Source organism: Gadus morhua, unplaced genomic scaffold (assembly GCF_902167405.1).
Source record: "Gadus morhua unplaced genomic scaffold, gadMor3.0, whole genome shotgun sequence".
NCBI classification, from domain to species: Eukaryota; Metazoa; Chordata; class Actinopteri; order Gadiformes; family Gadidae; genus Gadus; species Gadus morhua.
The window spans coordinates 250001-310480 of record NW_021964151.1 but is presented as its reverse complement, the minus strand read 5'-3'; the positions used below and the strand labels follow the sequence as shown (position 1 = coordinate 310480).

Below are 60480 nucleotides of genomic sequence, written 5' to 3'. Positions count from 1 at the left end.
TGTGTCGGCAGCACCCATACTGCAGGTCTTCCCCGCACAGCCACAGGCGACCTCCGTCCTGTTTCGTGGGACATCCTGCAGCCAGAGCTTTGTCCCTCCTGCACCAACAGTGAAGGCATTCATGCCTAACAAGTCCTCAAGGCCATGTGGGGCTTGCCACATGCCAAACTGTGGTGGACAGTGGAAGAGGTACAACCCTTTCAAGGACAAAGTGGCTGGAAGCATTCAGAAAATGTTTTCCTACTGTCCATCCACTAGGAAGTCCACTACCCCTGGCTTCGACAATGTGGTGTATGACAACTTTGAACTCTTTAAGAGTGTCGTGGATGCAGAGTTGGAAAGGAGGACTGTGTGTGTGTGTGTGTGTGTGTGTGTGTGTGTGTGTGTGTGTGTTTGTGAATAACTTACCTCTGTGATGCCACTGTTCCTGTGCCATCTGTAAGAGAGAGAAAGAGGCTTGTTTGTGTGTGTTTGTCTCTGTCTTTGTGTGGGTTATTAAAGTGCTTCAGCAAGCACTATCTATTTATTTATATCGTTCAAAAAAATGCAAAAAAACTTATAAAAAACTTTGTAGTATCCATTCTGGTCTATTTTCAATATCAAGGCCAATCTTTTTAACCTTAATCAGTTCCAATCTAACACAATCAGTTTACATACCCTTTAGTGGTTGTTCATGTTCAGATAATCTGTGTTTTTGTCATGCATGTTGTTTGTCTTTGTCAGCTTCATGTGTTTGTGATGTTTGTATGTATTTGTCTGCTTCAGTTTTAACAAAAGTTTGCTAAAGAAAACACAAAAAAACACAAAAGGGAGGAACAGCTTGAGCCTTTATTTGTTGATTGGTCACCTGAGTCTTTGGATAATCATGTTCATTATTGCACTTTAGCCTGTACAAGCCAATTGTTGACTTGTATCTTAAAGGGGTAGTTCGGAATTTTGGACATAGGGCCTGATTCCGAAGTGAGCATTGGTATTCTATATCACTGGAGACAGTTTTCAACACATTTCATTCAGTCCTTCTAGTTGCAGAGTTCGCTCGTGCTAGGCTAGCGCAAGTCAACGGGCAATGCTAGCCTGCAATTAAAAACAGTCTTACCCACTCCACAGTACACCCGAGGTAAATCAATTATAACGACAGACTATACATCTAAATGTCTGTTTATAGAATAATGTTAGAAATAAAACCAACCTTGCATTGCATTGCATTTTGAGGGAATTGCGGGGTCTCAGCAGCAGTGTTTATATTCCTGTACGTAGGCTACGGCAGCGGCGGACTGATACCTAGGTTACCTGCCGCTGTCATTGCTACAAACGCAGAGTACAGTGAACGAAGGAATTCTACAAGCGTATTAAATTAACAAGATATGGCCACGTTTGGAGGAGTTAGCGATGCATCTGCTTTTGAAGACGATTATGAGGAATTTGTTGTATCCAACGAACCGTACATGTACGAGCCGGTGTTTTGATGTCAAAGCCAGCAGCAACAAGCCACAGTTGAGTCCTTTCTGGATCTCGCACTGGAAATTGGTGGAAACTTTGTGGTGCCCATCTGTACCGTTTATTTCTACAATTTCTAAAAGCACACTGAACCATCATGTTGCCTAGTCGTTCAATTGCGCTTCTGTCCCACGCTTCTCTGTTTACGTTCTTCTGTCGTGATTCGGTTACAAACCTAACCAGCGCATAGTAGAATTCCGCTTCTGCTGAGAAAGTAGTCCCTCGATGATTCATGCGATGCATGGTTAGTTTTATTTCTAACGTTATTCTATCAACACAGACATTTAGATGTATAGTCTGTCGTTATAATTGATTTACCTCGGGTGTACTGTGGAGTGGGTAAGACTGTTTTTAATAGCAGGCTAGCATTGCCCGTTGACTTGCGCTAGCCTAGCACGAGCGAACTCTGCAACTAGAAGGACTGAATGAAATGTGTTGAAAACTGTCTCCAGTGATATAGAATACCAATGCTCACTTCGGAATCAGGCCCTATGTCCAAAATTCCGAACTACCCCTTTAAGTGCAAGTGTGTGTTCTTCAATTGTTGAGATTTTTGCATTATTATTAATGTTATTTATATGTGCCTTTCCTTTTGATGTGTGCATGTCTGTCAGCTCCATGTTTAACTAAATGTTTGCAAATGGTAGTACATGTTTGTCTCTCGTCTCATGCTCTCGTGTTCTCGCCTGTAGATCTGTACCTTGTTGTGGTGGGCGAGCTTTTAATTAAACAGATCTTGTTTACTTGTGTTTTATATGCATTGCCTTTTCAATGAAACCCATTCTGGGTGAAAAATAAAAGTTGTAAAAGAATTTGAGTCTCTGTGTGCTTGGCTTTCACAAGGGGTGGGGTAGTGGAAAGAAAAAACACACCAAAGAAATTAGAAGTCCTTGTGTCTTCTCTCCCGCAACCAGAGGTGTGAATACACCCCCACTTTGCTGGCTGCACTCCCTGTGTGGTCAAAATAATGAGTTCTGTGAATGGCTCTGTCATCCAGACAAAGTGAGTGCACTGAATACATTCTTATTATTTTTCTTAATTCAGCCCAAAAATGTAACAATTAAACACTTTTCCACTTGATAATATGAATCTCATCAGCTACATCAACTCAAAGTATGAAAATAATAAACAAAACATTCAGCAGACTAGCGGATTTTGATAATCTAGGCCTTGCACATAATATTTCTGGAAATAAAACCTCCCACCGGTGGCCACCACATGGAGCCGTCCGTTTTGATTCTCGATCCTTTATGAGCGATCCCTGGGTTGAGGGATAGGGACTTTGGGGGGTCATCAGCCATTCCCAGGGGGTCACCCATCCAAGTACTAACCAGGCCGGACCCTGCTTAGCCTCCGAGATCAGACGAGATCGGGCGTGCTCAGGGTGGTATGGCCGTAACCAAGAATTGTCGGGACCATATTAGTATTTATACAAGAGGAGCACGTAAGGAGTGAGAGTTCTACCATGGCCAGAGACGGGACTTGTACAGAAACAATGATTGGATCCATAATGAATGAAAGAAATGAATGAATGAATGAATGAATGAATGAATGAATGAATGAATGAATGCGTTATTCCAGACTCAGAGTTCCATATTTGAACGCAATGCATTACACTGCTTGGGCGTCATCGTTTGCGTGATCTTTTGAAGAAACGTAGCGATGCAAAACATGGTATGGACTACAATATAGCACGATGAAGCCATTCATAGCTATTATTTCTTTAGAACAACATGATCAGGGGAGAGCGCGAACGCAGTCCCCCACTACCAGAAATTATGCAATCGAGATTCCCACATTTGGGGAATTCGCACGGGTCAGCAACAGCCTCAGTGCAATGGCTGAGCCTCGCTATGGGTGAACCACCTTCTTGATCATGGTATCTCCCTTGCCAGGTAAGTATGAGTTGAACACGTTCAGGTGGGCTGAACGATGCCCACGCGTGTTCCCGTGGAGAACGGTTGCAAAGCATTCGGAGATGTCTAGACTTTAATAAACACTGTAGACCACCGGTCACACGATGACAGGCGAATCTGAAATCAGCGAGATGGAAGCATAACGAAAGGAAACCTGGAGATCCGAGTTATCGACACGCCACAGAAAGAATCCTTTTTTCTTTCTTAAACAACAGAATATCGTTGGAATAATTGTAAACAGTGCGTTTATGAATTGTAAATGACACTTTATTGTCTACAGGCGGACGGGTGTACTCTCAGGAGGAGTTTAGTTTTGTTTTTCACAGTGAGAGAGGGGTGCACCGGTCCTGGAGGTACTGCAATACCAGGTCGATGCGTGGAGTGGACGGGGCAAGCCCCTTTTCCATCTCCCAGTTCCAAAAATCAATTTAATATATGGTCCCCGGGTAGGGGACGTATCAGATATTAAACTGATAAGAACAGATACTACACTTGATCTTAGCCAAAAGGCCGAGAAGCGATGGCCACACATGCTCAGACCAAGAGGCGAGGTTCCCAGACACGTCGCCCCACGTGGCGGTTTAACAGACAACGAAAAAACAAAACAAAAGAATGACCAAGCACCCTGTGTGCGTGTTTGTGTGTATGTGAAAGCTGAAGAAATAAACCGAGGTCGCTACATCTCTTTGCTGCTGCCTGCTGGCAGTGTCACTAGGCCGTCTGCATGTTTCACAAATAGAGTTTGGAGCAGTGGAGGCTTCTATAAGACTACAGGTGAAGCAGTGCTTCACCAAAAAAATGTTAAAAAATAAATAAACCAACAATACTATCGAATACTGCCAAAATGGTGGTGCCCACGATTTCCCCGCCCCAACAACGTCAACACCCGGAACTCTATTGCAACCAATGAGCTCGAGTTGAAAAAGAAAATAGCTTACAGCACGTGGTTTCACTCAGGTAAATTGTATCCCCTTCACCGTTTGCTAGTTAATAATTCGACCTTTTTTTAAGGTTTGTATTAAGCTGTTTCGATTTTGTAGAAAGAGAAAAGATTTCGACCTTGTCATAACACGGTCGTTGTGTATAAAGGGAAGACGTAGAGGGTGCGTTTTTAGCTGCAGGGTAGACTTCAGTCAACCTATCGCCGTTTTGTCTGCGAGCAACCATATTACTCGTGGGTGGTCTCCTTTTAATCGGGGTAATCTAAGCTTTCCAACGGTGTATGGCATGACTATATGTACCCAGGGGTCGTTGAAATAATAAGCTGATTAATGTGTGTTTTGTAACGATAGCTAGGCGCGGCTAACGACACTGTTTACAATGAGTAAGGGCATACGTCGCATACCTGCAAACGTTTTCTTGGACAATTTGATGTGGATATGTGTTGATTTGGGTAAATGTGACTGTTTAGACAACAGCTGATGCGAGAGTAAGTGTAACATAAAGCAATTTGGCGACCGTGTTAATCTCTTGTTGCATGGGATGCGCTGCATACCTGGTAAACAGTAGTGTTATTCCAGATCCATGCCATCGCCAGGGAGACCTTTACCTGTGATGTCTGCGGGAAGAGCTTGGCCACTAAACCATCGCTGGTCAGCCATCAACAGCTACACCAGTACCCCAACATCATTTTGTACCGGCAAGGAGAGGCCAGGCTGTACTGTACAGAGGCAGCAAGGTCTGTGGCAGAGGCCCGCAGCAGCACTGTTGTTGACCCTAAATGGCTGGATCTCAAGACAGCAGAGGCGGCTGCCAAGAGGTCGGGGGCTGAGCTGTGGAAAGGTCAGCTGGTCATCACGTTCGGGTAGTACGCCGGTCAGACCTTCAGGTGGCTTGTGGAGAATGATGTCGGCTGGCTGGTGTGGCTGCTGTTCCAGTACTGCCAGCAGGGAGAGCAGAAGGAGCTGCTGAAGTGGCAGAAGGAGCGACTGCTCCTTCGGCCACAAGGTGACTCCTCACCTGAAAGTGCTGTCGGACGCACCGTTCCCGGAGGCTCCTGCGCTGCCAACATCCCTCCCTCCGCCAGACCGGCCTCAGGTCCAGTACCGGCTCATCTATCACGAGGCTGGAAAGAGACGTGGTGAGAAGCGGAGGTAAGTTGTCATAAGCACTTTGTTTCACCTGTTGGCTGTGGAAAGCAAATAGCACGCACGTCATATCAATACTGATCACATGTGTATTTTATGTTTCCAGATTATTTGTTGATGAGCCACAGCCTGTGACTCCCGCGAACCGACCCGTTCAGCCCACTGGGTTGTCGTCCTCCACCCGGCCGAAGCCTGCTGCGCTCACCCCCATTCTGCCGAGGCCTTCTGCGCCTACCCACCTCCAGCCGAGGCCACCCGCTGCGTTGACCTACGGCCCACCCCCTGTGTCGGCAGCACCCATACTGCAGGTCTTCCCCGCACAGCCACAGGCGCCCTCCGTCCTGTTTCGTGGGACATCCTGCAGCCAGAGCTTTGTCCCTCCTGCACCAACAGTCAAGGCATTCATGCCTAACAAGTCCTCAAGGCCATGTGGGGCTTGCCACATGCCAAACTGTGGTGGACAGTGGAAGAGGTACAACCCTTTCAAGGACAAAGTGGCTGGAAGCATTCAGAAAATGTTTTCCTACTGTCCATCCACTAGGAAGTCCACTACCCCTGGCTTCGACAATGTGGTGTATGACAACTTTGAACTCTTTAAGAGTGTCGTGGATGCAGAGTTGGAAAGGAGGACTGTGTGTGTGTGTGTGTGTGTGTGTGTGTGTGTGTGTGTGTGTGTGTGTGTGTGTGTGTGTGTGTGTGTGTGTGTGTGTGTGTGTGTGTGTGTGTGTGTGTGTGTGTGTGTGTGTGTTTGTGAATAACTTACCTCTGTGATGCCACTGTAAGAGAGAGAAAGAGGCTTGTTTGTGTGTGTTTGTCTCTGTCTTTGTGTGGGTTATTAAAGTGCTTCAGCAAGCACTATCTATTTATTTATATCGTTCAAAAAAATGCAAAAAAACTTATAAAAAACTTTGTAGTATCCATTCTGGTCTATTTTCAATATCAAGGCCAATCTTTTTAACCTTAATCAGTTCCAATCTAACACAATCAGTTTACATACCCTTTAGTGGTTGTTCATGTTCAGATAATCTGTGTTTTTGTCATGCATGTTGTTTGTCTTTGTCAGCTTCATGTGTTTGTGATGTTTGTATGTATTTGTCTGCTTCAGTTTTAACAAAAGTTTGCTAAAGAAAACACAAAAAAACACAAAAGGGAGGAACAGCTTGAGCCTTTATTTGTTGATTGGTCACCTGAGTCTTTGGATAATCATGTTCATTATTGCACTTTAGCCTGTACAAGCCAATTGTTGACTTGTATCTTAAAGGGGTAGTTCGGAATTTTGGACATAGGGCCTGATTCCGAAGTGAGCATTGGTATTCTATATCACTGGAGACAGTTTTCAACACATTTCATTCAGTCCTTCTAGTTGCAGAGTTCGCTCGTGCTAGGCTAGCGCAAGTCAACGGGCAATGCTAGCCTGCAATTAAAAACAGTCTTACCCACTCCACAGTACACCCGAGGTAAATCAATTATAACGACAGACTATACATCTAAATGTCTGTTTATAGAATAATGTTAGAAATAAAACCAACCTTGCATTGCATTGCATTTTGAGGGAATTGCGGGGTCTCAGCAGCAGTGTTTATATTCCTGTACGTAGGCTACGGCAGCGGCGGACTGATACCTAGGTTACCTGCCGCTGTCATTGCTACAAACGCAGAGTACAGTGAACGAAGGAATTCTACAAGCGTATTCAATTAACAAGATATGGCCACGTTTGGAGGAGTTAGCGATGCATCTGCTTTTGAAGACGATTATGAGGAATTTGTTGTATCCAACGAACCGTACATGTACGAGCCGGTGTTTTGATGTCAAAGCCAGCAGCAACAAGCCACAGTTGAGTCCTTTCTGGATCTCGCACTGGAAATTGGTGGAAACTTTGTGGTGGCCATCTGTACCGTTTATTTCTACAATTTCTAAAAGCACACTGAACCATCATGTTGCCTAGTCGTTCAATTGCGCTTCTGTCCCACGCTTCTCTGTTTACGTTCTTCTGTCGTGATTCGGTTACAAACCTAACCAGCGCATAGTAGAATTCCGCTTCTGCTGTGAAAGTAGTCCCTCGATGATTCATGCGATGCATGGTTAGTTTTATTTCTAACGTTATTCTATCAACACAGACATTTAGATGTATAGTCTGTCGTTATAATTGATTTACCTCGGGTGTACTGTGGAGTGGGTAAGACTGCTTTTAATAGCAGGCTAGCATTGCCCGTTGACTTGCGCTAGCCTAGCACGAGCGAACTCTGCAACTAGAAGGACTGAATGAAATGTGTTGAAAACTGTCTCCAGTGATATAGAATACCAATGCTCACTTCGGAATCAGGCCCTATGTCCAAAATTCCGAACTACCCCTTTAAGTACAAGTGTGTGTTCTTCAATTGTTGAGATTTTTGCATTATTATTAATGTTATTTATATGTGCCTTTCCTTTTGATGTGTGCATGTCTGTCAGCTCCATGTTTAACTAAATGTTTGCAAATGGTAGTACATGTTTGTCTCTCGTCTCATGCTCTCGTGTTCTCGCCTGTAGATCTGTACCTTGTTGTGGTGGGCGAGCTTTTAATTAAACAGATCTTGTTTACTTGTGTTTTATATGCATTGCCTTTTCAATGAAACCCATTCTGGGTGAAAAATAAAAGTTGTAAAAGAATTTGAGTCTCTGTGTGCTTGGCTTTCACAAGGGGTGGGGTAGTGGAAAGAAAAAACACACCAAAGAAATTAGAAGTCCTTGTGTCTTCTCTCCCGCAACCAGAGGTGTGAATACACCCCCACTTTGCTGGCTGCACTCCCTGTGTGGTCAAAATAATGAGTTCTGTGAATGGCTCTGTCATCCAGACAAAGTGAGTGCACTGAATACATTCTTATTATTTTTCTTAATTCAGCCCAAAAATGTAACAATTAAACACTTTTCCACTTGATAATATGAATCTCATCAGCTACATCAACTCAAAGTATGAAAATAATAAACAAAACATTCAGCAGACTAGCGGATTTTGATAATCTAGGCCATGCACATAATATTTCTGGAAATAAAACCTCCCACCGGTGGCCACCACATGGAGCCGTCCGTTTTGATTCTCGATCCTTTATGAGCGATCCCTGGGTTGAGGGATAGGGACTTTGGGGGGTCATCAGCCATTCCCAGGGGGTCACCCATCCAAGTACTAACCAGGCCGGACCCTGCTTAGCCTCCGAGATCAGACGAGATCGGGCGTGCTTTTTTTTTTATCTTTTATTATAAAAATAAATCAGATTTTATATACAAGCGTAATCTACACAGAGGGGAAAAAACATATACTTGAATTCAAATGTAAAATCACAAAATGAATAAAATAAAAGTAAACAATAACATCAGCATTTTAACAAATAGGTCCTCCTGCCAAGCATTATTCAATCCTATACATCAGTTTTCCTTTGTCATTGACAGAAATGAAACTGCATCCCTTAACAAAATGTTGAAATTCTTCCTTTTCATATTTAAAAATCAAACTTATGTCCTTTTTCAACCCCGATACAAAGTAGGCCCAGACAGATATTATTTTTTGTTCAAAATGTGCTAGATTCCTTCTTAGCCATACAGCATATCTAGCATGACTTAGTACATAGTTTATCATATTTATGTTTACTTTCTCTTTCTTTTCCCATACTCCAAACAGAAATGTTTTTTTCCAGTCCTTTCCCTCAAAATACTGCTTCCCCCAGTTCTCCTGCAAAAATTCCTTTAATTTCATGAAAAAGATCTTCAGTTTGTCACACTCATAATACAAATGCATTAATGTCTCCGGATCAGTTTTGCATATATCGCACTCCCTTCTTACATCCTTATTTATTTGGTGTATCACCACATTTGTGTACAGTCTGTTGTGCCGTAATTTAAAATCATGATCCTGACATTCTATACTATTTTTGCTTACATTCCACTGCTTCCATATTTGATTTCCTTCCATGCCTGGGAACACCTTTTCCCAAACCTTTTCCGATGCAGGTTCCTTAAATTCCTTTTGGATCAGCGCTTTATAGTAGTCCTTTACCTTTGAATCCCTTAGTGGTCTTTTTTCCCCATTATTTTCTATATATAACTCGGGGAACGTTATTTTCCTTTCTATAACCACGTTATTTTCTATTTGCCTCACCCAATCTATTGGTATGCTTTCTTTTATTTTATCGTACATATTTACAGTAGTGGTTTCGTTCATTTCTTCATCATACTCCTTAACTGCGTCTATTATAGCCTGGTATCTTAGAAACCCAGGTATGAATTCATATAGGCAATCTTTTATTTGCGTTAGTCCGGAATAAAACATTTTTTTATCCCATAGCATGTTATTGTTCATTTTTATCAATGGGTTACACCATATTGGTTGATTTATTACCTGACTGTATTTTGTGCATTCATATTTAATGTTTATTCTGTATTTCCCCCATGCATCAAACACCTCTTTATAATATCTAGGCACTTTCTCATACATGGAGTTTTTCATTATCATTATTAGACCGTTTTCTTCACATCTTCCATTTTTATATAAATATTCCTTAAAAACATTTTTCCATCCATAATCAACCCTATCGTACAGATACTTTTTAACAGTTTTTATTCGTATTGCTTTTTTCTTTATATTCAAGTCCACCAATTTCAATCCTCCTTCTTCATATTTCCCTATCAGTGTCTTTTGTGCTATTCTTGCCAGTTTCCCATCCCAAATGTAATTTGTAATTGTGCTGTTTAGCTCTTTGTGCACCCACTCTGGCATGTCTATCACAGTCAAGGCATAGACAATCTGGGATAGTATTAATGCATTTACCACTAAAACCTTCCCCTTTAATTTTAATCTCCTCGGCTTCCACGCATTTAATGTGTTTTTCACTTTATTTATTACTCCATTCCATGTCTCATCTCTCGCCTCCTTTTCTTTCACTCCCATATTTATCCCCAATATTTTCATATAATCATTTGAAATTCTAAAAGGTATGTTACAATCCTTTTGGTTTATATTTCCGACGCACATTATTTCAGTTTTGTCTATATTTACTTTAGCCCCTGCTGCTCTCCCATATATTTCCATTTTTCCCATTATCCTTTTCACGCTATTCATATTTTTTACCATGCATGTGGTGTCATCAGCATATTGCTGTATTTTGCTTTCACCCCCATTTGGCAATTTTATCCCCTCTATTTCCTTATCCTTCTTTATCATTTCCGCGAGACTTTCTGCAGTTAAGCTGTAAAGTACTGCCGATAGCGGGCACCCTTGCCTCACAGATCTCTCCAATGGAAAAGGATCTGTTATAGCTCCATTTATTTTTATCCTACTCCTTGCATTTTTGTACAATAATTTAATCCAGTTGATTATTCTTTGCCCAAAACCAAATTTTTCTAATGTGCAAAATAAAAAACTATGCTCAACCCTATCGAAGGCTTTATTAAGGTCCATACTTAAAATAATTCCACCATCCTTCCCCATGCATTCGATTGTGTCCCTTATTGTGCAAATAATGTCCGATATGTCCCTCCCTGGTATCCCATACGCCTGTGTTGGTGCTACGATTGTTGGTGCTGCTGTTTTTATTCTGTTTGCTAATACCTTTGTTAAAATCTTGTAATCCGTGTTTAGTACAGTTAGCGGCCTATAGTTTTCCAGTTTTCTTTTGCTTCCTTTATTTTTATATATGATCGTTATTAGTCCTGTTGCCAGCGACTCTGGTATCTCCTGCTCCTTCTCCATCTCTGCATAAATTATGTTTAAAATTGGGAGCAGATTGTCGATAAATGTTTTATAAAATTCACCTGTAAGGCCATCTGTTCCCGTACTTTTATTGGTATTCAATGACATTATTGATTCTTTTATTTCTATGTCTTTGATGTTGTCATCACACATACTTTTCTCATCATTTGTTATTGTTTTAACAATATTACCTAATACTGTATTTATATCTTCCTTCTTTGCATTTCCTTTTTTGTATAGATTTTTATAAAATGTCCCAACATTTCCAATAATGTCTACAAAATCATTTATTATCTCTCCATTTTCATTTTCTAACTCTTCAATATATACCCTTTCCTGTTTCCTTTTTTCTAATCCCAAAAAATAGCCTGTGCATCTCTCCCCCTTCATCGCATATTTCTCCCTACTCCTTGTTATTGCCCCCATACATTTATTCTGTTCATAAACGTCCAGTTTGGATTTCACCTTTATGTATTTTTCTATGCTATGTTTTGGATCCTTATCAATTCTTTCTGCCTCTTCTGCCAGCTCATCCTTCAAACATTTTATTTTCTCTCTTTCTTTAAAAGCCCGGACCTTTGCATATCTAATACTTATTGTCCTTATCTTTTGCTTCAGTCTTTCCCACCATAATCCCTTGTTTCTACACATGTCCATGTTCTTTTTTCCATTCTCTATGCAGGCAACTATTTTATTTCTATATCCCTCTTCCTCTAGGAGAGTACTGTTTAGGCACCACACTCCTCCTCCCCTTCTCTCTATCCCAGTACCAACCTCTATTGACAGGATTGCATGGTCACTGAATGATGTGAATTTATACACCATATTCTTTATAAATTTAACCATTGTCTGATGTGCTATACACAAGTCTATTCGGCTTTGTTTTAATTCCCCCATTACCATTTGCCTTCTTGAGTATTCTCTCCTGTTTGGGTTTTCGTTTCTCCATACATCAATTAATTGTTTTTCCTGCATTGTTTTCAGAAAAACCTTTCTTGAAGCATCATTTTTAAATTCCTTCCCTCTTGCCATATCCAACCTTGTACTTTTTAAATTAAAATCTCCCACTATTATACAGTTTCCCACACACCATTTTCCTAAATCCAAAAAAAAAGCCTTCCTGTCTGCTTCTATATTTGGTGCATATATATTAATTATTCTGTACTCTATCTTTTTGTATTTAAATTCTATGATTATGACTCTTCCTTTTTTATCTTTGTAGATTTCTTTGAGGTTTTCTACAGTATTATTTTTTATCAGGATTGCTACCCCACATGATTTATCCGTACCATGGTTTGCATACATCATGTCTGTCCATTTCGTTTTTATATCTTTCATGATATGGTCTGTCCAGTTCGTTTCTTGCAGACATAACATGTCATTATTTTTACATTTAATTAATAGTTTTCCAAATTTGCTTTGATTTCTTAGCCCATTTGTGTTGAATGAAATCAAGCTTAACATTAAACATATAATTATGGTTTCATTTCCAACCTTCATTTTGTCCTTCTTTCCTCCCTCTTCCTCCTTTTCTCCTCAGCTTGGAGCGCAGCTTTTCTTTTCTTTGTGGTCTCCTCCGCCTTTCGTTCCTTCTGCGGTCTGCTTACACTCTCTGCCTCTGAAATATCCTCGATAATCATGAAGTCCATCGCAGTTTCCCTCTCGTCTCGGTTTCCATCTCCATGCTGCTTTACCCCACCGCTGCCGGTTCCGTCTGCTGGAGTCGTCTCGCGGGGAGCCTTCTCTCCACTCGATTCCTCTCCGGACCGGCTCTCCTCCTGCCACACAGCTCCCAACACGTCTCCTGCTGCGACGTCACTCAGGGGATGCCGTCTTTGGTTCTGCACCATGGTCTCCGCCCTGCTCTCTGGGACGCCCCCTGGGTCTCCCTCCGTCTGCATGTCGTCCTCGTCGCTGTCCTCCGGCTCCTCCTCCTCGCTGTCAGCGCTGTTGACCTCCTCCGCGACGTTGACCTCCTCCGCGACGCTGACATCCTCTCTCTCCGCTGCTTCTGGAACACACTCCCTTGCATAGTGTCCCTGTTTTTTACACCTGTGACATCTGAATTCTGGGCATTCTCTGAAGATGTGACCCGGTTTAATACATAATCTGCATACTTTCATCTGCCTGTCATGGATCACGCGGAAGTACTCTCCCCCCACAAGTGTTTCGAACTTCGTTGAGTACGGTAGCGATTTCACCGTTTCAGTGAACCGGACCTTCAAGAACCTGGTTCCATCGGCTATGTCCGTTCCTGGCCACATTCTTCTTTTAATTGGCGAGATTGCCTTAACTCCCCATTCTGCAAGTTTGGCAAGAATGACACCATCCACAATGTACGTCGGCAAGTTTAAAAAAGATACAACTAGTTCGTCATTTCTAATTTCTTTTGCCACTACCGTGCTCTTCTTTATTCTAATCCCATCTAACAGTTTATCCTTCCCTTCAACATTGTCCATTGTTATTTCGTATTTTTTGGGCATTTTAAAACGGCATCCATTCACCACCCCGCACGTTTTTTTAACCTCACTTAGAAGTTCCATCATAGTCACCATCTCATCTCCAACAATCTCTACCGCCAAGGTAAGCTCCTTCTCAAATTTCTTATCTGTGCTTTGAAGAAATTCCGAGGTACTTTTACTGTTGTCCGTGATCCTTCTCGTAGTCGTTTCCTTTCCAATGTCGGCGTTCTTTGTCGGTTGCTGCGTCTTGCCGTTGTCCATGATCCTGCTCGTGGTCGGGGTCTTTCCATGGTCGGTGTTCTTGGGCGATATCTGCTCCATGCCGTTGTCCATATTCTGTGTCGTTGTGCTTGCCGGTCCGCTGTCAGTTGCCATGAGATCCGTCCTGCTCCTCTCTACTCGCTCTCTCCTCTCCATCACGTCACTCATTCAAACACACACACAAACAAAAAAGACGTTCCCCCGAACAGCAAGCTGCTGGGGGAATAAAAACTAATACAAAAAGTAAAACACACTCACTCACTTTCAATCTAGCACAAACAAAAAAAGTCCACCTGCTCTCTCCACCTGCTCTCTCTGCTCATTCGCTTCCTGGTTGCACACCTGAACGAGATCAGACGAGATCGGGCGTGCTCAGGGTGGTATGGCCGTAACCAAGAATTGTCGGGACCATATTAGTATTTATACAAGAGGAGCACGTAAGGAGTGAGAGTTCTACCATGGCCAGAGACGGGACTTGTACAGAAACAATGATTGGATCCATAATGAATGAAAGAAATGAATGAATGAATGAATGAATGAATGAATGAATGAATGAATGAATGCGTTATTCCAGACTCAGAGTTCCATATTTGAACGCAATGCATTACACTGCTTGGGCGTCATCGTTTGCGTGATCTTTTGAAGAAACGTAGCGATGCAAAACATGGTATGGACTACAATATAGCACGATGAAGCCATTCATAGCTATTATTTCTTTAGAACAACATCACCAGGGGAGAGCGCGAACGCAGTCCCCCACTACCAGAAATTATGCAATCGAGATTCCCACATTTGGGGAATTCGCACGGGTCAGCAACAGCCTCAGTGCAATGGCTGAGCCTCGCTATGGGTGAACCACCTTCTTGATCATGGTATCTCCCTTGCCAGGTAAGTATGAGTTGAACACGTTCAGGTGGGCTGAACGATGCCCACGCGTGTCCCCGTGGAGAACGGTTGCAAAGCATTCGGAGATGTCTAGACTTTAATAAACACTGTAGACCACCGGTCACACGATGACAGGCGAATCTGAAATCAGCGAGATGGAAGCATAACGAAAGGAAACCTGGAGATCCGAGTTATCGACACGCCACAGAAAGAATCCTTTTTTCTTTCTTAAACAACAGAAAATCGTTGGAATAATTGTAAACAGTGCGTTTATGAATTGTAAATGACACTTTATTGTCTACAGGCGGACGGGTGTACTCTCAGGAGGAGTTTAGTTTTTTTTTCACAGTGAGAGAGGGGTGCACCGGTCCTGGAGGTACTGCAATACCAGGTCGATGCGTGGAGTGGACGGGGCAAGCCCCTTTTCCATCTCCCAGTTCCAAAAATCAATTTAATATATGGTCCCCGGGTAGGGGACGTATCAGATATTAAACTGATAAGAACAGATTTTTTTCGTTTGAAAATATTTATTGACACCAGTTCTTTCATTTAACTTTCATATCACAATTTACAGGTCAGTGTTTTAAAGGCATACACAATTTAAAATACATTTTAATTAAACAACAAGTTTAAACCGTCATCATTGTGAGTAAAAAAAAAGGTAAATAAATATAATTAAATACATGGATACATTGTTGTTTTATAAAATCATTGTGATGCTTAAAAAACATGATTAAAAACAGCTGTGCAGGGACGGGAGGAAGCCCAATCAAAAAGTAAAAAAAACCATCCTGCTCTCTCTTCAACAGCATTGGTCTCTCGGAACCTGTGGCTCAGAGGATCTCCTCCCCTCTCTGCTCCTTCCCACCTGCCTCTCCCGGAGAGCCAGGCCGCCGCTGCCTCGACCTTTCCGCGTGTGGCTCCGACTCCCTCGTCCGAATGGGCACAGAGGCGATTCTTCTTTGTGGCCGTGTCCTAGGCCTGCCGCCTGCAGCACCGGCCACTTGGACCGTTGCTGCGGCCATTCGGATCACAGCCACGGGGGGGATCTGCATGTGCTTTCTTACCAGCAGGTTTCTGGAGGCCCATATGGCGTCTTTTATGGCGGCTAGGGTGAGCCATTGCTTTGGAAAGTCTGGTGGTAGCTGACTCTTTTGGCTCACCCCATACAGCACCATTTGGGCTGTCAGGGCCTCCCCTGCTGGTAAGTACGGGAATTGCAGGGAGCCGGCCGTTGCCCACTGGTCTCCAGCAGCGCTGCACTCCCAGAACAGGTGCCTCACCGACTCAGGCGCGCCACAACCTGGCCGTGGGCAGGTTGGGGATGCAGCCATCCCCCGGGAGTGCATGACGGCTCTGACTGGGAGGATCTCGTGAGCTGCCATCCATGACAGGTCCCGGAGTCTGTTGGAGAGGGCAGGATGGTTCACATTGTGCCAGACTGTTGTGGCCTCGCCGTATGCTAGCCCGCGCACCGGACTCACTGGTTCCCGCTCCTGCACTTCCGTGATTATAAAACGATGGTTTGTTAAAACATTCAGTTCCTCGTTTTCAAGGTTAAATTTTTTTAAAAACTTCTTAATAAAAGCGTAAAATTGTGACAAGTTAAATGATACTGGTGTTCTAAGATCTGATATATAAAACGGGAATTTTTTCAGATAGGACCCCATCCAGAATCGTGCCATTGCTGTTGTTTTGTTTTCTCTGGATGGGACCATTGCAAGTTTAATGTGAAGAGCAGTATATCTGCTTCCTAAAAACAGGTGGAGGTCCGGGACTCCTTTACCCCCTTTTTCTTTTGTTTTCGTCATTTCTGTTCTCTTCAGTCTCTCCCACTTGGACCCCCACAGGAAATAAAAAACTGCTCGCTCCAGTTCTAAACGCACTCGGTGTGGTGGAATAAAAACAGAGCTTATCAATAAAAGCAAAGGTAAAATCACTGCTTTGATGATTAAAACCTTTCCTTCTATTGTCAGTCCTCTAAGTCCCCAGTATCCCAGTCTCTGCCTTACTTTCCCTATCACGTCCGGCCAATTTTCGGTCCCCTCCCCCTCCCTGTTGAATTTGACCCCGAGTATCTTTATGTCGGTCTGTTTCACAGTCAGGGGGAGTCCGGTCATCTCAGTCGCTGTCCATGGTCCATAAAAAAGGGCTTGGGTCTTCCCTCTGTTGAGTTTGGACCCAGAGGCCAGTCCGTAGCGGTCGGTCAAGTCCAGTGCTCTGTTTACTGATAAAAGGTCAGTGCATAAAATGTTAACATCGTCCATATATAAAACACATTTGCTAAAAAGTCCCCCACTGCCCGGTATGGCCACCCCTTTAATCCCTTGGTCCCTTCTCAAGACCTGGGCCAGTGGTTCTATGCATGCCACATAGAGGAGGGCAGATAACGGACAACCCTGACGGACCCCGCAGTGCAAATCTACTGCTTTTGTGAGTTGCCCGTTAACAAGAAATTTGCTGGTGATGTCCCTATACAGCAATCCCACCCACTCTATATACCTCTCTGGGAAACCCATTTTTTGCAGTACCTGGAATAGGTACTGGTGCGAGACCCGATCAAATGCTTTTTCAAAATCTAAATTTAGGACTACTAGTCTGATGTTTCTGTCTCTCGCATAACAGATGGTGTCTCTAATCAGTACGAGGCTGTCGGTGATCTTCCTCCCCGATATGCCACAGGTTTGATCCGGGTGGATTACCTCCCCTAAAACCACGGACATTCTGTTTGCTAAAAGTTTGCTAAAAAGTTTACAGTCAACGTTTAAAAGGGTTATTGGTCGCCAGTTCTTCAGGTCAGTCTTGTCCTCCTTTTTGTAAAGTAGTTTTACTATCCCTGATCTAAAACTGTCTGGTAGTCGGTCTAGTCTTTGGAAGTCGGTAAAAACCGTCAGTAGGTCAGGTGCTAAAATGTCCCAGAAGGTCAGATAAAATTCAAGTGGAAGCCCATCTTCCCCCGGCGACTTTCCCCCCCTAAAACTCGACAAACATTTGTGAAGTTCCAAAAGGTTAAAATCACGGGTTAAAAATGCACTTTCACCTATCTTTAAATCTATGTTGCTTATGATGTTGTTTTTTGCTTCATTTTCTGTTTGTTTTTCGCTGTACAGATCTCTATAAAAACCTTCTATTTCCTCCATTATTTCTTTGTCACTATTGGTTTGTTCCCCATTTGTTTTTTTGAGTTTAAAAATACCCTCCCCACTGTTAATGATTTTCTTAAAAAAGTATCTAGTGCATTTTTCTCCTTCTTCCATGTGTCGTTCTTTGCTTCTGACTATAATTCCTTTGCTTGTGATTTCCGATAAAATCAACATTTGGTTTTTAACTAATCTAATTTCTTGGTTAAAATCAAAACCTTGTTGTGTTAATTTAAAATACCGTTGTAGTCTTTTCTGCAGCCCCACCATGCATCTATTTTCCTTGTTTTTTTTGTTTTTCCCTGCCTTTTTAAAAAAAAGTCTGTGTCTTTCCCTTCACCATTTCCCACCAAAGTGCATGTGTTTCGTACAGGTCTTAGAGGGTCTGCCATTGACTGAATTGCTCCCTGTACTGGCTGGCTAAATCCTTATCTTCTAGCAGGGAGCAATTCAGTTTCCACAGACCACTACCTTTAGTCACACCTGAAGAGAGTGAAAGGGTGCAGGATAGCATAGCGTGATCTGAGAAGAAAACAGGGGTTAATCTAGCATCGGTTGGCGGGCAGTCTCTGGTAAAAATATAGTCAATGCGAGAGGCTCTGGAACCGTCACTACTGAACCAGGTGAAGCCCTCCTCTCTTGGATGCAAGGTTTTAAAACAGTCTTTTAGTTTAAAATCCCTGCATAATCCCTGCAATAAAACCGACGTCTTGTCCACTTTAAAATCATCCCCTGCCCCTCTCCTATCACTTCTATTTAAAATACAATTAAAATCTCCCCCTAAAACTAATGGCGTTCGGCCTAGCATGTGGGGCTGCAAGTTTTCTAAAAGGTCATGTCTGTCATTTTTGTTGTTAAAACCATAGATGTTTAAGAGATTAAAATCCCTTCCCATAAAAGTCAAGTGTGCTAAAAGTGCCCTTCCGTCTCTCACCACAGTGCTGCCCTTCACCAGAATTGAGGGGTTCTTGATTAAAATGGCCACGCCGTCATTTCTGTTCTCATTTGAACCGCTCCATAGAGATTTGTGTGGCCATTTCTCCTCCCATATCCTGTAGTTTTTTAAAAAGGGCAATGCACATTCTTGTAATAAAAACACATCTGACTTAAAATTATTTAGAAAGGATAAAATCGTCTGAGCTCTAACTCTTGATTTCACACTTCTCACATTGAGTGTAGAAAAGGTGAGGATCATGAGTATGGTATTTAAAAGACAGCTATGCATTAAAAGACTAAAAACGGTCTGGGGTAATTTCGTCCCCTTCATTCCCCTCCCAGACTCGAGCATGGTTTAAAACAGAGTCCTTTGGGGTTGACTGTAGTGCCATATTTAAAAAGGAGAGAGTGTTGGGGGGGTGGTTCGGGAAGACTCTGGACTCCTCGACAGATGGACTGTTTGAGGAGCCAGTTCTTCCCCTTTTCTCCAAGGCTCCGTTGGTTTCCAAGGACATCTCCGACACTGCTCTCTTACCTGGCTGGGCTCCTGGGAGGGAGGCTTCACTGGACTCCACCTCAGACTCTTCCGACCGGCCGACTGTTTCGAGGCTCCCGGTTTCCTCAGAGTCTGAAGTGGAGTCCATCTCAGCTCCACCGGCTGCCTGGGCCCCACCACCCTCTTTCACCTCACCACTAGGTGGGGCAACCTCAGGCCCCTCCCCCTCTCCCCCAATCAGAGTAATTTTTTCCACCCTGGCGTCTTCAATTGTTTGTGCTCCCCCGTCTGCCAATTTCCTTGCATTTTGTTTTACTTTGTTAGCAAAAGATTTCGGGCAATCTCTGAAGAGATGGTTTGAGTCTCCACAGAGGTTGCACTTCCTGCCATTGGTACATTCTTCAAAAGAGTGTCCAATTTCTCTACATTTGCCGCAAACAACCTTGGTACACGCTTCCGCCAGGTGCCCTTGCTCGCCACACTTGCGGCAGAGCTTGGGCTGTCCCTGGTAGTGAATGTAGCCCCTGTTCTCTCCAAGAGCCATCATGGATGGGAGATGTTTCAGGCCCTGGAAGCCATGTGGGTCCCGCCATTGTTGTATGGGGACCCTCCATGAACAGTTCCAGATGCCGTCCTCATCTCTCACCTTGGTGGCCTGGGCCCTCACAGTGCAGTATCTTGCCAGCCATATACAAATATCATCAGCATTTACAGTTTCATTGAACATCCTGACGATTACGGTTTTAATGGAATCATCATTTAGTCTCTCCACTTCAAATGCTGAGAACTGGTCTTTTACCGTGTCGTAGCGTGTCCAAAATTCTTTTAGGGTTGTTGCGGCTGCGAAGCTAACATCGAATCCTTTGTTAAAGGGCAGAGTCAGAATACAATTCAAATCGTTTGCTGTAAACTTCAGGATTCCTTGGATGTGCTTCCTTGAAAAATCAAGCCGGGACATCTGAATTAAAATTCCATTCATTGATTTAAATTTAAAACGGACACTGTGGTGCCTCCTCATGCCGGGGGGGTTAACCGACATGATGGAGACACCACACTCTTAAATATTTAAGAGGTTAAAAGCAATAAAACAGTGAGTAAACAAAGTAATACAGGCAACAATAAAATAATAAAATCCACTTACCTTATCGTTTAAACGAACTGGACAATGGTCTTCTTGGTAAAGGGTATCAGCAACTGGTAATTGACCCCAACTTACCAAAAAGATGGTGCAATATCCTCCTAACCTGCTATATAATTGCCACTAAATAGGCAATATATAAACAGACAACAGAGGGGATCACTGTCTTAGCCAAAAGGCCGAGAAGCGATGGCCACACATGCTCAGACCAAGAGGCGAGGTTCCCAGACACGTCGCCCCACGTGGCGGTTTAACAGACAACGAAAAAACAAAACAAAAGAATGACCAAGCACCCTGTGTGCGTGTTTGTGTGTATGTGAAAGCTGAAGAAATAAACCGAGGTCGCTACATCTCTTTGCTGCTGCCTGCTGGCAGTGTCACTAGGCCGTCTGCATGTTTCACAAATAGAGTTTGGAGCAGTGGAGGCTTCTATAAGACTACAGGTGAAGCAGTGCTTCACCAAAAAAATGTTAAAAAATAAATAAACCAACAATACTATCGAATACTGCCAAAATGGTGGTGCCCACGATTTCCCCGCCCCAACAACGTCAACACCCGGAACTCTATTGCAGCCAATGAGCTCGAGTTGAAAAAGAAAATAGCTTACAGCACGTGGTTTCACTCAGGTAAATTGTATCCCCTTCACCGTTTGCTAGTTAATAATTCGACCTTTTTTTAAGGTTTGTATTAAGCTGTTTCGATTTTGTAGAAAGAGAAAAGATTTCGACCTTGTCATAACACGGTCGTTGTGTATAAAGGGAAGACGTAGAGGGTGCGTTTTTAGCTGCTGGGTAGACTTCAGTCAACCTATCGCCGTTTTGTCTGCGAGCAACCATATTACTCGTGGGTGGTCTCCTTTTAATCGGGGTAATCTAAGCTTTCCAACGGTGTATGGCATGACTATATGTACCCAGGGGTCGTTGAAATAATAAGCTAAGGTGACCAGATTTCTGAAATGAAAATCGGGGACATTTTCAATGCGGCGGGGAAAAATCCTTACATATTATCATTATGAAATAAAAAATGGGGACAAGTACTTTTTCATGTATTTTAACCAGCTTTTATTACACAAAAGGTCAGAGGCGCCATTAGGGGGTGAAAAGTTAGGACAATGCTGTGGGCCAGTGACTGACAGGGGCCCTGAAAAAATATTAGAACATTAGTTATGTTAATAAAGAAACATCATTAATGGATTTTAATAGAAAATCAAATTTATAATTAAACAAACACTTTATCAGTATGCAGAATGTTTCCTGCATGTCATCACAGTGTTATATTATCACAGCTCAGTGTCAGTAGATATTGTAAAGTTAGTATCGGACTATAAGATAATTGAAGCCTTCACAGAGGTGTGGTTACATAAACTGCACATGGTTGGCGTTGCCTGTGTGTGATGGTGGGACCCAGTGTGATATCTTTTCATGGGGCCCAACATCCCTGGTGGCGCCCCTCCAAAGGTTAATGAATCAAAATATCAGCACCCACAAATATCATGTATCAGCAGTGCACATCAGTGTCAAAAACACAAATATAGAATCATACGTCATGAGAAAAAAATCTTTTTTCCAAAGTTAAGTGTCATGTGCAAAGACAGCTGCCAGACCAGTAGCTAGTCAATATCATCAAGATGTAATTAGTAATAATTACCAAGTCAAAACATATAAAAAGATGTAATACTCTCGTCTGTTCTCTTCTCCTTCAATGCTTTTCTTTTCTTCACCCTTCTTTCTTCTCTCTTTAGCTTCCCTCTGTTGTTTACTTCTTTATTTCCGCCTTTCCACACTATTCTCTGCTCTTTTCCTCTTCTCTCCTTCACTGTTGTTTACCTATTTATTTATTATACCTTTACTAAAAACAGTGACGTATAAAACAGTGACTCAGGGCATCAGCTAATCAAATGGTCTGCATTTATAACTACTACAGTCATTTTTTACCCACACAGCCCGACACAAAAAACAGCAGCCTAACACACACAACTATCAACCATTGACTTATTATTAATTAATTTATTATTAATTAATAATATCATCATTATTATTATTTTAACAGTCTCAGGTCACTATGCCTACAGGAAAATCATATGCTACCATATTGGTGGTGGTTAGTGAGGTCCCACCTTCACTTTAGGCGTCTTTGAGTGTTATTAATTATTATTATTATTCATGTTTAACCTCTGTTTTCCTTTTATTCCTAGTCTGTTTTACATAGTTTTGAATGATGACTATATGCTCTGTAAGGTGTCCTTGGGTGTCTTGAAAGGCGCCTCTAAATTAAATGTATTATTATTATTATTATTAAAGCAGTCTTCCACCTCCCCCTCTTCCAAAACAGAGCCACATACAATGCCATCACCTGGTAATCTCATGCTAACGTTAACATTACAGCTTGACTAATGACAGATATGAAAACATTGTCATGATGTTAACGTTCACTGACTTTTATTACTTTTATTACGTTACGTTAGGTCTTCAGTTCAGATAAACAATCATACTTATTTTAACGTTACATCACTTCTCACATACACACACACACACACACACACACACACACACACAGCCAAGTCTACTGCCAATTCACACAAAATAAATAAGTTCATACACAACATACCATTTATGAGACCGCTGATCTTCTCTTTTTCATTTTTTGCCGCCTCTAGATTGTTGTTGTTGACGCTGCTGCGTTTGGTCGTACGTCCTGATAACGTCTGTACGTCATACGACGTCTTCTCTGGTGATGCGTTAAATGACTACCGTAATAACTGGTGTTTGAGTCTGCGCGCATTTTTCCCCCATTCAGTGTCAAAATCGGGGACATTTCCGGGGACAGCTTTGACCGGGGACAGATCACCAAAAAAGGGGACTGTCCCCGGAAATCGGGGACGTCTGGTCACCTTATAATAAGCTGATTAATGTGTGTTTTGTAACGATAGCTAGGCGCGGCTAACGACACTGTTTACAATGAGTAAGGGCATACGTCGCATACCTGCAAACGTTTTCTTGGACAATTTGATGTGGATATGTGTTGATTTGGGTAAATGTGACTGTTTAGACAACAGCTGATGCGAGAGTAAGTGTAACATAAAGCAATTTGGCGACCGTGTTAATCTCTTGTTGCATGGGATGCGCTGCATACCTGGTAAACAGTAGTGTTATTCCAGATCCATGCCATCGCCAGGGAGACCTTTACCTGTGATGTCTGCGGGAAGAGCTTGGCCACTAAACCATCGCTGGTCAGCCATCAACAGCTACACCAGTACCCCAACATCATTTTGTACCGGCAAGGAGAGGCCAGGCTGTACTGTACAGAGGCAGCAAGGTCTGTGGCAGAGGCCCGCAGCAGCACTGTTGTTGACCCTAAATGGCTGGATCTCAAGACAGCAGAGGCGGCTGCCAAGAGGTCGGGGGCTGAGCTGTGGAAAGGTCAGCTGGTCATCACGTTCGGGTAGTACGCCGGTCAGACCTTCAGGTGGCTTGTGGAGAATGATGTCGGCTGGCTGGTGTGGCTGCTGTTCCAGTACTGCCAGCAGGGAGAGCAGAAGGAGCTGCTGAAGTGGCAGAAGGAGCGACTGCTCCTTCGGCCACAAGGTGACTCCTCACCTGAAAGTGCTGTCGGACGCACCGTTCCCGGAGGCTCCTGCGCTGCCAACATCCCTCCCTCCGCCAGACCGGCCTCAGGTCCAGTACCGGCTCATCCATCACGAGGCTGGAAAGAGACGTGGTGAGAAGCGGAGGTAAGTTGTCATAAGCACTTTGTTTCACCTGTTGGCTGTGGAAAGCAAATAGCACACACGTCATATCAATACTGATCACATGTGTATTTTTATGTTTCCAGATTATTTGTTGATGAGCCACAGCCTGTGACTCCCGCGAACCGACCCGTTCAGCCCACTGGGTTGTCGTCCTCCACCCGGCCGAAGCCTGCTGCGCTCACCCCCATTCTGCCGAGGCCTTCTGCGCCTACCCACCTCCAGCCGAGGTCACCCGCTGCGTTGACCTACGGCCCACCCCCTGTGTCGGCAGCACCCATACTGCAGGTCTTCCCCGCACAGCCACAGGCGACCTCCGTCCTGTTTCGTGGGACATCCTGCAGCCAGAGCTTTGTCCCTCCTGCACCAACAGTGAAGGCATTCATGCCTAACAAGTCCTCAAGGCCATGTGGGGCTTGCCACATGCCAAACTGTGGTGGACAGTGGAAGAGGTACAACCCTTTCAAGGACAAAGTGGCTGGAAGCATTCAGAAAATGTTTTCCTACTGTCCATCCACTAGGAAGTCCACTACCCCTGGCTTCGACAATGTGGTGTATGACAACTTTGAACTCTTTAAGAGTGTCGTGGATGCAGAGTTGGAAAGGAGGACTGTGTGTGTGTGTGTGTGTGTGTGTGTGTGTGTGTGTTTGTGAATAACTTACCTCTGTGATGCCACTGTTCCTGTGCCATCTGTAAGAGAGAGAAAGAGGCTTGTTTGTGTGTGTTTGTCTCTGTCTTTGTGTGGGTTATTAAAGTGCTTCAGCAAGCACTATCTATTTATTTATATCGTTCAAAAAAATGCAAAAAAACTTATAAAAAACTTTGTAGTATCCATTCTGGTCTATTTTCAATATCAAGGCCAATCTTTTTAACCTTAATCAGTTCCAATCTAACACAATCAGTTTACATACCCTTTAGTGGTTGTTCATGTTCAGATAATCTGTGTTTTTGTCATGCATGTTGTTTGTCTTTGTCAGCTTCATGTGTTTGTGATGTTTGTATGTATTTGTCTGCTTCAGTTTTAACAAAAGTTTGCTAAAGAAAACACAAAAAAACACAAAAGGGAGGAACAGCTTGAGCCTTTATTTGTTGATTGGTCACCTGAGTCTTTGGATAATCATGTTCATTATTGCACTTTAGCCTGTACAAGCCAATTGTTGACTTGTATCTTAAAGGGGTAGTTCGGAATTTTGGACATAGGGCCTGATTCCGAAGTGAGCATTGGTATTCTATATCACTGGAGACAGTTTTCAACACATTTCATTCAGTCCTTCTAGTTGCAGAGTTCGCTCGTGCTAGGCTAGCGCAAGTCAACGGGCAATGCTAGCCTGCAATTAAAAACAGTCTTACCCACTCCACTGTACACCCGAGGTAAATCAATTATAACGACAGACTATACATCTAAATGTCTGTTTATAGAATAATGTTAGAAATAAAACCAACCTTGCATTGCATTGCATTTTGAGGGAATTGCGGGGTCTCAGCAGCAGTGTTTATATTCCTGTACGTAGGCTACGGCAGCGGCGGACTGATACCTAGGTTACCTGCCGCTGTCATTGCTACAAACGCAGAGTACAGTGAACGAAGGAATTCTACAAGCGTATTAAATTAACAAGATATGGCCACGTTTGGAGGAGTTAGCGATGCATCTGCTTTTGAAGACGATTATGAGGAATTTGTTGTATCCAACGAACCGTACATGTACGAGCCGGTGTTTTGATGTCAAAGCCAGCAGCAACAAGCCACAGTTGAGTCCTTTCTGGATCTCGCACTGGAAATTGGTGGAAACTTTGTGGTGCCCATCTGTACCGTTTATTTCTACAATTTCTAAAAGCACACTGAACCATCATGTTGCCTAGTCGTTCAATTGCGCTTCTGTCCCACGCTTCTCTGTTTACGTTCTTCTGTCGTGATTCGGTTACAAACCTAACCAGCGCATAGTAGAATTCCGCTTCTGCTGAGAAAGTAGTCCCTCGATGATTCATGCGATGCATGGTTAGTTTTATTTCTAACGTTATTCTATCAACACAGACATTTAGATGTATAGTCTGTCGTTATAATTGATTTACCTCGGGTGTACTGTGGAGTGGGTAAGACTGCTTTTAATAGCAGGCTAGCATTGCCCGTTGACTTGCGCTAGCCTAGCACGAGCGAACTCTGCAACTAGAAGGACTGAATGAAATGTGTTGAAAACTGTCTCCAGTGATATAGAATACCAATGCTCACTTCGGAATCAGGCCCTATGTCCAAAATTCCGAACTACCCCTTTAAGTACAAGTGTGTGTTCTTCAATTGTTGAGATTTTTGCATTATTATTAATGTTATTTATATGTGCCTTTCCTTTTGATGTGTGCATGTCTGTCAGCTCCATGTTTAACTAAATGTTTGCAAATGGTAGTACATGTTTGTCTCTCGTCTCATGCTCTCGTGTTCTCGCCTGTAGATCTGTACCTTGTTGTGGTGGGCGAGCTTTTAATTAAACAGATCTTGTTTACTTGTGTTTTATATGCATTGCCTTTTCAATGAAACCCATTCTGGGTGAAAAATAAAAGTTGTAAAAGAATTTGAGTCTCTGTGTGCTTGGCTTTCACAAGGGGTGGGGTAGTGGAAAGAAAAAACACACCAAAGAAATTAGAAGTCCTTGTGTCTTCTCTCCCGCAACCAGAGGTGTGAATACACCCCCACTTTGCTGGCTGCACTCCCTGTGTGGTCAAAATAATGAGTTCTGTGAATGGCTCTGTCATCCAGACAAAGTGAGTGCACTGAATACATTCTTATTATTTTTCTTAATTCAGCCCAAAAATGTAACAATTAAACACTTTTCCACTTGATAATATGAATCTCATCAGCTACATCAACTCAAAGTATGAAAATAATAAACAAAACATTCAGCAGACTAGCGGATTTTGATAATCTAGGCCTTGCACATAATATTTCTGGAAATAAAACCTCCCACCGGTGGCCACCACATGGAGCCGTCCGTTTTGATTCTCGATCCTTTATGAGCGATCCCTGGGTTGAGGGATAGGGACTTTGGGGGGTCATCAGCCATTCCCAGGGGGTCATCCATCCAAGTACTAACCAGGCCGGACCCTGCTTAGCCTCCGAGATCAGACGAGATCGGGCGTGCTCAGGGTGGTATGGCCGTAACCAAGAATTGTCGGGACCATATTAGTATTTATACAAGAGGAGCACGTAAGGAGTGAGAGTTCTACCATGGCCAGAGACGGGACTTGTACAGAAACAATGATTGGATCCATAATGAATGAAAGAAATTAATGAATGAATGAATGAATGAATGAATGAATGAATGAATGCGTTATTCCAGACTCAGAGTTCCATATTTGAACGCAATGCATTACACTGCTTGGGCGTCATCGTTTGCGTGATCTTTTGAAGAAACGTAGCGATGCAAAACATGGTATGGACTACAATATAGCACGATGAAGCCATTCATAGCTATTATTTCTTTAGAACAACATGACCAGGGGAGAGCGCGAACGCAGTCCCCCACTACCAGAAATTATGCAATCGAGATTCCCACATTTGGGGAATTCGCACGGGTCAGCAACAGCCTCAGTGCAATGGCTGAGCCTCGCTATGGGTGAACCACCTTCTTGATCATGGTATCTCCCTTGCCAGGTAAGTATGAGTTGAACACGTTCAGGTGGGCTGAACGATGCCCACGCGTGTCCCCGTGGAGAACGGTTGCAAAGCATTCGGAGATGTCTAGACTTTAATAAACACTGTAGACCACCGGTCACACGATGACAGGCGAATCTGAAATCAGCGAGATGGAAGCATAACGAAAGGAAACCTGGAGATCCGAGTTATCGACACGCCACAGAAAGAATCCTTTTTTCTTTCTTAAACAACAGAAAATCGTTGGAATAATTGTAAACAGTGCGTTTATGAATTGTAAATGACACTTTATTGTCTACAGGCGGACGGGTGTACTCTCAGGAGGAGTTTAGTTTTTTTTTCACAGTGAGAGAGGGGTGCACCGGTCCTGGAGGTACTGCAATACCAGGTCGATGCGTGGAGTGGACGGGGCAAGCCCCTTTTCCATCTCCCAGTTCCAAAAATCAATTTAATATATGGTCCCCGGGTAGGGGACGTATCAGATATTAAACTGATAAGAACAGATTTTTTTTTCATTTGAAAAAAATTTATTGACACAAGTTACTACATTTAACTTTCTTATCACATTCTACAGGTCATTGTTTTAAAAGCATACACACTTAAAAACATTTCAATTAAACAACAAGTATAAAACCATCACATTGTGAATAAAAGGTATATAAATATAATTAAATACATGGATACGTTGTTGTTTTATAAAATCATTGTGATGCTTAAAAAAACATGGTTCAAAAAAACAGCTGTGCGGGGACGGGAGGAAGCCCAATTCAAAACATAAAAACGGCCCATCCTGCTCTCTCCAACAGCATTGGTCTCTCGGGACCTGTGGCTCAGAGGATCTCCTCCCCTCTCTGCTCCTTCCCACCTGCCTCTCCCGGAGAGCCAGGCCGCCGCTGCCTCGACCTTTCCGCGTGTGGCTCCGACTCCCTCGTCCGAATGGACACAGAGGCGATTCTTCTTTGTGGCCGTGTCCTAGGCCTGCCGCCTGCAGCACCGGCCACTTGGGCCATTGCTGCGGCCTTCCGGATCACAGCCACGGGGGGGGATCTGCATGTGCTTTCTTACCAGCAGGTTTCTGGAGGCCCATATGGCGTCTTTTATGGCGGCTAGGGTGAGCCATTGCTTGGGAAAGTCTGGTGGTAGCTGACTCTTTTGGCTCACCCCATACAGCACCATTTGGGCTGTCAGGGCCTCCCCTGCTGGTAAGTACGGGAATTGCAGGGAGCCGGCCGTTGCCCACTGGTCTCCAGCAGCGCTGCACTCCCAGAACAGGTGCCTCACCGACTCAGGCGCGCCACAACCTGGCCGTGGGCAGGTTGGGGATGCAGCCATCCCCCGGGAGTGCATGACGGCTCTGACTGGGAGGATCTCGTGAGCTGCCATCCATGACAGGTCCCGGAGTCTGTTGGAGAGGGCAGGATGGTTCACATTGTGCCAGACTGTTGTGGCCTCGCCGTATGCTAGCCCGCGCACCGGACTCACTGGTTCCCGCTCCTGCACTTCCGTGATTATAAAACGATGGTTTGTTAAAACATTCAGTTCCTCGTTTTCAAGGTTAAATTTTTTTAAAAACTTCTTAATAAAAGCGTAAAATTGTGACAAGTTAAATGATACTGGTGTTCTATGATCAAAAGACTAAAAACGGTCTGGGGTTCTTCAGTCTCCTTCATTCCCCTCCCAGACTCGAGCATGGTTTAAAACAGAGTCCTTTGGGGTTGACTGCAGTGCCATGTGTAAAAAGGAGAGAGTGTTGGGGGGGTGGTTCGGGAAGACTCTGGGCTCCCCGACAGATGAACTGTCTGAGGAGCCAGCTCTTCCCCTTTTCTCCGAGGCTCCGTCATTTTCCAAGGACATCTCCGACACTGCTCTCTTCCCAGGCTGGGCTCCTGGGAGGGAGGCTTCACTGGACTCCACTTCAGACTCTTCCGACCGGCCGACTGTTTCGAGACTCCCGGTTTCGTCAGAGTCTGAAGTGGAGTCCATCTCCGCTCCACCGGCTGCCTGGGCCCCACCACCCTCTTTCACCTCACCACTAGGTGGGGCAACCTCAGGCCCCTCCCCCTCTCCCCCAATCAGAGTAATTTTTTCCAGCCTGGTGTCTTTAATTGTTTGTGCACCCCCGTCTGCCACTTTCCTTGCATTTTGTTTTACTTTGTTGGCAAAAGATTTTGGGCAATCTCTGAAGAGATGGTTTGAGTCTCCACAGAGGTTGCACTTCCTGCCATTGGTACATTCTTCAAAAGAGTGTCCAATTTCTCTACATTTGCCGCACAACACCTTGGTACACGCTTCCGCCAGGTGCCCTTGCTCGCCACACTTGTGGCAGAGCTTGGGCTGTCCCTGGTAGTGAATGTAGCCCCTGTTCTCTCCAAGAGCCATCATGGATGGGAGATGTTTCAGGCCCTGGAAGCCATGTGGGTCCCGCCATTGTTGTATGGGGACCCTCCATGAACAGTTCCAGATGCCATCCTCATCTCTCACCTTGGTGGCCTGGGCCCTCACAGTGCAGTATCTTGCCAGCCATATACAAATATCATCAGCATTTACAGTTTCATTGAACATCCTGACGATTACGGTTTTAATGGAATCGTCATTTAGTCTCTCCACTTCAAATGCTGAAAACTGGTCTTTTACCGTGTCGTAGCGTGTCCAAAATTCTTTGAGGGTTGTTGCGGCTGCGAAGCTAACATCGAATCCTTTGTTAAAGGGCAGAGTCAGAATACAATTCAAATCGTTTCCGGTAAACTTCAGGATTCCTTGGATGTGCTTCCTTGAAAAATCAAGCCGGGACATCTGAATTAAAATTCCATTGATTGACTTAAACTTAAAACGTACACTGTGGTGCCTCCTCATGCCGGAAGGGTTAACCGACATGATGGAGACACCACACTCTTAAAAAATTAAGAGGTTAAAAGCAATAAAACAGTGAATAAACAAGGTAGTACAGGCAACAATAAAATCCCCTTACCTTAAACGAACTGGACAATGGTCTTCTTGGTAAAGGGTATCAGCAACTGGTATTTGACCCCAACTTACCAAAAAGATGGTGCAATATCCTCCTAACCTGCTATATATTTGCCACTAAATAGGCAATATATAGACAGACAACGGAGGGGATCACTGTCTTAGCCAAAAGGCCGAGAAGCGATGGCCACACATGCTCAGACCAAGAGGCGAGGTTCCCAGACACGTCGCTCCACGTGGCGGTTTAACAGACAACGAAAAAAAAACAAAAGAATGACCAAGCACCCTGTGTGCGTGTTTGTGTGTATGTGAAAGCTGAAGAAATAAACCGAGGTCGCTACATCTCTTTGCTGCTGCCTGCTGGCAGTGTCACTAGGCCGTCTGCATGTTTCACAAATAGAGTTTGGAGCAGTGGAGGCTTCTATAAGACTACAGGTGAAGCAGTGCTTCACTAAAAAAAAATTAAAAAATAAATAAACCAACAATACTATCGAATACTGCCAAAATGGTGGTGCCCACGATTTCCCCGCCCCAACAACGTCAACACCCGGAACTCTATTGCAGCCAATGAGCTCGAGTTGAAAAAGAAAATAGCTTACAGCACGTGGTTTCACTCAGGTAAATTGTATCCCCTTCACCGTTTGCTAGTTAATAATTCGACCTTTTTTTAAGGTTTGTATTAAGCTGTTTCGATTTTGTAGAAAGAGAAAAGATTTCGACCGTGTCTTAACACGGTCGTTGTGTATAAAGGGAAGACGTAGAGGGTGCGTTTTTAGCTGCTGGGTAGACTTCAGTCAACCTATCGCCGTTTTGTCTGCGAGCAACCATATTACTCGTGGGTGGTCTCCTTTTAATCGTGGTAATCTAAGCTTTCCAACGGTGTATGGCATGACTATATGTACCCAGGGGTCGTTGAAATAATAAGCTGATTAATGTGTGTTTTGTAACGATAGCTAGGCGCGGCTAACGACACTGTTTACAATGAGTAAGGGCATACGTCGCATACCTGCAAACTTGTTTTGCTTTTCGGCGACAATCAACGTTTTCTTGGACAATTTGATGTGGATATGTGTTGATTTGGGTAAATGTGACTGTTTAGACAACAGCTGATGCGAGACTAAGTGTAACATAAAGCAATTTGGCGACCGTGTTAATCTCTTGTTGCATGGGATGCGCTGCATACCTGGTAAACAGTAGTGTTATTCCAGATCCATGCCATCGCCAGGGAGACCTTTACCTGTGATGTCTGCGGGAAGAGCTTGGCCACTAAACCATCGCTGGTCAGCCATCAACAGCTACACCAGTACCCCAACATCATTTTGTACCGGCAAGGAGAGGCCAGGCTGTACTGTACAGAGGCAGCAAGGTCTGTGGCAGAGGCCCGCAGCAGCACTGTTGTTGACCCTAAATGGCTGGATCTCAAGACAGCAGAGGCGGCTGCCAAGAGGTCGGGGGCTGAGCTGTGGAAAGGTCAGCTGGTCATCACGTTCGGGTAGTACGCCGGTCAGACCTTCAGGTGGCTTGTGGAGAATGATGTCGGCTGGCTGGTGTGGCTGCTGTTCCAGTACTGCCAGCAGGGAGAGCAGAAGGAGCTGCTGAAGTGGCAGAAGGAGCGACTGCTCCTTCGGCCACAAGGTGACTCCTCACCTGAAAGTGCTGTCGGACGCACCGTTCCCGGAGGCTCCTGCGCTGCCAACATCCCTCCCTCCGCCAGACCGGCCTCAGGTCCAGTACCGGCTCATCCATCACGAGGCTGGAAAGAGACGTGGTGAGAAGCGGAGGTAAGTTGTCATAAGCACTTTGTTTCACCTGTTGGCTGTGGAAAGCAAATAGCACACACGTCATATCAATACTGATCACATGTGTATTTTTTATGTTTCCAGATTATTTGTTGATGAGCCACAGCCTGTGACTCCCGCGAACCGACCCGTTCAGCCCACTGGGTTGTCGTCCTCCACCCGGCCGAAGCCTGCTGCGCTCACCCCCATTCTGCCGAGGCCTTCTGCGCCCACCCACCTCCAGCCGAGGCCACCCGCTGCGTTGACCTACGGCCCACCCCCTGTGTCGGCAGCACCCATACTGCAGGTCTTCCCCGCACAGCCACAGGCGACCTCCGTCCTGTTTCGTGGGACATCCTGCAGCCAGAGCTTTGTCCCTCCTGCACCAACAGTGAAGGCATTCATGCCTAACAAGTCCTCAAGGCCATGTGGGGCTTGCCACATGCCAAACTGTGGTGGACAGTGGAAGAGGTACAACCCTTTCAAGGACAAAGTGGCTGGAAGCATTCAGAAAATGTTTTCCTACTGTCCATCCACTAGGAAGTCCACTACCCCTGGCTTCGACAATGTGGTGTATGACAACTTTGAACTCTTTAAGAGTGTCGTGGATGCAGAGTTGGAAAGGAGGACTGTGTGTGTGTGTGTGTGTGTGTGTGTGTGTGTGTGTGTGTTTGTGAATAACTTACCTCTGTGATGCCACTGTTCCTGTGCCATCTGTAAGAGAGAGAAAGAGGCTTGTTTGTGTGTGTTTGTCTCTGTCTTTGTGTGGGTTATTAAAGTGCTTCAGCAAGCACTATCTATTTATTTATATCGTTCAAAAAAATGCAAAAAACTTATAAAAAACTTTGTAGTATCCATTCTGGTCTATTTTCAATATCAAGGCCAATCTTTTTAACCTTAATCAGTTCCAATCTAACACAATCAGTTTACATACCCTTTAGTGGTTGTTCATGTTCAGATAATCTGTGTTTTTGTCATGCATGTTGTTTGTCTTTGTCAGCTTCATGTGTTTGTGATGTTTGTATGTATTTGTCTGCTTCAGTTTTAACAAAAGTTTGCTAAAGAAAACACAAAAAAACACAAAAGGGAGGAACAGCTTGAGCCTTTATTTGTTGATTGGTCACCTGAGTCTTTGGATAATCATGTTCATTATTGCACTTTAGCCTGTACAAGCCAATTGTTGACTTGTATCTTAAAGGGGTAGTTCGGAATTTTGGACATAGGGCCTGATTCCGAAGTGAGCATTGGTATTCTATATCACTGGAGACAGTTTTCAACACATTTCATTCAGTCCTTCTAGTTGCAGAGTTCGCTCGTGCTAGGCTAGCGCAAGTCAACGGGCAATGCTAGCCTGCAATTAAAAACAGTCTTACCCACTCCACAGTACACCCGAGGTAAATCAATTATAACGACAGACTATACATCTAAATGTCTGTTTATAGAATAATGTTAGAAATAAAACCAACCTTGCATTGCATTGCATTTTGAGGGAATTGCGGGGTCTCAGCAGCAGTGTTTATATTCCTGTACGTAGGCTACGGCAGCGGCGGACTGATACCTAGGTTACCTGCCGCTGTCATTGCTACAAACGCAGAGTACAGTGAACGAAGGAATTCTACAAGCGTATTAAATTAACAAGATATGGCCACGTTTGGAGGAGTTAGCGATGCATCTGCTTTTGAAGACGATTATGAGGAATTTGTTGTATCCAACGAACCGTACATGTACGAGCCGGTGTTTTGATGTCAAAGCCAGCAGCAACAAGCCACAGTTGAGTCCTTTCTGGATCTCGCACTGGAAATTGGTGGAAACTTTGTGGTGCCCATCTGTACCGTTTATTTCTACAATTTCTAAAAGCACACTGAACCATCATGTTGCCTAGTCGTTCAATTGCGCTTCTGTCCCACGCTTCTCTGTTTACGTTCTTCTGTCGTGATTCGGTTACAAACCTAACCAGCGCATAGTAGAATTCCGCTTCTGCTGAGAAAGTAGTCCCTCGATGATTCATGCGATGCATGGTTAGTTTTATTTCTAACGTTATTCTATCAACACAGACATTTAGATGTATAGTCTGTCGTTATAATTGATTTACCTCGGGTGTACTGTGGAGTGGGTAAGACTGCTTTTAATAGCAGGCTAGCATTGCCCGTTGACTTGCGCTAGCCTAGCACGAGCGAACTCTGCAACTAGAAGGACTGAATGAAATGTGTTGAAAACTGTCTCCAGTGATATAGAATACCAATGCTCACTTCGGAATCAGGCCCTATGTCCAAAATTCCGAACTACCCCTTTAAGTAGCAAGTGTGTGTTCTTCAATTGTTGAGATTTTTGCATTATTATTAATGTTATTTATATGTGCCTTTCCTTTTGATGTGTGCATGTCTGTCAGCTCCATGTTTAACTAAATGTTTGCAAATGGTAGTACATGTTTGTCTCTCGTCTCATGCTCTCGTGTTCTCGCCTGTAGATCTGTACCTTGTTGTGGTGGGCGAGCTTTTAATTAAACAGATCTTGTTTACTTGTGTTTTATATGCATTGCCTTTTCAATGAAACCCATTCTGGGTGAAAAATAAAAGTTGTAAAAGAATTTGAGTCTCTGTGTGCTTGGCTTTCACAAGGGGTGGGGTAGTGGAAAGAAAAAACACACCAAAGAAATTAGAAGTCCTTGTGTCTTCTCTCCCGCAACCAGAGGTGTGAATACACCCCCACTTTGCTGGCTGCACTCCCTGTGTGGTCAAAATAATGAGTTCTGTGAATGGCTCTGTCATCCAGACAAAGTGAGTGCACTGAATACATTCTTATTATTTTTCTTAATTCAGCCCAAAAATGTAACAATTAAACACTTTTCCACTTGATAATATGAATCTCATCAGCTACATCAACTCAAAGTATGAAAATAATAAACAAAACATTCAGCAGACTAGCGGATTTTGATAATCTAGGCCTTGCACATAATATTTCTGGAAATAAAACCTCCCACCGGTGGCCACCACATGGAGCCGTCCGTTTTGATTCTCGATCCTTTATGAGCGATCCCTGGGTTGAGGGATAGGGACTTTGGGGGGTCATCAGCCATTCCCAGGGGGTCACCCATCCAAGTACTAACCAGGCCGGACCCTGCTTAGCCTCCGAGATCAGACGAGATCGGGCGTGCTCAGGGTGGTATGGCCGTAACCAAGAATTGTCGGGACCATATTAGTATTTATACAAGAGGAGCACGTAAGGAGTGAGAGTTCTACCATGGCCAGAGACGGGACTTGTACAGAAACAATGATTGGATCCATAATGAATGAAAGAAATTAATGAATGAATGAATGAATGAATGAATGAATGAATGAATGAATGCGTTATTCCAGACTCAGAGTTCCATATTTGAACGCAATGCATTACACTGCTTGGGCGTCATCGTTTGCGTGATCTTTTGAAGAAACGTAGCGATGCAAAACATGGTATGGACTACAATATAGCACGATGAAGCCATTCATAGCTATTATTTCTTTAGAACAACATGATCAGGGGAGAGCGCGAACGCAGTCCCCCACTACCAGAAATTATGCAATCGAGATTCCCACATTTGGGGAATTCGCACGGGTCAGCAACAGCCTCAGTGCAATGGCTGAGCCTCGCTATGGGTGAACCACCTTCTTGATCATGGTATCTCCCTTGCCAGGTAAGTATGAGTTGAACACGTTCAGGTGGGCTGAACGATGCCCACGCGTGTTCCCGTGGAGAACGGTTGCAAAGCATTCGGAGATGTCTAGACTTTAATAAACACTGTAGACCACCGGTCACACGATGACAGGCGAATCTGAAATCAGCGAGATGGAAGCATAACGAAAGGAAACCTGGAGATCCGAGTTATCGACACGCCACAGAAAGAATCCTTTTTTCTTTCTTAAACAACAGAATATCGTTGGAATAATTGTAAACAGTGCGTTTATGAATTGTAAATGACACTTTATTGTCTACAGGCGGACGGGTGTACTCTCAGGAGGAGTTTAGTTTTGTTTTTCACAGTGAGAGAGGGGTGCACCGGTCCTGGAGGTACTGCAATACCAGGTCGATGCGTGGAGTGGACGGGGCAAGCCCCTTTTCCATCTCCCAGTTCCAAAAATCAATTTAATATATGGTCCCCGGGTAGGGGACGTATCAGATATTAAACTGATAAGAACAGATACTACACTTGATCTTAGCCAAAAGGCCGAGAAGCGATGGCCACACATGCTCAGACCAAGAGGCGAGGTTCCCAGACACGTCGCCCCACGTGGCGGTTTAACAGACAACGAAAAAACAAAACAAAAGAATGACCAAGCACCCTGTGTGCGTGTTTGTGTGTATGTGAAAGCTGAAGAAATAAACCGAGGTCGCTACATCTCTTTGCTGCTGCCTGCTGGCAGTGTCACTAGGCCGTCTGCATGTTTCACAAATAGAGTTTGGAGCAGTGGAGGCTTCTATAAGACTACAGGTGAAGCAGTGCTTCACCAAAAAAATGTTAAAAAATAAATAAACCAACAATACTATCGAATACTGCCAAAATGGTGGTGCCCACGATTTCCCCGCCCCAACAACGTCAACACCCGGAACTCTATTGCAGCCAATGAGCTCGAGTTGAAAAAGAAAATAGCTTACAGCACGTGGTTTCACTCAGGTAAATTGTATCCCCTTCACCGTTTGCTAGTTAATAATTCGACCTTTTTTTAAGGTTTGTATTAAGCTGTTTCGATTTTGTAGAAAGAGAAAAGATTTCGACCGTGTCATAACACGGTCGTTGTGTATAAAGGGAAGACGTAGAGGGTGCGTTTTTAGCTGCTGGGTAGACTTCAGTCAACCTATCGCCGTTTTGTCTGCGAGCAACCATATTACTCGTGGGTGGTCTCCTTTTAATCGTGGTAATCTAAGCTTTCCAACGGTGTATGGCATGACTATATGTACCCAGGGGTCGTTGAAATAATAAGCTGATTAATGTGTGTTTTGTAACGATAGCTAGGCGCGGCTAACGACACTGTTTACAATGAGTAAGGGCATACGTCGCATACCTGCAAACTTGTTGCTTTTCGGCGACAATCAACGTTTTCTTGGACAATTTGATGTGGATATGTGTTGATTTGGGTAAATGTGACTGTTTAGACAACAGCTGATGCGAGACTAAGTGTAACATAAAGCAATTTGGCGACCGTGTTAATCTCTTGTTGCATGGGATGCGCTGCATACCTGGTAAACAGTAGTGTTATTCCAGATCCATGCCATCGCCAGGGAGACCTTTACCTGTGATGTCTGCGGGAAGAGCTTGGCCACTAAACCATCGCTGGTCAGCCATCAACAGCTACACCAGTACCCCAACATCATTTTGTACCGGCAAGGAGAGGCCAGGCTGTACTGTACAGAGGCAGCAAGGTCTGTGGCAGAGGCCCGCAGCAGCACTGTTGTTGACCCTAAATGGCTGGATCTCAAGACAGCAGAGGCGGCTGCCAAGAGGTCGGGGGCTGAGCTGTGGAAAGGTCAGCTGGTCATCACGTTCGGGTAGTACGCCGGTCAGACCTTCGGGTGGCTTGTGGAGAATGATGTCGGCTGGCTGGTGTGGCTGCTGTTCCAGTACTGCCAGCAGGGAGAGCAGAAGGAGCTGCTGAAGTGGCAGAAGGAGCGACTGCTCCTTCGGCCACAAGGTGACTCCTCACCTGAAAGTGCTGTCGGACGCACCGTTCCCGGAGGCTCCTGCGCTGCCAACATCCCTCCCTCCGCCAGACCGGCCTCAGGTCCAGTACCGGCTCATCCATCACGCGGCTGGAAAGAGACGTCGTGAGAAGCAGAGGTAAGTTGTCATAAGCACTTTGTTTCACCTGTTGGCTGTGGAAAGCAAATAGCACACACGTCATATCAATACTGATCACATGTGTATTTTATGTTTCCAGATTATTTGTTGATGAGCCACAGCCTGTGACTCCCGCGAACCGACCCGTTCAGCCCACTGGGTTGTCGTCCTCCACCCGGCCGAAGCCTGCTGCGCTCACCCCCATTCTGCCGAGGCCTTCTGCGCCTACCCACCTCCAGCCGAGGCCACCCGCTGCGTTGACCTACGGCCCACCCCCTGTGTCGGCAGCACCCATACTGCAGGTCTTCCCCGCACAGCCACAGGCGACCTCCGTCCTGTTTCGTGGGACATCCTGCAGCCAGAGCTTTGTCCCTCCTGCACCAACAGTGAAGGCATTCATGCCTAACAAGTCCTCAAGGCCATGTGGGGCTTGCCACATGCCAAACTGTGGTGGACAGTGGAAGAGGTACAACCCTTTCAAGGACAAAGTGGCTGGAAGCATGCAGAAAATGTTTTCCTACTGTCCATCCACTAGGAAGTCCACTACCCCTGGCTTCGACAATGTGGTGTATGACAACTTTGAACTCTTTAAGAGTGTCATGGATGCAGAGTTGGAAAGGAGGACTGTGTGTGTGTGTCTGTGTGTGTGTGAATAACTTACCTCTGTGATGCCACTGTTCCTGTGCCATCTGTAAGAGAGAGAAAGAGGCTTGTTTGTGTGTGTTTGTCTCTGTCTTTGTGTGGGTTATTAAAGTGCTTCAGCAAGCACTATCTATTTATTTATATCTTTAAAAAAAATGCAAAAAAACTTATAAAAAAAACTTTGTAGTATCCATTCTGGTCTATTTTCAATATCAAGGCTAATCTTTTTAACCTTAATCAGTTCCAATCTAACACAATCAGTTTACATACCCTTTAGTGGTTGTTCATGTTCAGATAATCTGTGTTTTTGTCATGCATGTTGTTTGTCTTTGTCAGCTTCATGTGTTTGTGATGTTTGGATGTATTTGTCTGCTTCAGTTTTAACAAAAGTTTGCTAAAGAAAACACAAAAGGGAGGAACAGCTTGAGCCTTTATTTGTTGATTGGTCACCTGAGTCTATGGATAATCATGTTCATTATTGCACTTTAGCCTGTACAAGCCAATTGTTGATTTGTATCTTAAGTACAAGTGTGTGTGTGTGTGTGTGTGTGTGTGTGTGTGTGTGTTCTTTAATTGTTGAGTGTTTTTTATTATTATTAATGTTATTTATATGTGCCTGTCCTTGTGATGTGTGTATGTCTGTCAGCTCCATGTTTAACTAAATGTTTGCAAATGGTAGTACATGTTTGTCTCTCGTCTCATGCTCTCGTGTTCTTGCCTGTAGATCTGTACCTAGTCGTGGTGGGCGAGCTTTTAACTAAAATGATCTTGTTTATTTGTGTTTATATGGATTGCCTTTTCAATGAAACACATTCTGGTTGAAAATAAAAGTTGTAAAAGTATTTTGGAGTCTCAGTGTGCTTGGGTTTCAGAAGGGGTGGGGTATTGGAAAGAAAAAACACACCAAAGCAATTAGAAGTCCTTGTGTCTTCACTCCCGCAACCAGAGGTGTGAATACACCCCCACTGTGATGGCTGCACTCCCTGTGTGGTCAAAACAATGAGTTCTGTGAATGGCTCTGATGTCTTCCAGAAAAAGTGAGAGTGCACTGAATACATTTTTATTATTTTTCTTAATTCAGCCGAAAAATGTAACAATTTAACACTTTTCCACTTGATTGTATAAATCTCATCAGCTACATCCACTCAAAGTATGAAAATAATAAACAAAACATCCAGCAGACTAGTGGATTTTGATAATCTAGGCCTTGCACATGACATTTCTGAAAATAAAACCACCCACCAGTGGCCACCAGATGGAGCCGTCCGTTTTGATCCTCGATCCTTTTGGATCTATCCCAGGGTTGAGGGATAGGGACATTGGGGGTCATGAGCCATTCCCAGGCGGTCACCCATCCAAGTACTAACCAGGCCGGACCCTGCTTAGCCTCCGAGATCAGACGAGATCGGGCGTGCTCAGGGTGGTATCATTCATAGCTATTATTTCTTTAGAACAACACGACCAGGGGAGAGCGCGAACGCAGTCCCCCACTACCAGAAATTATGCAATCGAGATTCCCACATTTGGGGAATTCGCACGGGTCAGCAACAGCCTCAGTGCAATGGCTGAGCCTCGCTATGGGTGAACCACCTTCTTGATCATGGTATCTCCCTTGCCAGGTAAGTATGAGTTGTACACGTTCAGGTGGGCTGAACGATGCCCACGCGTGTTCCCCAGGAGAACGGTTGCAAAGCATTCGGAGATGTCTAGACTTTAATAAACACTGTAGACCACCGGTCACACGATGACAGGCGAATCTGAAATCAGCGAGATGGAAGCATAACGAAAGGAAACCAGGAGATCCGAGTTATCGACACGCCACAGAAAGAATCCTTTTTTCTTTCTTAAACAACAGAATAGTGGTGGCGAGATGATGCCTCATGAAACGTCAAAGCCTCGCAGCCAGGCTAACCATCAAAGTGGTTCGACCTCGTAGCTTCAAATGACTACGCTAGGGACACCTAGTGGTGAATGAAATTATGATGAAAGAAAGAGTTTCCTGTGACGATGTGATGTTTGCTTCGTACAACATCAAAACGTTAAAGAATTAAAGTCATTTCAGTGATACGTGTGAGTGTGCCGTTCATAAATATCTCCCGAGCTCATGGTAGAGAACAAATCATTTGACAAAGGTTTTAAGTCATCCCGGGCAAAATAGATTGTCTTATAACTACAGTAGCCTACTAATAATTGTAATAATAGAACGGCATGATGACTGAGAACGAGTGTGATTAATTACATAGCCATAAAAGTGATCTTGGAACTGGGTAGGGTCTTCTTTTTGTAAAAATGTGCCAATTGTGAACCCATATCGCGGAACAGCCCGAGATGTATGGCAAGCCGAATTGACATTTATTAACTAAGTTTGACTATCCGTAATTTAAATTGTAGATATCAACAACTTCATTCAAGATATCTGTTACGTAGTTGTGACTAGTTGAAACGACAGTTAGAGATATCTGTGACGTAGTTTTGACTAGTCGAAACGATAGTTAGAGATATCTGTAATTCAGTTTTGACTAGGCGAAACTGAATTACAGATATCTGCAATGACTTCACGGAAAACGACATTCAACTCGTCACACATCTTAAATGACAATTGCAGATATCTGTAATTCAGTTTCGCCTAGGCAGAATGAAAGTTAAAGATATCTCAAACGTCATTTGAGTGTTGGGCATTACGTTTTAGATATCCAGAAATACGTAATTTCCCCTTGCCGCCATAATCAAAGAAGAAGTGGGTTCATTTCCGAATGGAATAAGAAAGGAGCAGTCATGGCGTTGGCTGTGATCGAAAAGATCACGAGAAAATGCCATGAAATTGAACAAGCCCACACACAGGGGATGTGTGGAGAGAGAGAACGTCGTTCTATTGAAAGCTGTCAAAGAAATATATGCTATATGGAGCGATGTAATCAGTGTGAATGATGATTGAACGAGGAGATGCTCCGCTCCCGCTTAACGGTCCTATAATTTGTCATTACAGATATCTGAAACGTCATTACAGATATCTGAAACGTCATTAGAGATATCTGAAACGTCATTTCGCCTAGTCAAAACTCGAATTCAAGATATCTTTATTTCAGTTTCGCCTAGGCAGAATGAAAGTTAAAGATATTTACAATTGTAGATATCTCTAATCAAAATTCCTTTCAAGATATCTATAACTTGATATTTATGGCAAGCCGAATTGTCATTTATTAACTAAGTTTGACTATCCGGAATTTACATTGCAGATATATGCAATTCAGTTTCGCCTAGTCAAAACTAACATTTCGGATATCCGCAACTACATTCCTCCTATCCGCAATTGTCATTTCAGATATCCACAAAGACATTCCTCCTAGGCGAAATTACGTCATTTTCGCCATTCATGTCTATGGGGTTTCTCATTGCGGATATCTACAATTCAGTTGCGGATATCCACTTTGTGAATTACGGATATCTGCAACTGAATTGTAGATATCCTGAATTGTAGATATCTACAATTGTAGATATCTTGAAAGTTAAAGATATCTACAATTGTAGATATCTCTAATCAAAATTCCTTTCAAGATATCTATAACTTCATAATAGATATCTACAACGTCATTTTGACTAGTCGTAACTCCAGTTAGAGATATCTACAACGTCATTAAGACTAGTCGTAACTCCAGTTAGAGATATCTACAACTTAATTTCGCCTAGTCAAAACTTAATTTAAGATATCTGAAAAGGGACATGTAGATATCTTGAATTGAGGTGAATTAAAGATATCTTGAACTGGAATTATGACTAGTCAGAATCAAATTTTAGATATCTCAAACTGGAATTACAGATATCTACAATTCAGTTGCAGATATCCGTAATTCACAAAGTGGATATCCGCAACTGAATTGTAGATATCCGCAATGAGAAACCCCATAGACATGAATGGCGAAAATGACGTCATTTTGCCTAGGAGGAATGTCTTTGTGGATATCTGAAATTACAATTGCGGATAGGAGGAATGTAGTTGCGGATATCCGAAATGTTAGTTTTGACTAGGCGAAACTGAATTGCAGATATCTGCAATGTAAATTCCGGATAGTCAAACTGAGTTAATAAATGACAATTCGGCTTGCCATAGAGATGAAGCCTCGAACGTCACGCGCTACGTCATTTCGCCCATGTGAATCCTACTCGATACGGAGCTTCGCTGGGGGAGGAGCCGAGGTACTCGACACACGCCCCGATGCCTCGACGCAAACCATAACATCACTACAACAGAATATCGTTGGAATACTTGTAAACAGTGCGTTTATGAATTGTAAATGACACTTTATTGTCTACAGGCGGACGGGTGTACTCTCGGGAGGAGTTTAGTTTTGTTTTTCACAGTGAGAGAGGGGTGCACCTGTCCTGGAGGTACTGCAATACCAGGTCAATGCGTGGAGTGGACGGAGCAAGCCCCTTTTCCATCTCCCATGCTTTACTCTGTGCTGGACATCCTGGTTAGGCGAGGCACAATGGATAGCTTAAAAAACAGTGTTTAACACTAACATTATGCATCCCTGCCCATTTTAAGTGGGTATTCTCATCATGCATTCAGTGTGTCTTGAACAACCACACATAAAAGGTTGCCCATATTATATTGATATTTTATCATATTTGTCTAAATGCATACTTTACTGTAGATAGATTTGGGTGAAGTCCCAACACAATAGATAAAAAACAGTGTTTAACACTAACATTATGCATTCCTGCCCATTTTAAGTGGGTATGCTGACATCTTTTTACTGGATAAAGTGTGAACATGTGCATCACGTAGACTACAGTACTGTACACAGCCTAACAAACACATTATTGGTTTGTTTGCATTCAGAGACTCTGACCAGCTGCAAGAGCAATCTGGAACCGACAGACCAAGAACGGCTTTGACAGAAGAGGCAAAGCAGAGGCTGTCTGAAGAGGTCTGCGACACCGACACCATCCTGGCTCACACCAAAGCGAGGTTCTCTTGCACTGGCCACCTTGTGAGTGCTACCTTAGTACATGGAAATATGTTTGAAAGGTACTGCCATTCATTTCCTGCTGATGCTCTGAATGCCACTGTGAAGGCATATCCCAAGCTGAACAAGGCAAAGCTCAAGACGGAACTGTCTCTGATCTATGAGAATCCTGAATCAAGTGTGCAGCTTCAGTGTGCATATTGTATATAGTTCTCTGCAAACCTATGGTGGCATCATGCCTTCAGTGTGCATATTGTATGTAGTTCTCTGCAAACCTATGGTGGCATCATGCCTTCAGTGTGCATATTGTATGTAGTTCTCTGCAAACCTATGGTGGCATCATGCCTTCAGTGTGCATATTGTATGTAGTTCTCTGCAAACCTATGGTGGCATCATGCCTTCAGTGTGTCTTGAACAACCACACATAAAAGGTTGCACATATTATGTTGATATTTTATCGTATTTGTCTAAATGCATACTTAACTGTAGATAGATTTATGAGTGAAGTTACCAACACAATAGATTGGGCGTAACACACACCCCTTTTAGAATCACATTCTCTCTCTCTCTCTCTCTCTCTCTCTCTCTCTCTCTCTCTCTCTCTCTCTCTCTCTCTCTCTCTCTCTCTCTCTCTCTATATATGTGTATGTATATATATATATGTTTATATGTGTGTATATATATATATATATGTGTGTGTATATGTATATATATATATATATGTGTGTGTATATATATATATATATATATATATATATATATATATATATATATATATATATATATATATATATATATATATATATATATATGTATATATATGTATATATATATGTATATATATGTATATGTATATATATATGTATATACAGTGTTGTGCCCGAACGCGTTCATTGAACGGTAGTTCATGAACTCATATTTTGGGCGAATGTGAACTGAACGTACTGTATTACTGCCTGATGAACGTTAGTGATGTTACGTTTTGCGTCGAGGCATCGGGGCGTGTGTCCAGTACCTCGGCTCCTCCCCCAGCGAAGCTCCGCTTCGAGTAGGATTCACATTGGCGAAATGACGTAGGGTGTGACGTTCGAGGCTTCGCCTCGGGCTACTGCTTCGAAATATGGCAGTGTTTCCCATACATACCATTGTGTGGCGCGGCGCCACAGAATCAACATCGAGCGCCACGAATTGATTTGGTCTTTTTTTTTTTTTTTTTATAACGCGATTTGGAAATCTAAAAAACGTTCCGTCCATTCATCTCCGCATAGCACTCGTTCTCCCTGTCATTCTCGTACACACACACACACACACACACACGGAGCGAGAGCGACGATACGCTAACACATGAACCCACCGATGTCACCCGTCGCTTAGCAACCGGACACGCTGGGGTTGATAAGTTACCGGACTACTGTAACTACTACGGAGTGATAATAACAAAGACGTGAATCAGGCAATAAATCCACTTTCCTTGACAGCGGTAAAGTTCGGTGTGCATTAAAGTACAGACGGAGTGGACCAATTGCGAACATCTGCAGCTGCTCTAAGTTAAACCCCAAACTAATCGGAATAAGTGTTTATAGCGGACTACACCACCTCTTCTATTCCGCATAGCATTCTATTCCGAACCGATTGAGTATATATATGATACTTTTCTATTCCGATTGAGCTGTTCTTCCACATCTATGCGGATCAGATGTGTAAACGCGGAGTTACATGCACACTCACTGACGGCTGATTCGCCCGCTCCTCCTGTCCACGCGCAATGCTTGAGGTATTTGAGAAAAATATATTTGGCACAGAGAAGACGGTCTGCGACATTTGCAGTTTACCAAAGGTTAGTATGATATACTGTGGTCTAACACACCTTCCCAATTTTATTTTTAACTCAGAAAAGGTAATATTAGCTTTATGAACTCAACGTTACTGATATTGAACATCCCGCACCCGTCATCATAGACGTCGTTGGTAACGCAGCGAACACTGCGATTAAGATGAAATGCGGTTATAGTTTAGATAGGCCTATACGGTGCCCATATCAATTAGAATAGAAAACATTTATTACATTCTGTTCTTAATATTATTTTATTCTGACTCTGAATGTTTGTTGCTTTAATCCAGATGAGTATTGAAAAGTTCTTTCTGCACCAAAAAAGGCCTCGTCCAGACGAGACGGAGCAGCTTGAGGAGGTAGTTAGCTTAGTCTGAAATTAAGTTGAACAGTCAAATGGCTGTGGCTAGTACATTTTTATTAAATATATAATAAACTTATTTCGAATGTTCCTAGGCATCAAACAGTGCTGAACAACCCAGTGCTTCTCAGGGGCTGGGCTGTTCAGGAGAGATAGTGATTAATATAGGCCAGGAGGACAGCAGACAAAATGTTGCTGAAACAACAGGTGAGGTGGAAACAGATTAGTGTAGATTTTAACTTTAAAAAAATAAGAGTAGGGAAAGTAATTTCGATCCTTCTGTTTCTGGTAGAGAAAATGTGCTGATCTGTTCATTGTAGGTCATCCAACCCTACATTACTGGCCTGGAGACAGAACTGAAAAGGAGATTCCAGGAGCTGGACATCCTAGGAGCCTTCCATGTCCTTAGACCTCAGTCGGCTGCCCTCCCTGACAATATGTGCATTGCATTCATTATTTTAGTTAGTTGCCTTGTTGTACCTATATTGTTACTATTTATTTTATTTTTCCTAAAAAAGTTAAATATTGGTGCAGGTAGGTCTTGAGTTTATTTGTACTTCAAATAAGAACCTCCAGCTTTAGTTGTCTGTTCCAATTCATTCCTTGAATGTCACAGAATCACAAGTTCAGTGCGCTGACGCCGCCGTGTCTCGCGCTGTGTCGCGCTGTGTCGCGCGCCCCCCCCCGCACCACACATTGGTCCTTGGTCTGTGGGAAACACTGTATGGGTTCAGTATTGGCGGGAGATTTCGGCTTTAATGGCTATTAAATTAATAAGTCCTTCTCAGTTGTCATGCAGGGTGGCTCGGCTTAGCTCAGGAGGTAGAGCAGTTGACTTGTAACCGGTGGCTAGTTCAATCCCCAGGTCCTCCAAGTTCAGTGTTGTTGTGTCCCTGTCACTTTGCTCCTGACAGCTGACTGTCGCCTTGCATGGTTGACTCTGCCGTCGGTGTGTCAATGTGTGTATTTACCGATGTAAGTCGCTTTGGATAAAAGCGTCTGCTAAGACACACTTTTGCCAAATGATTTATTTTCTAGCATGAGCTCTGTGCCATTTTATGAATGGCACACTCACACACATGTATCACTGAAATGACTTCAATTCTCAAATGATTTAATGTTGTATCGGCACACGAAGCAAAAATCACATTTTGGGTTGGGTTGTCATAATTTCATTCACCACTAGATGTCCCTAGGGTACTCATTTGAAGCTTCGAGCACGAACCACTTTGGTGCTTCATCTGGCTGAGAGGCTTTGACGTTTCATGAGGCATCATCTCGGCACCACTAATAAACGTTACTGTGAACTCGTTCATTCTGGTGCCTGTGAACGGGACGCTAGCTTAGTTTAACTTCGTTCAATATGGGGGTTATTGTTTATCAACACGGCGGATGCGCGCGCAGAACGCCGTGTTGTTTGACCGGTTGCCATGCTACTCTCCGTGTGGTTAATTTGAAGTTGCGGTGAGTTCAGTTTACTGTTACATTAAACTGTAATCAGAAAATGCGGTTATATGCTATAGACCCTATAGTGTCTGTCGTATAAAGGCTGGGACGAATTTCCAATTATAAATATGTACACTTTATGTTGAAAGTATTGCGATTCCCATTGAAACGAATGGCGCGGTGATTATTTTTCAAAACGAGAGCTGTTAAATTGTGGGAAAATGAATTCAACTGTAATCAGACAACGCGGTTATATGCTTTAGACCCTATAGTATCTGTGGTGTAAAGGCTGAGACGAATTTCGAATTATGAATATGTACAATCCATAACGTTAAAGGTCCCATGACATGCTATTTTATGTATTCTTTAATATAGGTATTAGTGGGCAACTAACACAGTATTCAAAGACGTTCCCAAAATTCAGCCGTGGTGCAGAGTTACAGCCACTCCGAGCCAGTCGCACATTGAGCTTCCCCCAAATGCGCTGTTTTGGTGTCTGTAGCTATAATGCAAATGAGGAGGAGGGAGGCGGGTCAAGGAGGAGGGTGGGGGTGTGGCCCTGAGCAGCCTGCAGCCATGGTACCATGCGCTCTGTTTACAGTGGATGTATCGCAATGGCGAGGCGCACACAGCCTTTAGCCGTGTTCTGTAAATATTCTAGAACACACGGGAGTCCTGGAGCTCTATATCTAAATATTATCATATGCAGTGATGTTGATAGGTTTTCAATGTAGTGAGTCCCCGGGACCCACAGGTGGCGAGTTGGGTGGGTCCCTGAGAAATTCAATGGGTCCCGACTCCCCAGTGTAAAAAATGTGTTTTAATGTTGAGGTACTCTCTCTAGGCTGATCAGAGTCAGGGAGGAGTGCAGAGGTAGTGGGGACAGAAAATGCAGCTGCAAAGGTTTGCTGACCTGCAATAGGTTTCATCTTTTTCTTTGGTGGCATTTTTGCGTTCTCTCTTCTCTGCCTGTTTCTCGAGAAAAACGGGATCTCGTTGGAAGCGCGATGTATGCGCAGGCGCCGTTTGGGCATAACAATATGGCGGCTGCCGTTCAATGTAGTTTTCATCACCACCACCGGATTATTTTTCATTTATTTCATTATAGCACGTCCCCTAAACGTTACAACATAATCGACACGAATGAGCACAGCATCGAGCAGTGGAAACGTGGGTTTATTTACTATAAAGTTCGTATTTTTAATTGTTGAAATGAAATCAACGGTGACGAGCTAGTTGTTTTGGTAGCGGCTAAATTAGCATGTCGCGATACTACAGGGGATCACGTCTGCGCCGAGTAGATGCGCAGAGGGTTGAAACAGCGCTTGTCCGGTCTGCTCACAAGAAGGTTTCTTTAGCCAGTTACTGTGATTAAACACGAGTTGTTTAATGTTCACAATGTATCGTTTTTCATGGGGAAAATGAGATGCGTCCCCGGGACGCATGGATAGTGAGTTTAGTGCGTCCTTTCAGATTTTAATGCGTCAGGGACGCAGGACGCGTACCTAGCAACATCACTGCATATAGCCTACATAGATATCTATATCATATAATATATATTATAACGGCCAAAAGCTGTGTGAGCCGATATTATGAATCTCAAACGACTGCATTGGGTTCTCCGACGTTCCTGGTTCTTCAACGTCCTCATCAATGTGAAGTAGACTGAACCGCGACAAGGAGGAGAAAGGGATCGTTGCCGGGCAGCGCTTAGGCACCTCCGCCTCCGGCAGTGGTCCCTCAGCGGGTCTCAAGCTGGAGACAACAATCCCTTTCTCCTCCATGTCGTGGTTCATGTTCTTGAGGGAGTCAAAGCCAAAGTTCCTTCCCCCCAATTCATTCTCAACCTTAGCTGAGATAACCCCCAATACGAGTCTCGTTGTAGAAATACCAGAGACAAGAGTCCGACAGAACGGTTATCCAAATAACAAGGAAGTGTACAACACTTGCGTTACAGTCCTGGAGCTCTATATCTAAATAATATCATATATTACATAGAAATCTATATCATTTAATACACGGCCAAAAGCTGTGTGCGCCTCCAGACGATATAATGAATCACAAACGACTTTGTCGGGTTCTGCGACGTCTCTGGTTCTTCCACTTTCACATCAACCTGAAGTCGACTGAACCGGGCGCTGCCTGCTGCCGGCTGCCCGCTGCCGGGCGATGGTGCCTCGCGGCAACCGGCGGCATGACACAGTTCATGTACTTCAGCCAGTCAAAGCCAAAGTTCCTTTCCCCCAATTCCTTCTCAACCATGGCTGAGATAACCCCCAATACGAGTCTCGTTGTAGAAATACCAGAGACGAGAGTCCGACGTGTTATGCGCCATAACGCCAAAAGCAGAACGGTTATCCAAATAATAAGGAAGTGTACAACACTTGCGTTACAGTCCTGGAGCTCTATATCTAAATAATATCACATAATACATAGAAATCTATATCATTTAATACATATTATCACGGCCAAAAGCTGTGTGCGCCTCCAGACGATATTATGAATCACAAACGACTTTGTCGGGTTCTGCGACGTCTCTGGTTCTTCCACTTTCACATCAACCTGAAGTCGACTGAACCACGCGCTGCCTGCTGCCGGCTGCCCGCTGCCGGGCGATGGTGCCTCGCGGCAACCGGCGGCATGACGCAGTTCATGTACTTCAGCCAGTCAAAGCCAAAGTTCCTTTCCCCCAATTCCTTCTCAACCATGGCTCAGATAACCCCCAATACAGTCTCGTTGTGGAAATACAAGACACGTCAAAGAACCGATAAGAAACACTTGCGTTACAGTTTGTGTATTCACTAGGGCTGTAACGATACGCGTATCAAACCGAAAATCGCGATACTCAAAGCCACGAACCTGTCTCGCGGTGTGAGAAGGCAGAAGCGCGATATGCCCTTTCTAACTCTTCGGTCAAATTGTCCGATTGAAATTTGCTAATAATTAGCAAACTAAATAATAGTCTGCTGACAGCGCCCCCTCCTATCGATGCTGTAAATATGTGACGAGATGCCCTCTCTGTGATCACAGCTCTCCGTGGCTACGGAGGATTGCATTTCTCCACAGCCGTCGAAGTCCTCATATGCGATATGAACGACATTTATCCAGAGTGGGCCAAGGGCGAAAAAAATTGCCTGTGTGATCCTGTCTCTATTGTTTTGTGTGATTTGACTGGCAGTTTGTCTGCTTATAGGTTGGAATGAAGCGGCCACCGATTATTGACAGGATGGGTACTTTATTCTACCGGACTCGTTCGCTTCTTCACTAGACACACGCGCTACCGCTCGCTCTCCTCGCTCGTCCACTCACTCGCTGACGTCACTCACACACGCATACGCACACTGCCATTCTCGCGCATACACATATGCTACTCGTAACACTATGCCTCGTTATTGCGACGTTCATGTTTTTCCTCATCTATTGAAAGTTAGGCTATTAAACATGTTGCATTCTATACGGCCTGATTATGTCATTATTTAAGCTACATAGCCTAATAAGAAGCGCTAATAAGGATATTTGAATAAACCAACCAAACAGTTAAAGGGGCCCTATTATGCCTACCAGCAAAAAGCATCCTCCAACTGCAATCTTTGGTTATTTCTTTATTAATTTAGCTATACTTTAATAGTATTCTTTCGGTTCAAATCTGTTCAGTGTTCCAAATTATTTGTTATTAAATGTTACGTTAAGATAATTGGTATTTAAGTGTTGTTTAAATAAAATGCTTTTTAAATTTAAAAGAATCGTGGGATGTATCGAACCGTGGGTCAAAAATCGTGATACAAACCGAATCGTGAATTTGTGTATCGTTACAGCCCTAGTATTCACACACACACACACACACACACACACACACACACACACACACACACACACACACACACACACACACACACACACATGTGGCGCCCGCACGGTCGAGTCTCATTGGCGGGCCAACGTCTCTGGGCGGGCCAGGCAGAGTAAGGGGAGGAGCTGAGATTCCTGATGACGTCATGAATACAGACATTCCAAATCAGCGTGCTTGAGCCTCCGTTTTTTCAAAGGCGAGCAGAACAGCTAGTGCTCGTTTTACACCAAACGCAAGTTTTAGCCATTGGGGGACCATAGGCAGGCTAGGGGAACTCATATTTATGTTAGAAAACCTCATAAAGTGAGATTTTCATGTCATGGGACCTTTAATTCTCTGGCTCATAGCTCAGCGGACTAGAATGCCTCATTGCTTGTTGGCCGGAAACGGAAAAGGGGGCTGTTTACGTTTGGTTGTAGTCTTTTCACTCGGTTCTCTGTCTCGACAGTAGGGATAGAACCGAGCAAAAAGACTACAACCAAACGTGAACCCCCCCGCCTTTACGTTTCCGGCCAACAAGCAATGAGCCTTCCAACAGAAATCAATGGGATTTACAAAAATGCGCTAAATGTGCAATAAAACACGATATAAACTGTATTTCGCTACGATACTTGATTCAACCACTCTATTTCATCCTAGACAAACCACAAAGCGGGCTCTATGTTCAAAATACCGGAAAAAACGAATAGCTCATCATATTGAAAAAAAGAACTATGAACTAATTTTTTGGAACTGTGAACTTAGTTCAAAATGTTGAATTATGAACGTTGAACTGAACTAGTTCATTTTAAAATTTGTAAACTGAACTTTGAACTAGTTCATGTAGAAAGTGAACTTTCCCAACACTGCTGGTACACTGCCACGCACTTATTGTACGTTGTACGCACTTATTGTACGTTGTACGTCCTGGAACTTAATGTAGTCACTTACTGTGTGTTTGCATTCCTCCTCACTATATTCTGAGAGAGTGTGTGTGGTTGTGTGTGTGTGTGTGTGTGTGTGTGTGTGTGTGTGTGTGTGTGTGTGTGTGTCTGTGTGTGTGTCTGTGTGTGTGTGTGTGTGTGTGTGCGCGTGTGTGTGTGTGTGTGTGCGTGTGTCTGTGTGTGTGTGTGTGTGTGTGTGTGTGTGTGTGTGTGTGTGTGTGTGTGTGTGTGTGTGTGTGTGTGTGTGTGTGTGTGTGTGTTTCGGTAACCCTCTAGGCCAGTAGTTTACTCAGATATGGACTAGTGACTAGGTTTGTATGGAGGAAAATAATAAAGTGCCAACACAATGATTAACTGCAGCCATAGGTTACTTTTAATTTGACTGTATTCAACTTTGTAGGAAAAAATAGATTCTCATTGCAATCAAGAATACTCTGCAATTTTCACATTTTAGACCATAACATTAGGTAAGAAATAACTCTCTTTAAACACCTTTAACCTTCCTGTCATGTTCGGGTCAAATCTGACCGATTTCCACTTCGATCAATCATAAATATTGTGTTTTACATTTATTTGTCTCGAGGGCTTATGATATCCTCCACACTAGGCATTTGAACAAATACAATTGCTGATCACTACTTTCATGTAATTTTAAGTTGTTTAGTCAACTTTGTAACACCTGTGATGTTCCCGGTCAAAAGTGACCGCCATAGGAAATGAATGGGTGATCCTAGATTGTGTTCATCCATCGGATAGTACACAACCACAAATCCACCACACACACACACACACACACACACACACACACACACACACACACACACACACACACACACACACACACACACACACACACACGCACAACCACACACACACACACACTCACCTACACACACACACACACACACACACACACACACACACACACACCGGTCCCTTTGGAGAGTTAGTCATTAATACAGACTCATAGGGCCCCCTGAAGAGTTAGTCATTAATACACAGACTCATAAAGGCCCCTGAAGAGTTAGTCATTAATACACAGACTCATAAGGGCCCCTACTGGGCCCCCTGAAGAGTTAGTCATTAATACAGAGACTCATAGGGGTCCCTGAAGAGTTAGTCATTAATACACAGACTCATAAGGGCCCCTACTGGGCCCCCTGAAGAGTTAGTCATTAATACAGAGACTCATAGGGGTCCCTGAAGAGTTAGTCATTAATACACAGACTCATAAGGGCCCCTACTGGGTCCCCTGGAGAGTTAGTCATTAATACAGACTCATAGGGGTCCCTGAAGAGTTAGTCATTAATACAGAGACTCATAAGGGCCCCTGAAGAGTTAGTCATTAATACACAGACTCATAGGGGCCCCTACTGGGCCCCCTGAAGAGTTAGTCATTAATAAACAGACTCATAAGGGCCCCTACTGGGCCCCCTGAAGAGTTAGTCATTAATACACAGACTCATAGGGGCCCCCACTGGGCCCCCTGAAGAGTTAGTCATTAATACACAGACTTATAGGGGCCCCTGAAGAGTTAGTCATTAATACACAGACTCATAGGGGCCCCTACTGGGCCCCCTGAAGAGTTAGTCATTAATACACAGACTCATAGGGGCCCCTGAAGAGTTAGTCATTAATACACAGACTCATAGGGGCCCCTACTGGGTCCCCTGGAGAGTTAGTCATTAATACACAGACTCATAAGGGCCCCTACTGGGTCCCCTGGAGAGTTAGTCATTAATACACAGACTCATAAGGGCCCCTACTGGGCCCCCTGAAGAGTTAGTCATTAATACAGAGACTCATAGGGGTCCCTGAAGAGTTAGTCATTAATACACAGACTCATAGGGGCCCCTACTGGGCCCCCTGAAGAGTTAGTCATTAATACACAGACTCATATGGGCCCCTACTGGGCCCCCTGAAGAGTTAGTCATTAATACACAGACTCATAAGGGCCCCTACTGGGCCCCCTGAAGAGTTAGTCATTAATACACAGACTCATAAGGGCCCCTACTGGGCCCCCTGAAGAGTTAGTCATTAATACACAGACTCATAAGGGCCCCTACTGGGCCCCCTGAAGAGTTAGTCATTAATACACAGACTCATAGGGGTCCCTACTGGGCCCCCTGCAGAGTTAGTCATTAATACACAGACTCATAGGGGCCCCGGAAGAGTTAGTCATTAATACACAGACTCATAGGGGCCCCTACTGGGCCCCCTGAAGAGTTAGTCATTAATACACAGACTCATAAGGGCCCCCACTGGGCCCCCTGAAGAGTTAGTCATTAATACACAGACTCATAGGGCCCCTACTGGGCCCCCTGAAGAGTTAGTCATTAATACACAGACTCATAGGGGCCCCTACTGGGCCCCCTGAAGAGTTAGTCATTAATACACAGACTCATAGGGGCCCCTACTGGGCCCCCTGAAGAGTTAGTCATTAATACACAGACTCATAAGGGCCCCTACTGGGCCCCCTGAAGAGTTAGTCATTAATACACAGACTCATGGGCCCCTACTAGGTCCCTTTGGAGAGTTAGTCATTAATACACAGACTCATGGGCCCCTACCCAGCTCCATATTGTTCCTACGGCCGTTCAGCGTTGGTTTGTTCTCTGCTTTTATATGAGCTGCATGTTGCCGGCCTCAGGGGGCTGTTGTCTCTGTGGACCAGAGGCAGGGCGGTCTTTCCTAGCTGCAGATCATAGCCCCTCTCCTTCAGAGGAGGGGAGACCTGGTGGGCCACTCAGAGCCAGCTCCTCAACACACTGTCCTGCTCCAGGAGGCTTTACCTCTGGTTCTGACCTCCATAACACACACCCAGTCTGGAGGCCAGCCAATCACAGAGCCTCCTCAATGAGCTGTCAATCAGTGATGCTGTGGAGCTGAACCTTCCACACCTTCGTCCCCCTCTACTGATGAAGACCTCCCTGGGTACGTCTGCAGAGGAACCTGAAGATCAAAGAAATCCCACCGCTCTGAAAGCATGACCATAAATGGGCTTCCTCGTGCCGGCTGACATCACAACCAGATCTGTGAGGACAGGCCCACAGAACAAGACCATACCAAATATTTAATATTATACATTTAAAACCTTCATTAACCAAGATGGCCCTCATCCAGACTAATAATAATAATAATAATCATATCAAGAATAAAAACAGCATGCCTACATTCTACACTAAGTACCCCTTAAAGGCATACTGTACGATTTCCAGTGATATGCACTTTTTAATATGTTGTTGAAATTGGTTTTTACATCCTGACAGCAATAAATAACTTATGGGCAATGAAAAAGAAGCGAAAAAAAAACGGAATCTGTATCGGCTATAAACCTGTTAAAATGCTTACCAATCGGAGACATTGTACCCGAATCTAAAGAACCAATCACAAGCCTGCGCGTTCTCTCCCCTCTGTGTACGAGACTTAGCCGAACTGAGCGCGTTCACGGAGGGCAAAGGAAGCGTTGTTGTCATAGTAGTTCATGACGGTGGACTAGAACTAGTGAGCCTACAACGTCAACACGATGGAAGAAAAAAAACAGAAGTTACCACTGCCACCGTTACTTGCCCCGGTTCATCCTTTTAAAAAGGCAAGAAAAAGAAAGACAGAAACTGAAAAGGCAGCAACAAAAAAGAAGTTGGAGACTGCTCGAGGAAAAACGAGAATAAATATTGGATTAGCTTTTCAGCGATGGCGACAGCTGAGGGAGTTGAATGGCCTGAAAAGTGACGCAATGGTTGCCGTTGAAGTAAGCTGTAAGCAGCAGCAGCGCTCGTGCACGGCACTGTGTCGAAGGGTGGGGGCAGGGAGTCCTGAAGGGTGGGGGAGGAGTTCAACGGAACTCCGAAGAGAAGCTAATTTCAAATCATGCTAGCTCTCTCACATCGTACAGTATAGCTTTAAAGTCACACAAGAACACTTAAATCAGGTGACTAATACATATTTGTACATCTTGATTTACCCTGGGTCCCTTTGGATAAAAGCATCTGAATGGTGAATAGTAAAAGAGTAAAATGTTGAGCTCCAGCAGTGAGACCGGCTAACTTACAATCTTACACTGATAGGGTTCAAGGTCCTTCTCATTTGTAGTCATATACATAACATATATAATATCCTCTTTAACCGCGTTACAGTAGATAAATCAACCTACTGATATTTCTCCCATAAAGACTCGATCACTGATAAGTATGAACAGGATTTATTTAAATAACGACATGGGAATATTTTGCATGGTAAATCTTTGGCATGAGCCCCGTCACTGATCCAGGGTGACGTGCGGACTCGGCGTATCCTGCCAGGACTAGCAGGGGCGGAGCCTTCCCCTGAACAAGTAGACTGAGGCCGACCTTGTGGTGGTGGGGTGGATGGAGGTGCGTCGAACGAAGACCTGAGCAGCAAAGACATATGTAAGACTACTCTTTATAGAGCAGGTGTAGGCAGGTGATTGGTAGCTGGTGATTGGTGATTGGCGGCCAGCCGCGCGTGATTTGAGTCCTCATGGTAGAACTACCAGCAAGCTTACATTTGATGATATACCAGTACTGGGAGCGTCTCCTGACGCGGCTCAGCGTTTGCGTGTTTGTGTTTTACCGTGAAGTTTTAACCCTTCTTTCACGTTTTGTTTCTTCGGATGTTGACTGCACTGAGGATGTCACTGAGGATACAAACTTTCACCTGGATGGTTTTACCATCATTCGCTCTGACAGAGATGCAACAAGAACACGGAAATGAATTGGGGGCGGGCAACAAACACTACGGTGAGGGTGAAGGAGACTGCGTGCTGCAACACTGTGAACTAATGACTGTGACCTTAGATAGATCAACCTGCTGATATATGATGACAAGTTCAATCTTCACATATGATTATTATATCACAGGTCAGTGTTGACGACCGTACCTTAGTCTTCTTCCTGCTGCAATAAAGTGTGAAATAAAAACCGTCCGACTAAATCAGAGTTAAAGTACGCTGTTGTGAACAGTTGGTCCCGTTCCCCTCCCAGTTTACAGTCCTGTCAGACTAACCTCTTAGAGGCTGCTGCTCCATGACTTCCCTCAGAGATGAAGAATCATCTCTTTAATAAAATATGAACGACAGACAGATAGCTGCGCTGTCTAGAAGCTCAAATACAAAGAGACACTTGATGGTTCAAACAGCAGGTAGAGACACTCAGTCACTGATGCATCGCTTCATACGTCCTTTACAGAAAACAAATGTCAGTTTACCAATAAATAGACTGTTAAACGTATTCCGATATCCATACCTCCATACTTACTATACCTAGTTTGATTAGGGCGTTCCAATTACGATCGGGGGGAAAGCAGTGCACTGAAAGGACCCGGATGGTGTACTCAAAACGGTCCGGGCGCATTCCAAACGGTCTTTAGAGGTCCATGGTCCGCGCGTATTCAGGCCAGGGCGCATTCACACTGCCTCCATCCGTCGACGGATGACCGAGGGGACTAGTCTGTAGACGCAGCAAAATAAGCGTTCCAGGGTGGGGTGAGATTAAAGTAACAACTAGAAACTCGTATTCACGATCAGAGGGGAGAGACGTGGTGAATCTCTCTCTCTCTCTCTCTCTCTCTCTCTCTCTCTCTCTCTCTCTCTCTCTCTCTCTTTCTCTCTCTCTGTGTCTCTCTCTCTCTCTCTCTCTCTCTCTCTCTCTCTCTAAAAAGGTCAGGTTTATAATATAAGTAGAAAATGTTGAACACAAAATATATATATACATGTCAGTTATTATGCCATAAAAAGTCAAACGTGTGATATTATGAAAAATGACAGCATATTCCATAAACAGATAAATTAAAGATAATTAAAGTGTGAAACACTGTAATTATCGTGGACAGAGTGAGCCAAGGGGGGATGAGGCTGTTTATGGGGAGGTTGAGGTCCTTCCATAGCTCTCCTATAGGGGTCACTATAGGCTTTCCTTCAGTGAACCTATAGGAAAGCCCTCGGACGGTGTTACCTTTGGGTCCCTTGGCGTGACCCCTGGTTCTCTGGTAACAGAGTGAGGTGTCTCACTGTGGGGATCTCCTTGGCGTGACCCCTGGTTCTCTGATAACAGAGTGAGGTGTCTCACCGTGGGGACCGCCTTGGCGTGACCCCTGGTTCTCTGGTAACAGAGTGAGGTGTCTCACTGTGGGGACCGCCTTGGCGTGACCCCTGGTTCTCTGATAACAGAGTGAGGTGTCTCACTGTGGGGTCCCCTTGGCGTGACCCCTGGTTCTCTGGTAACAGAGTGAGGTGTCTCACTGTGGGGACCGCCTTTGCGTGACCCCTGGTTCTCTGATAACAGAGTGAGGTGTCTCACTGTGGGGACCGCCCTGGCGTGACCCCTGGTTCTCTGGTAACAGAGTGAGGTGTCTCACTGTGGGGACCGCCTTGGCGTGACCCCTGGTTCTCTGGTAACAGAGTGAGGTGTCTCACCGTGGGGACCGCCTTGGCGTGACCCGCTGCAGAAGCTCCAATCACACCACTTCTGTCCTTGACGGACAGGTCCGGCTGTGCCTCAGGCCCCGCCCCCTGCACTTTCACCGTCGACCCTCCCTCCTCAAATCATTCTGGTTCCTTTCTGTGTTAATGGAAGGAGGGACGTGCTGGTGAGACACCTCACTCTGTTATCAAAGAACAATGCAGTCTAAACTATGTTATATGAATATAATGTAATGAGATAACCACTGGTTACAGGGAAGGCTGCTGGGTGCTAGGAGACTCCTCTAGTGATCAGGGTCCTAGGAGACTCCCCTAGGGAGCAGGGTGCTAGGAGACTCCCCTAGGGAACAGGGTGCTAGGAGACTCCTCTAGGGAACAGGGTCCTAGGAGACTCCTCTAGGGAACAGGGTGCTGGGTCCTAGGAGACTCCTCTAGGGAGCAGGGTCCTAGGAGACTCCCCTAGGGAACAGGGTGCTAGGAGACTCCTCTAGGGAACAGGGTCCTAGGAGACTCCTCTAGGGATCAGGGTCCTAGGAGACTCCCCTAGGGAACAGGGTGCTAGGAGACTCCTCTAGGGAACAGGGTCCTAGGAGACTCCTCTAGGGAACAGGGTGCTGGGTCCTAGGAGACTCCTCTAGGGAGCAGGGTCCTAGGAGACTCCTCTAGGGAACAGGGTGCTAGGAGACTCCTCTAGGGAACAGGGTCCTAGGAGACTCCTCTAGGGAACAGGGTGCTGGGTGCTAGGAGACTCCTCTAGGGAGCAGGGTCCTAGGAGACTCCTCTAGGGAACAGGGTGCTGGGTCCTAGGAGACTCCTCTAGGGAGCAGGCTGCTGGGTCCTAGGAGACTCCTCTAGAGAGCAGGGTCCTAGGAGACTCCTCTCGGGTGCAGGGTCCTAGGAGACTCCTCTAGGGAGCAGGGTGCTGGGTCCTAGGAGACTCCTCTAGGGAGCAGGGTGCTAGGAGACTCCTCTAGGGAGCAGGGTGCTAGGAGACTCCTCTAGGGAGCAGGGTGCTACGAGACTCCTCTAGGGAGCAGGGTGCTAGGTCCTAGGAGACACTGGGGAACCCCTTCAGGACTCCACTAACCCCGCGGCCGTGGAGCCGGGCCGTGGTCTGGGTGAGTCAGAGGAGCGTGGTTCTGGAGGGAGCTGGGGGCAGAGGGCCGTGGTCTGGGTGAGTCAGAGGAGCGTGGTTCTGGAGGGCGCTGGGGGCAGAGGGCCGTGGTCTGGGTGAGTCAGAGGAGCGTGGTTCTGGAGGGCGCTGGGGGCAGAGGGCCGTGGTCTGGGTGAGTCAGAGGAGCGTGGTTCTGGAGGGCGCTGGGGGCAGAGGGCCGTGGTCTGGGTGAGTCAGAGGAGCGTGGTTCTGGAGGGCGCTGGGGGCAGAGGGCCGTGGTCTGGGTGAGTCAGAGGAGCGTGGTTCTGGAGGGCGCTGGGGGCAGAGGGCCGTGGTCTGGGTGAGTCAGAGGAGCGTGGTTCTGGAGGGCGCTGGGGGCAGAGGGCCGTGGTCTGGGTGAGTCAGAGGAGCGTGGTTCTGGAGGG

At 44.5% G+C, this 60480-nt stretch overlaps 2 long non-coding RNA genes, 7 other non-coding genes and 4 pseudogenes across 9 annotated transcripts; 2 read left to right on the top strand and 11 right to left on the bottom strand.

Annotated features, from left to right (window-relative positions):
• Positions 1–2784: 2784 nt before the first annotated feature.
• LOC115539395 (uncharacterized) lies at positions 2785–2898 on the bottom strand (annotated as a pseudogene).
• A 337-nt stretch (positions 2899–3235) lies between these two features.
• On the bottom strand, positions 3236–3400 carry LOC115539391 (U1 spliceosomal RNA). Its single transcript, XR_003975868.1, has one exon. It is a non-coding gene; the product is annotated as a U1 spliceosomal RNA (small nuclear RNA).
• A 344-nt stretch (positions 3401–3744) lies between these two features.
• Positions 3745–3935, bottom strand: LOC115539393 (U2 spliceosomal RNA). The gene has a single exon (XR_003975870.1). It is a non-coding gene; the product is annotated as a U2 spliceosomal RNA (small nuclear RNA).
• A 348-nt stretch (positions 3936–4283) lies between these two features.
• On the top strand, positions 4284–6199 carry LOC115539385 (uncharacterized). The gene is made up of 3 exons (XR_003975863.1): positions 4284–4370; positions 4934–5506; positions 5607–6199. It is a non-coding gene; the product is annotated as an uncharacterized LOC115539385 (long non-coding RNA).
• Positions 6200–14676: 8477 nt separating this feature from the next.
• LOC115539390 (U1 spliceosomal RNA) lies at positions 14677–14841 on the bottom strand. Its single transcript, XR_003975867.1, has one exon. It is a non-coding gene; the product is annotated as a U1 spliceosomal RNA (small nuclear RNA).
• Positions 14842–15184: 343 nt separating this feature from the next.
• On the bottom strand, positions 15185–15357 carry LOC115539396 (uncharacterized; annotated as a pseudogene).
• Positions 15358–27771: 12414 nt separating this feature from the next.
• Positions 27772–27936, bottom strand: LOC115539389 (U1 spliceosomal RNA). The gene has a single exon (XR_003975866.1). It is a non-coding gene; the product is annotated as a U1 spliceosomal RNA (small nuclear RNA).
• A 343-nt stretch (positions 27937–28279) lies between these two features.
• LOC115539394 (uncharacterized) lies at positions 28280–28459 on the bottom strand (annotated as a pseudogene).
• Positions 28460–31991: 3532 nt separating this feature from the next.
• LOC115539384 (uncharacterized) lies at positions 31992–33348 on the top strand. Its single transcript, XR_003975862.1, has 2 exons — positions 31992–32673; positions 32776–33348. It is a non-coding gene; the product is annotated as an uncharacterized LOC115539384 (long non-coding RNA).
• A 2384-nt stretch (positions 33349–35732) lies between these two features.
• LOC115539386 (uncharacterized) lies at positions 35733–35846 on the bottom strand (annotated as a pseudogene).
• A 337-nt stretch (positions 35847–36183) lies between these two features.
• Positions 36184–36348, bottom strand: LOC115539388 (U1 spliceosomal RNA). The gene has a single exon (XR_003975865.1). It is a non-coding gene; the product is annotated as a U1 spliceosomal RNA (small nuclear RNA).
• Positions 36349–36692: 344 nt separating this feature from the next.
• Positions 36693–36883, bottom strand: LOC115539392 (U2 spliceosomal RNA). Its single transcript, XR_003975869.1, has one exon. It is a non-coding gene; the product is annotated as a U2 spliceosomal RNA (small nuclear RNA).
• Positions 36884–40583: 3700 nt separating this feature from the next.
• LOC115539387 (U1 spliceosomal RNA) lies at positions 40584–40748 on the bottom strand. Its single transcript, XR_003975864.1, has one exon. It is a non-coding gene; the product is annotated as a U1 spliceosomal RNA (small nuclear RNA).
• Positions 40749–60480: the final 19732 nt, after the last annotated feature.